Consider the following 67535-nt stretch of genomic DNA (forward strand, 5'->3'; position numbering starts at 1 on the left):
TAGGATTGAAAAGATTAATTTTTGTATTAATGGTGCAAACGTCGATATAATTTTTAAAAAGATATTGATTCCTTTCTTTATAATATTATTTTCATTTCATAATACCAACAAACAGTGAAATATATATATCAGACAAATTACATTACAAACATAAGACAGTGTGACAAAATTACCTTACAATTGAAACATGTTTTCCGAAAAACTAGTATTTTATGCAAAATTTTTAAAAAGTCTAAAGTCTACTAGAGTTTTTGAATGTTTGATAATGGAGGCATAGAAAAAAATTGAAGATTTATCATGATTCGAAATGTTAAAGCTGGTTTCATCCAAGGAATGTAGTCGATGCAAACGTCAAAATACGATTCATTGATTGAACAGCCACTGATCAAAAAATCTGTACAGGTGAAATGCCTAGTATATTTCATGCAATGATTAACACAATGGATGTTCTTACGAAATAAAGGAGGAAATATTCAGTGGATGTAAAGATTTAGACATGAAACGTGTAATACTTCTATATACCCACGCTGCTTTTAAAAATGTTCCAAAGACATGAAAAAGGTAAGGTTATATCTACCCTTCTGATGCTATTCTATGATTTACCCTCGAGTGCCTAGCAGTCGTGCTCTTATGAAAGTATGAAAGTATCAGCGCTAAGTACATTTTAAATGAAAATTATGGTTATTTCATCTGATATTTTAACTTATGGTGCAATTGTATAATTTTCTTGTTATCAAAAATATTTCTAAACGCTTTATCAAATAAGATATCGGGGTAGAAAACAAGTGAAGTTTACGACGGTCATATTTGTTTGGGACAAGTAGTCTTGTGCTTGAATGAAGCAGCAAATATTGGGCCAAGAAAAATAAAAACAAAATAAAAACAAATTTCACGTGACTAAGATGATACTGTAAATGTATTATATTTAGCGTGTACGATATTTGGCGGAAATCGACTTTTGAATAAGTTAGCGTAGATTTGATTTGGCGCATTTCTTCATATTCTTATTTATGTGAATATGTGCAAGACATTTAGCTATGTACTTGATTTAGCGGTTACTGCTATCCGCCAAAGCCGCTAAAAAGAGCACAAAGCCAAACGAATACGTTTACAGTATTCTTCAAGACCGATATGGAGATAACGAACAATATTCAATCTCGAAGTCCATAAAACAATACAAAATAAGAGCAGAGCAAACACGGACCTCCGAAACAATAGAGGTGGGATCAGGTGCCATGGAGCAGTGAGCATCTCCTGCCGACAGGTCACACCCGCCGTGTGCTTCTTGTCATGATCAGGAAATAACGGAAAAATCCGTCGTCAATTCGGTGAATTCAAAATGGACTAACAATTGGTATGAAAAAACGTCAGTCAATATTTGACTCAATAATAAATTGTATTTGCTGATAAGGTCATTGTATTGACCATAGAACTTACGAAATGATTACTTTAAACGAAACTTTTGATATTCTTGTTTCATCAACCTGCTTGTCAATAATTTTCCAAATTTAAAAAATAGTTCATACATAGAGGACTCTTTCGTATCGAATCAACTGAGATATTTATACTCCGTATGCAGGTGATGATGGTATATTGCTGCATAAGAAGTGAAGTTGACAAAAGAAAAGTTAAAGTCATCACGTTTATCATATAGCTTGGTTGTAAGATTACCATTAGAGTCTTTTTCAAGTAAAATGTCCAAGTATGAAACAGAAATTTCAGACTCTGTAGTATCTTTTATCTCAGGCTCATCAGGATATATCGTATCGACGTAGGATTAGAAATTACCACTGTTATTTGACAATATGTCGTCGATATATCTGAATGTCGAGTTGAAGGCCACAGCAAGTGTTTTTTTTCTTTCACGCATAAGATTTTGCATAAATTCTGCTTCATATGAATATAAAAATAAGTCTGCTCATACTGGAGCGAAATTGGTACCCATGGGAATTCAATTAGATTGTTGGAATACCTGGTTTCCAAAAACCACATAGATATTTTAAATCAGAAACTCAAGCATCTTCTTGTTGTCAACTTCAGACTACTTATGTGTGCAATCAGAATCTGTTTTAACAAAATAATTTGTAAATTATCAATGACGAGGTAGATAAATTTTCGGGCTCCATTTTTATTGACGAAGCAGCTGTCAATGATATAAGAAGAACCTGGATTTTAATTTGTTGTTGGGAATTGTTGTGTATAAAGTTTAAACGTCGTAAGTTTTTAAGCTGTTGATTTTTCTAAATCTTGTGATTTCAGATTATCCAAAAGTTCTTTAGAATTCTGAAGTATCCAAATCTTATTCACACCACTTTTTGAATATATAGATGCACAGAACATTTACTGAAACCCGCAATGTATCTTTGTTTGTGAGAATTCTTATGAAGTTAAGTATTCAATATAAATAAGGTAGTTCAAATTCATTTTGGCTCTGTGGAATATTACAAATATTAAAAACTGATACATGATTTTGAAGAATTTCTTCCTAAGAAAGGGACGAATTAGTATAAATAGGATTACCACCTGTATAATTAAATCCAAGTTCTTCTAGAATGCAATTTACTACTACATAATAAGCCTTACAAATGAAGACAATGTTGTTACCTACATTGTCGGTAGGATCAATTCAATCATTTAGAATATATTTGATTAAATTAGGTTTACGGTTGTTTTTCTAAAATAAGTTTTCATCACTCTTTATTTACAAGTATTCCTGCGTAATCAATTTAAGGACTAAATCATTTTTATAAAGTCATATTTCAAAATTCTTCACAAATGGAAAAATACCGGTACCCAGTGGCCATCACGTATGATTATGCTAAATAGCCATGTGGTCGCCGTGTCCCTAGGTGGCGCTTCTGTGCAGGGAGAATATTTATTTTGAAGCTTTAAAAATTGTCTTGGCAAAATGGAGGCTATGTTTATTTGAATAATTAATAAATGTTTCCTCCGCATATTTAACTTTTTGATTAAGAGTAAGATTTTTCTTCTCTCTTCTTTGAAAATCATTTTTTATGACGCGATACCATAGCAGGTGACCAACTTTTGACAACAAACAAAATGGTGTACGACTACTGGGCATGCTCGGCTATAGGGCCCTTTCTTTGAGCTAAATTGAAGGTAAGAAATATCAGCGATATATATAAATACGAGAAAGGATGTGTGCATTTTAATGTTTAGGGGATTGTCTGAATTATAATAATATATTTTCTGTTCTTAAGAATCTTCAATCAATGCAATAAATTCTGAATCACATCGTTGGAAACCCACAGTTGTTCCCGTTTCAGGTAAGCGAAGGGAATCTTACATGGGTTTCCGTCCATGACTGAATCATTTTTCTGATATAAATTAGGAAGGAAATAACTTCTGCATTCCTTCCTTATGATTGACCTGAACAAATAATTCTCTTTCAATATGAAGTAAATGATTATATTTTTATATCTTAGTTTGAGGAAGATATACATAAAATGACAAAGCCTAAGTCAGTGTCACAAATACTGTTGTCCACTTGGCTTTTGATACACAATGGTTTGTATTTCATTTTATTTTTCTATTCTTGCTGAAATCGTTAATTTTACTTATGCTGATGTAAGTATGATATGAAAGGGAAAACGTTCTCTATCGTCAGCAATTTGGTTTATTCTTAGACATTTTTAAATACATGAAACCTCTGATTTTGAATGTTAGATGACGTGAAGTTCAATGAAATCCTCAGAATTTTTGCTTGCCTGTAGATATCATTTACTTATTTAATTTTGCTTTTATTGTAGTCTCTCTTTGGTTGATTTCCAAACAGGAACTCATATTATTTCTCAATAACCTGAATTGGTATAAGGATACACCCTCTTGACAACCAGCTGAATCATCTGTATCCATGCAATCCCCTCATTTCAAGTCCTTAGGATTCATGAAAATTTCAAGATTTAATAAATGTTCCTTTAACTTCAACAGTAACTCGATCTTACCTCATGTAAACAAACATCATGGCTGCTAGATCTGTGTATCAGTTATTACCTCCCCTTGTTTCACATCACTTCCGTTACTAAGGATTCATTATTTGAACTCATAAAAACCAGCACAATTTTACACACACATTTGATTAATTCTTTTATTATTAAATTATAAGGGATGACTCAATCCTTAAATACACATTTCCGATATTTGAAATAAAATGTCTATAAACTGAACCTGAAATGTCCCAAAAAGATTTTTTTTTCATAAGAAAATGTTTATCATTAGTGTAGAAATTTGTATCACAAGTGTTATCAGGTTTTAGTTACCCAAAATAACTTTCTCGAAGTGAGTTTAGCTTTATTTCCAATCTTTCATCAGCTAATATTATCTATATATAAATCGTCAATGATAAATTTGAAAAAAAATGCATTAAAAAGTTCTTAAAATTTGACAAAAACAGTTCTGGTTTATAGACATAAGATTTTTTGCTGCAATCTATGTGGATTTTTAATTAGAAAACTTCATTTGTAGGCCTTTATATCTTTTATGACTTACTTTTTTTTAATTTATGGACGGATACACTGTACATGTGTATATGTACAAACTTCATTAGATACAGTTATATCTATAGTTTCCTGAAATCTCATACAAGTTTTAACATGTTTGACCAATATATATATATATATATATATATATATATATATATATATATATATATATATATATATATATATATATATATATATATATATATATATATATATATATATATATATATATATATATATATATATATATATATATATATATATTAAAAGACACAATCTCACCTATTCTTTTTAAGAACAATGAGATTTTATGAATGCATTTTTATTTGCAGGTGATTTCTCTAGTTCGACTCTCATTACGTCATTGAATTGGTTTGAAGCTCAGGTCCAATGTCACAAACATAATGATACATTACCCATCAATACCTCATTTACTTCACCAGTAATGGAATTCTGGTCTGGCTTCTACCATAGACAGATATTCTGGATCAAGATTCTAGGTGATGTTGTATTTGTGAATTCATAGAGAGAGAGAGTAAGAAAGAGAAATTTATGGTTGCAAGAAAGCGATTTTTCATTCATCCCTAGCAAAAAATACTACAGTTAACTATAGTTCTTTATAGTTAACTATAGCTAACCGTAGTTATAACTTTGACACTTTGAAAAACCTTTGCAAAAAATTTGACACTTTGAAAAACTTTGGCGAAAACTTTGGCGAAAACTTTGACACTTTGATAATCTTTATTGAAAACGTTCACACTTTGAAAAACTTTGGCGAAAAATTTGACTCTTTGATTTACTATAGTAAACTCTAGTTAACTATAGTAAACTATAGTTTTTTTTTTGTTACGGATTACATTTGACTTTTAGGCTGTTACGATTCACGGAATATGCAGGGCAATCCAGAATTCCAGATGATTTTTTCGTCCGTCGGATTTTGTCATGAAATATGTACATCTGTAAATTCTACAATTTTCGGAATTAAGGTATTTTGAATTGTATATCACTATGAATTAATGTAAATTCCGCGATTGAAATAAAATAAAGCATTAATGATGCTAGATATTTTTTTTATTTGACAATTTCTACGTCGATATGATACTACAGAGTCTGACAGATTTGTTTCATACTTGGATATTTTACTTAAAAAAAGACGTAAATGGTAATCTAACAATCAACCTTTATGATAAACATGATGACTTTAACTTTTCTATCGTCAACTTCCTTTACCATTGCAGCAATACCTTCATCACCTGCATACGGAATGCATATATGTTAGAATCCAAAGTCCGATGGTCACGCCAAAGTCCAATGGCTCGTTTCGAATGAGACGTGCGATTCTAAAGTGCGATAGTATGAAAAAGTCCGATGGTGCGGAGGAACAATAAACGCTGATATTATTCCTGCACCCACCTATAGTTAGGTTAGAGTTGATACTAATTTTTCGACCGATAAGTCTTAGTTTCGGATCTACATCCAAAAATTGAGTGTTAGTCTTTGTATTTATGATTTTCTTGTATTTATCTATTGGCATGGCGTGACATCGCAGTTTGGCACAGCAGTACTCTGACTCATAAACATTAAATGTTTTCTGCGCCATCGGACTTTGGTGTGTCAAACCATCGGGGTTTGGCGCAGACCATCGGACTTTGGCGTGACCACCGGACTTCGGAGTCCAATCGCACTTTGGAATCCTTCATATATCTCAGTTGATTCGGTACGCAAGAGCATGCTCTAGGCCTTGGTATGAACAATTTCATTTATGTAGAAATTAAAATAACTGGGGTGGGGTATAAATAATCAAAATATCAAATAAAATATGACTCAGGTAAATTTCTGCCTTTACCCTTCCTGTATTTTTAAATTCTAAAAAAGTTCTACGTAAATAACGTGCTGAATTTAAATCTTAATTTGCTGTATGGAACTGCACTACTTGCGCTTGATAAACATTTTCGAAGGTATAACGTTTGAAACACACCTGATCAAATATTGATTTAAAAAAATATATAGTAAAATTATGAACAATACAATGAAACCACTGTTATATAATTATTCAATTCGTCTTTACGTTTAATTAACTTTCGTATCTGCATACATATGAAAGAAACATATTTAAAGTAAAACATCAAAATGAGGAAGAAATGAAAATAGAATTGATGTTTCTTAACGCAGTGTTAATGAATTTATTATACCTCTGCTTGAAAAGTGGGAGGGTATATAGTAATCGGGATTTCCGTCTGTCCGTCTGTCTGTCTGTCCGTCCGTCTGTTACGCTTTAGGGCACCAATCTCTTATCCGCATATATAGGCTTAACGCAGTGTTAATGAATTTATTATACCCCCCGCTTGAAAAGTGGGAAGGTATATAGTAATCGGGATATCCGTCTGTCCGTCTGTCTGTCCGTCCGTCTGTTACGCTTTAGGGCACCAATCTCTTATCCGCAACTTCTCTTATACCAAAGAGTGAAATTTAATGAAACTTTCACAGAATCTTTATTATATATTGCCATTGTGCACCTCCTATTTTACTTTTTGATCCGACACACATTTTATGTTTCCCGGCCACAGCAAAACATGGACTAAGTCATCAGTTATAATCATATGGGTTGCAGGGGACATCATTTAGTAAGCTCATTGCTCACAGTAACTCTAGTTTATTTTTAACATTTATACCTATTTACTAAATTTTAATTTTTTTTTTGGCCTTTTCTTGATCTTAGTGTTACTTACTTATGTGTAAATGATAAACTCATTGTAGAAAACTAAATGTACGTGTCTTGAGCCTGAAATTTTGGCTACCTCGATTTCATCCACTGATTGTAATGAAACATGCCACAAAGATACAGAAGGTGTCCGGTTTTTAGAATGTGGAGGGCCTAATGCCTATTCTGTTTACACTGCAGGTACTCAAACAAATTTGTAGTTTTATAATTTAAATAATAACACTAACTCAATGTTTATATAATGGACACCTTTATTCTTAAAAATATCTTCTTTATAATGACTCCCGCTTGGAAACCAGGGCACATTGTAGATAAAGTGATAGATGTGTCAGACCGTCCATCAATCCTACATCGTGTCTATACATCGGTGTGTCAGTTAGCTTTTGAAGTATCTACATGCATCTCTTATCCGCAACTGAATAAAATCCATTACTGAAACATGTTTTGATAGGTTACTTAGCGATTGTTCACCTCTTTTTTTTTTTTAGCTCACTTGTGCCGAAGGCTCAAGTGAGCTTTTCTGTTTAAAATTTGTCCGTTGTCTGTCCTCGTCTTAGTCGTCGTTGTTGTCATTGTTGTCGTCGTAAACTTTTCACATTTTCATCTTCTCAAGAACCAATAGACCAATTTCAACCAAACTTGCCACAAAGTATCCTTAGGTAAAGGGGATTCAAGTTTGTACAAATGAAGGACCACGCACTTTTCAAAGGTGAGATAATGAAATAGAGAAAAATTAATGGCATTACTTAAAAATCTTCTTCTCAAAATACGCTGGCCCAGGAAAGTTTGTTCAAATCATGGCCTCCGTAGGTAGGAGTGGGTCACACTGGCCGATCAAATTTTTACATAGGGGTTTATAGGGAAAATCTTTAAAAATCTTCTTCTCAAGAACCACTGGGACAGGAAAGATGAAACTCATAAGGAACCCGCCTCAAGTATTGTAGATTCAAGTTTGTTCAAATCATGACCCCTAGGGATAGGTTCGGGCTACAATGGCCGATCAAAGTTTTACACAGGAGTGAGTATGAAGGGAAAATCTTTAAAAAATCTTCTTTTCAAGAACCACTGGGCCAGGAAAGATAAAACTCATGTGGTTGCATCCTCAGGTAGTTTAGATTCAAATTTATTCAAATCATAATCCCCGGGAGTAGGTTGGGGCCACAATGGTCGATCAAAATTTTACAAAGGAGTATATAGGGAAAATCTTTAAAAATCTTCTCAAGAATCACTGGGCCAGGAAAGATGAAACTCATGAGAAACTTGCCTTAGGTAGTTTAAATTCAAGTTTGTTCAAATCATGAGCCCCGGGGGTAGGGTGGGGCCAGAATAGCCGATCAAATTTTTACATAGGAGTATATAGGAAAAATCTTTAAAAACCTTCTTCTCAAGTACTTCAAAGCCATGATTAAAAATATTTATATGGAATCATCTCAGGTATAGGGTTTTTTTTGTTAACATTTTAACTCCGAGGGATAGGGTGGGGTCATAGTAGTGGATCCAAGTTTTACATTAAAATAGATTACATATTTAAAAAATCCTCTCAAGAATAGCAAACCATGAATTGTGATACAAGTATTTATATGGAAGCATTTTTGGGATCGTTTAGAATTAAGTTTGTTCAAATTATGATTAAAACAAATTCAAATATTTATGAAGATATACATATGAAGGAAATGTTTTTAAAAATCCTATTATCAAGAACAGCAAATTACAGTAATATGCTGTATTAATATGAAGACAAATTATTAATATGAAGTAGTATTAACTTCAAGCCCCCCCCCCCTTCCTTGAGAAAACTTTCAGTTCAGATTTGTGCTTTTTCCTAGCCAATTTGTTCAGATGAGCGATGTTGTCCGTGGACCTCTTTTGTACTGTTTGATTGCTTTAGGTCCTCCATAGTAAAACATGGTCTTTGCCATTTTAATCATATGAGAGTTGGGGATATCCTTTTGTGAGCTCAGTGCTCTTAGTACATCTAGTATACTTTTTTCATTACTGTTCACCAACGTTTGAGGTCCCCGTGTGCTGTGATGCATTTATAAGTTCTTAATGTTTTACTCATTCTAAATATACTTTTGACTGTAATCACAGCATTTTTGCTGAGTTATTTCCTTAATTTCAGCATGATGTATTTAGAAAATTTTATCTATGGAGAATATAATTTAGTTAAGGAATACATAAAGAACATTTGACTTTGTGTAAAAAAAATATTCAAAAATATACTGTAAACGTATTATATTTAGCGTGTACGATATTTGGCGGAAATTGGTTTTTGAACCAATAATCGTATTTGATTTAGCGGATATCTTGATATTCTTATTTATTTGTGTATTTGTAAAACATTCAGCGTTGCATTTGATTGAATTAGCGGATGTTTCTTTCCGCCAAAAGTTTTAAAAAGAATACACCGTTAAATGTAATACGGTATAAGAGAAATTTGAGCGAAACTCAAATTTAGCGATTTCTCCTTAAAAACTGGAATTTTATTTTTGGCGCGAAATTATTTTAGCGATTTTCAAATGCTCACTAAACAAGCAAGTACAAATAACACCCAATTAATTTTTTGCGATATTAAATTTATTAAATTTTAGCGATCTCAACAGCCTCGCTAATAATGCCAAAAATAAATCCTCGCTAAAATTTCTACTTATACGGTACGTTTACAGTATCTTCTAGTAAAATTATTATTGTGAATATATACCTAGATGCAACAATTTTGCTGAATAAGACAGAAACTGAATCTGACAGGAAACCTGCTTGTCTTGCAATAGACTGTGGTACGATGAAGGCGTTTTCTATTTCTTTTGCCTGCTCCGAATTATATTACGGAGTATGTGAAGACAAAGGTATATTTTTGAACATATAATAAATAAAAAGTGTTAGAAATGATTCCAAGAATTTAAAGAATAGCTTAACAAAAAATGTATACGTAATGATACCTGTATTTGGTCATACTTAACTATTGGTTTACAATACTATTTGTTTGTAAGTTCACTATTTATCTTTCTAAAGAATACTATATTATGTATAAATCATTTTCCAAATTATGATTTGTAACAGGTGTGAAGGAAGTTTTATATAATTATTTTTCTTTATTTGGTTTCCTGTGTCTAACGTAGGATATTTAGGCTGCTTTGAAAACCAATGGAACAGAGTTCTAGGGGATCGAAGTATTTCCGAAGAATTGATGACAGTAGACCGCTGCAAATACTATTGTTCAAAGGGGAAAACAACATTCTACGGTGTTGTGGTAACTTTATTTTTGGATTGTTAAATTGAGTCATTTAACAGTAAATAAATCTATGATATATGTGCATTATATTTCATTTAACAATTATTTGATAGTACGGACGTGAATGTTATTGTGGAGATGTTCTTAGAACAAGGAACAGAAAGCCAGAAAGCGAATGCAACATGAAATGCAGTGGAGATGCAAATCAGATTTGTGGTGGATCATGGAGAATAAATATTTACAGAAATCCATACAATGAGATAGGTACATGTACTTGTATGCATTGTTTTTGGATGAAGCAGATGATTCAATTCTAATATTTTAGTACAGTGCCTGTAAAATTCTTTTTGCATAGCTCATTCAGGTTCATTTTCAAATACAGCGATTTATGTTAAAAAAAAAATTCTGTATTTTTGTGGTTGTCAATGTGTTTATCTCTTTGTTATTTTACAAAACCTTTAATTTGTAAACCTGGTTCTTTCAGTGACCAAGTTTTATCGCGACCACTGTTTTGTAATCATTCATTGAACTGCATTTCTGGTCAAGCTTTCCGTGATTCTGGGATGTCTCCCAGTCAAATTCTTTGGTTGTTGTTTTTTATAAATTGATTTTATTTTTCGTCATTTAAATAAATGACAAGATTAATGATTTTACATCTCTATGATGAACATTTTTTTCTGCATACGATTACTGTTGTTACATCTTTATTTAACGTTCTTACTTTAAAATGTACATGTAATCTGAAAATAATGATATTAATAATTTTCATTAATTTAGTAAAGAATACGATAACTAAACATGTTAAGACAAAAAACATCGATTCATGGAAACACCAGAGATAATACCATGCGTCCGAAGTTGTCTATTAGCTTAGTCAAATCCGGCCAAATGTACAGCTGTACTTTTAAACAGTCAACTGAATTTTGCTTTAAGTTTCCCTTTGGTTAAAACAGATTGGTTTTTAGTTCACCTGAAGTGAGCTTTTCTGATCAAAGTTTGTTCGTTGTCTGTCGTTGTCGTCGTCGTCGTTGTTGTCGCTGTCGTCGTTGTCGTCGTCGTTGTAAATTTTTCACATTTTAATTTTCTTTTCAAGAACCACTGGGCCAATTTCAACCAAACTTGCTACAAAGTATCCTTGGGTAAAGGGGATTCAAGTTTGTTCAAATGAAGGGCCACGCCCTTTTCCAAGGGGAGATAATTATGAATTAGAGAAAAAATAATGGCATTTTCAAAAAATCTCCTCAAGAACCACTTGGCCAGGAAAGATGAAACTCATGAGGCATCATCCTCAGGTAGTGTGGATTCAAGTTTGTTCAAATCATGACCCCAGGGGTAAGGTGGGTCCAAAATGGCCGATCAATGTTTTACATAGGAATATATAAGAAAACCTTCTTCTCAAGAACTATTGAAACAGGAAAGATGAATCTCCTGTGGAATCATCCTCAGGTAGTTTTAATTCAAGTTTGTTCAAATAATGACCCCCGGGGGTAGGGTGGGGCCAAATGGTCGATAAAATTTTACATAGGAATATAGGGAAATCTTTCAAAATCTTCGTTTCAAGTACTTCAAAGCCATGCTTAGTGATATTTATAGGGAATAATCCTCAGGTAGTGTAGATTCTAGTTTGTTCAAAATATGACCCCCTGAGGGTTAAAATTCAAGCCCCCTCCCCCCTCCTCAGTAAACTTTCAGTTCTGATGTGATATGTGCTTTTTCCTATCCAATTGCTAAGATGAGAGATGTTGTCCCTGATCCTCTTGTTAATTTTTACAATTGAGAGATGCTATGATGCCCAGATAAAATAAACGTTTTCTTTTCTGTTCCAAAAGGATAATAAAATCCTTTACAAAGGCCTCTCGCAAAATGTTTTTTTTTTTTTGCAAAAATAAATGTACAATAAACATTTTCCATATACATTTCCACATTCATGTCTTGCTTAAGCAACAATTTTCTTAACATGACAAATGAACTTAAAAGTGAACAATGCATTATATGAGTTTGATAAAATATGAAGCAAATGTCATATCAGGCATGCATATACAGGGAAGTAATTTGCTTCTCTTTTCATTACAAGGTCAAATTAGCTAAAATGAATTTGCAATGTTTGCATTAAAAAATACATATCTTCTCATACACGTAATGTATTTTTTCTCTTCAGTATTAACAAATAAAGTCCATGTTTATAGTTGTAATTTTCAACTGATATCAAGTGTGTTAAAATATATAAACTGCTGTCTTTAATGATCATTGCTTTTAAAAAAAAGGCAGAACACTTTTGAAGCGTTTACTTTTTTTGATCTACAGCATATATAGTTATATTCCAAATTACATTTAAAATAGGATAGAGTTACATCGACGGAATGTTGTTAATATTAAGTTTTAAAAATGAGAATTTCTTTTAAAATTATTAACATTTGATGGATACTTCATTTTCACTTAATATTTCAGTATTGAAATGTCTTCAAACATTTAACTCTCTAATTACGTTCCTTTGCATTATTTATATTTCTATCGTTTTACACAGACATGGATGCTAAGCAGAATTGGACAGAGTCAATGAAATGGTGCAAAAAATGGTCCATGCCTACATACTTGTATGGAAACATATCATCCACGAACGCTTCCTTGACATGTGACACATTGCACAGGAATAAGGCTGGCTTATCATGGCTTGGTATTGCTAAAGAAGTTTATATCGGATACGATCAAGGTTAATCCTTTTAAATGACTTATTCCTTTCATTCAGAATCTAAAAAGATTCGGGAATTCGGTACGTTTGTTTCTAATTTGGGTTCAATGCAGTGCATTAACATAATTCGTTTACCACATTTTGTCCTGTTATGAGACCCCGAGATTTAATGTTCATTGAAATGAATTAAATGTTTTATAGCCTCCTGTCTGTCTCTGTGTTCCCTCTGTCTGTCAGTCCATAATTCAACTCAGAAAATCAAATTAAACAATAGGATATTTCTTGGATGAATAAATCTTCGATGAATTGTTTATCATACCGAAATAATCAAAAGCATTTAAATAAACATAGACTTTCAAATTCTCTCAAAATCAAAATCCGCTCTCAAAATAACTTTCATTTTATTACGTATAAGTTACTGAAACCTTTTGATGCATCACTAATCAGCAATTTTGTGACGTAGATCAGGCTATTGTGACGTCTACTACATCGCTCACCTGAGCATTGTGGCTAGGAAAAAGTAGAACTTTGTTTAAATACAAAAGTAGTACCTTGACCAAGTATGGCTTTGCTATTTTTCAGATTTTTAAAGAATTTTCCATAAATGTCCATGTAAACTTTGATCATCCATTTGGCCCCGCCCTACTCCCAGGGTTAAAAATTTTAACAAACCTGAATATACACTACCTGAGGATGCTTCCATATGAATATGATCAATTATGGCTTTTCTATTCTTAAGAAGAAGATTTTTAAAGAATTTTCCCATATATTTCTATGTAAAACTTCGATCGGCCATTTTGCCCCCGCCCTATCCCTGGGGGACATGATTTGAACAAACTTGAATCTACACTACCTGAGGATGTTTCTCAATAAGCTCTCTCTCTCTCCTAGCACAGTGGTTTTTGAGAAGAAGATTTTCAAAACATAGCACCAGATTTTCATTTATTCCCAATTATCTCCACTTGAATAAAGGCGTGACGCTCCTTCACTTCCGTACCTTTGCAATAAGGTAAAGGGTTATCTTCGAGTACCCATACTCAGTCACTATGAGCCAAAATCAGATGGTACATATTGCCGTATCGTACATATTGTTGTACCTTCTTCTAATATACAAACTGTTTTCCATGTGGAGACATTTTTCCTGAAAAATGGAGATAACGAACAGTAATCACCAAATATCATGAAAATACAGATCTCCAAGACATATTGCCGTCAAATTGACCGATGGCTTTGCGTTAAAACACGACTTCGCGAAAATAAAATCTCCGTATCTCTTTTATGGTAGCATAAAGGTATATAAACTATATATCATCTTTTTGGAAAATTTCTCTACTTTTAAAATATCGAAAAAGATTATGTCTTGATTGCCGGTATTAAATCGATTTTACGTTGTTGTCAGAGAAAGACAAACGTGACCCCTTTTTGAAAATGGCGTAATTTTCCAAAGCAATTGCCGATTTTCCAGACGATTGACAATTTTTTTCCTGATTAACTTTATAAAGAAAGCATGGTATATTCTTAAAGCATATTTTCTGTACTTTTAAAATATGTAAAAATTATTGTTATTACTTTAAGGTATATTTTAAAAACAAGAATTTTCTTGCACTTATGTGTTTTTTCTCGATTTTATTCGTAATATTTAAACAAAGCTCAGTTTTACGTTTATTTCTGTGTTGAAATAGGGAAAACAAAATAAAGCTGGTAAAAGTAGAGAAAATTTCCTTTCCAACAAGCCCTTATAGGCCTTCTTACGCTCAGTATTTTCTTAATTACGATAATTTGAATTTGTGACCTTCGCATAGTTTTTATGGAAAAATCGGTCAATATTTACATGTAACGTCAAGGTCGATATTGTTGCCTCTTACTCGAAACAACAAATTCTTTTATAAGACTTTTTTGACCATTTAAATATATTTTTTACTGAAATAAATGCATAATACAAAAAAAAAAAAAAATAGATTTCAAAAAACAAATATATACTTTCGTTCTGCCTTTTGTGTGAAGTGAATGTTAATTTTTCATCTACATGTAATGATGTATATTTCATGAAGTGATATACAATATTGATAAAAATTGTAGATTTCCAAAACGTCGATCTTTACTAAAAAAAAAATCAATCAGATTTTTAATATTGTTGTATCTTGTTATACTGTATACTTATTAATTTGCAATTTAATTAGATCTATATATATTTAACAATACAAAAACTCGTATTTATAAATAAATACGACTCATCACTGTATGAGTTGATACGAATTGAAATAGCCACGTGTTTCCGCTATGGTAGGTGTAAACAAAAACATGATGGTGATCCGAAATCTGAACGTCAATTTTCATGATTATTTCACGACGAAGATCATCACATCAATGAATCAAATAATACGGACATGCCTTTGGTATTAGCAGGTGAGAATACGTGTATATTGACTGAAAAGTTTAAGTTTAAAATGCATTAGTTTACGTTCAAAAGAAAACTAAATGTACACATGTACTAGGCCTAGATCTTTATGTTTCAGTGTGCGTATTTTGTATCGTTCAGCCAATTTTGTATTGCTTTTGAACTTTGATGCTTTTGACAACCACTCGTTAGTTCAAAGTAAAATCAAAGTTGTCATAATAATGGATAGTTGTTTTCAGTATGTGTGTACCAGTGTGTACATGTTCCACTTTCACATTGAATTTTTAGGGTGCTTTCACCATATGCAACAATACTTTCATCTGTGAATACCCACTTTCTAAGCCCACCATGAACTACGAAGGTCAATTAATATGTAAGGACACAAATGAACAGGTAAATTTTTGTTTTGGTATTGAAAATTTCTGTATTTCTAAAGTGTCTAAAATAAAGTCAAATTTCATTTGTGTCATTCTCATGATATTGCATTCATACAAGTTTATAAGCATTTGATTTATATTTTGAAAAATAAGTGTTTGAAACACATAATACTTATGATGCTTGATTATTCATACAGACACATTATTTAAACATGTAATATCTATTTGAATGAATGCCGAGATATGGAACAAGCTGTTTTTATAGACTGCTGTTGTATTTCCAATCTGCATAAAGTATGTGGTTAGAATTTCCATTTTCTCAATTTTTCAGACACTTTCCAATTATCGTACATCATATACATGGGTGGTCAAACTCACTGGATGGTTTATCAACACTCCCATGCTCACGAACAGCCTTGCCCCAGGAATTTTGCCCTGAAGTAACATTGCAGTCTATTGTCTCCTTTCTTTTTACAACCCTGGCAGCCATGCAGGTATGAAATCTATGAAAGCCATGAAGGGACATAGAATTTTTAAAATTTATAAAAGTAAACCGAGTTCTTGATTTATACAATCCGTTCTCTCGGATTGACAATCTGTTATAACAAATTGCCAATTCATTCTCACAGATTATCAATTCGTTCCCTCAAATTACACAATCCGTTATCTCAGATTGTATAATTCATTCTCTTAGTTTAAATGATTCATTCCCTCGGAATGTAAACCCTTCCCATGATTTCATTTAAATTATTTATCTGTATATATATCGGATATGGTAATACATGTTTAAAAAATAGAATATTGTAGTACATGTATTTTACATCCTAACTTTTATTATACATATTAAGGTCCAAAATGAGAAAAATACATGAAAATTTCCAAATCCGTGTGCTAGTACTGATATTTGTACAACAAAAAATCTTAGAGATTTTTGTGTTACTTGTATATTAGAATAATTGAAAGTCCTAGATAGTAAAAGTGAATATTGGTCCTGTGTTATCATAATATTTCTAAAATAAATATATGTTGAATTAGTTATGAAAGAGGTTGGAAATGACCGGTTGCTGAAACAAAATAAATAAAACGTACAAACTGATTAAAATGGTTGGATGTATCTGTAATATATGTAATGAAATTCAAGAGCACGGATAACAAATCGAGATCTCAAATTATTAATCTGTGAAAACGAATTACCAGTATGTAATTGGAGATCTCAAATTATGAATCAAGGGTCGCAATTTTTTGTTCATTGGCGAATAAGTACGTTGAATCTGTAAGATCAGATTGTGTAAATTGGATGTTTCTGTACTTATATGTAATGAAATTCAAGAGCACAGATTTCCAAAAATCGACTGACGTTAGTAACAAATCAAGATGGAATTATCAATCTGTGAAAACAAATTACCGGTATGTAATTCGAGATCTCAAATTTTCAACTTTTTTGTAAAAATTGATTGTGTAATTCGAGATCTCATATTATAAATGGAACAATTTAGTAATCGTGGGATTGGATTGTCTAATTCGATTCAATATCATTTTTTACTTTTTTGAAAAATTTACGTGTCCCTTCCTGGCTTTCGTAGCAATCTAATGCCAGATTTTTTTTACATGTTGCGATAGCGTAAACAGAGGTCTGGCTTTAGTCAGATTGCCATATATGCTATTTGTTTTAGTTCAGTAATTTTACCATGATGGTTTACTACAAGGTTGTTGAATTATCAGTCCTGATACATTGACTTAACAATATCATTTAACTACTTGGATCACATAATAAATACAATTTTAATTTTAAAAGGAAAATCAAATAAATGTAGTAATTTTAGCATTCTTAATTTTATTTATAAATATAAATTTATATACACAATGACATGTATCTGTTTCAAAATACTTAAATCTTTTACAGGATAGAAGCTGATCACTTGTACTTGACAGCAAATAATAATGTCTTGGACAAGTCAAAGAATTTCCTCCAGTCTTACAGAGAAATGACAGTTGATAAAAGAATGGTGGACACAAAGTAAAAGTGCTCTTCAACATTTTGTTGAAGATTTCAGTCTGATTTGGAATTCATCTTGCAATATTTCTGGATTTGTATATTTGGATATAAGCGTCAAATTTTCAACTTATTGACTAAACAGTTTTGGGTTAAATATTGCCAATGCTATCTATTATTATTATTTCCCTCCAAGATAACATGTCAAGTCTTTATTGTACCCCTTAAGCTCTGTTATACCAGAAAAATCTTGTAATGAAATCATTTAGTTTTTTTTCTTGTTAGATTAAATCCATGAAAATAAAGATTATTTTTAATGGCATCAAGAGAATGGATTTCTTGTTTAACAAAAAGATAGTATACATGTTTTGCTAGGGCTTTGTAAGAAGCAGACCAGAATTCTTTGCTTGCAAATTTTGTCGTTCGCCATTTTTATTACGTCAACTATTAGATGATTTATCCATGTTTGAAGCATTTCAAAATTGATATTTACTTACAGTTTAAAGCAGAATTCTGTACTGATATGACCTTGACCCCCTGAAGAACAAGAGTGTCAAGGTCAATTTTTAATACAAAAATGTTCTTTCATCTTTATGGCCCATATATATCTTACAAACAATATCATGAAATATACAAAAAGTGTCTAGAATGTGTCCAGAATGTGAAATAACAAACATGTATATAGCCAAAAACTTTAAAATGATGTTGCTTAGCAACCACTTAAAGGTCATTAAACAGATATTTGAACTAAAATGATGCATGGATATTGCAGTTCTGATCCCTTCTTGAGAGTATATTCAGAATTTTCCATTTCAGCATCCATTGTGTAAAATTATGGCAAGAATATTGAAAAGTGTTGAAAAAAATTGATGAAACTTTTGCACTTATTTGACCTTTGACCTCCTAAAAATAGTTCTAATGAGGTCAAACTTTAAGACAATTTATCTGTTGTATGTCCCTTGTAATTTTATGACCTCACATCTAACTTTTATATGTGCTGGGATGCATAAATGTGTCTAGGATGAGTAAAAAATGAAAATTTCTGCCCGAAAATTAAAGAATTCTGCGTTGCTTAGCAACCCCTTTTAAGTAGTTATATGCAGAATTGAAAAAAAAGTTTATGTGTTTCATGTAGTACAGTATAATGCTCTTTTGTGGGTATATCCCAAATTTCCTATTTCAACATACATCATACTTAATATTTAGCTTAAAGATGAAAAAGTATCAAAAAATTCCATAATATTTTGCACTTAATTGACCTTTGACCTCAATTTTTACTAATAAGGTCAGTGGTTGAGTATCTAAACAGTCATAAAATATCATCTGTATGACATTTCCTACAAAATGGTATGCATTATGCCTAGCTTTCCCCTTGGATAAAAAAGTTAGAAATAATTTAATAATGCCATGTCAAAAGGCGCATGGTGCTTTTCTCTCACCAGAGTGCGTAATGAGCTGAACAATAATTGTTATTGCTCACTCTTTGACAAAGTTTCCGGTGTTAAAAATATTGTTTAGACCCTTGGGTCCATGACAAAAAAGCGATTGGTGTATACGCTAACCACTTCAAGGCGCTTTTTGATTTCACATAAATCACGCCAGACACAAACATACCTAACCTTTAAAACACAGCGAGTTTGAACAATAAGCGATATCAGACAAATTTGTAATAATGATAGATTATTGTTCTTGAATTAAGGATAACTTCGTCATATTCGTCAAGGTCATTTTGACGTCGATATGTTGATTGTTTTTATGCACCGTCGGACCATGACGTTTTACCTTCTCGATCTCATTACACTCAGTGCGACCACTAGAAAACGGGCTTTCACGAGAACATCAGACTTCGGGGTTTTTATAAACCAAAATCGGACCTTATAAATAGCAAATGAACAGGATTTTGACTAGAAATTTTGAAGTCGTACATATATTTTATATTTAGGGTATAAAATATAAGGAGCAGTATTCAAACTCAAAAGTCCATTTGACAATATTTAATTTTGAGCAGGGCAAACACAGACCTCCAAAATATCAGTGTTGGAATCAGGCAAAATGAAAAAGAGCATCCTCTGCAGACCGGTCATACCCACCACATGCGACTTCTCATTATCCATGATGGTGAAATAACGCAATATCCGTCGGAAATTGAGTGCGCGGGTATGTTAAGGAAGCATATAAGTCATTTCTCGGAAAATTTAGACTTTTTAAAGAAAATTTAGTTTGATAAATTACCAAAACCGCTGATAAATGTAAACTGTTATTAACTATTGCGTACAGATAAAAGAGGGTCTAACGGAAAGACGTGCACCACCGCCACGGGATCACGTGACTTCTATTAATAGCGAAATTTTCATTAATAAAAAAGCTAACAGAACAACAATACCCCGGAGTTTAATAATTTTTTTAGCAAATAATATAGTCGAAAAACATATATTTTTCCTAAAAAGTGCTGCTAGAATCCCACAGTCCTGTCAGTAAAATAATTATTCCACACATTCGTATGAAACCTTACCCAATGTTTTGAATTTTTTACATATGAACCGAGATTTTTCGTAAAACCATGCTTAACTCGGGATTCTAGCAGCACTTTCCAAGTTTGTCATAAGACAAACTTTCCATCTATACAAATTTTATGTTTCGAAATATCCAGCTTATTGTTTTTCTGTTGCATTATTTTTGTCACGAACGACAGAGGAAAGGCCGACTGGTATACGTATATAGCTGACTTTCTTCGAAAGAGAATATAATCGATGAAAATAACTTAGCATACCTGTTTATTTAACTGAACTCCATATGAATTTCACATAATGTTCACGATATTTCCTTTTAAACTCCATTTTACGTATCTTTGTACATGTCGTCTTAGCCAAATTCTCTTTACACGACATGATCTATTCCCAAGTTTATTGATGTACACATATGACGTCATCGGTGGTAGATTTTAATTGAAATGACAGATACATCATAACAAAATAAAAACATTTTATTTTTGTAAATGTTTACACGTTTCTATTTATTTTCTAGAGTTAAATAACATCTCTTAATACCAATATATATGAAAAGTTTCGTTATACAGTTGACGTCATTTTGCCTTCTATGACGTCATAATGTAGCACTGATTTAGTCAAGGTAGAATATTTTGTATGCTTCCCTGCGTGTTTTAATAATGACCTAATAATTAGTATGAAAAACGTCAGTCAGCAATAAACTTTATGACAAAATTTATATATTCTTCTTTTGGTTATTTACTAAACAGATAGTTGTGTTTTATGATTTATAACATTACAAGTTTTTTATCTTAATATTTTCCGTTTTCTTACAAATTTGCAAGGTATTCCACAAATTTGAACAGAAGAGCCCAGAAAAATACGAAGAAGGTAAATTCAACAATTATATCATGTACACGATTTCATCTTAAACACAATAAAAAAAATTATTTTCATTTTCTTAAAAAAGATATTTCTACATATTAGTAGAATATGTCAATAAATTTTTTTTATTAAAAAAATACATTTATATATAGACATAATTTCAGGCGACGCGGAAGCACTTCAAGTTGTATCGATCATCATTGCTGTTATTTTGGGGATTATCTTTGCTCTGATTTTTACGTATCTATGGTTAGTATCTATACATTTTTATGTTGTACATGTACCATAACAAGTTTTGTATGAAATTTTATTTTTAATATTCCCGAATGGTTTTTTAACTTCAAAAAATCGTTTAAAGGTTCTGTTTATCTTGATTTAAGTCAACGGAAAACCACAGGGAAGTGTCAAGTTAAAGTTACAGGTTCCAATGTTGATTGCGACAATTACGTTACAATGGAAATCCAGGAACAAGAAAAAAACATCTACGATCGACTTGAAGAACACAGATAAACAAATGATGTATTACATTTTGTTCTCATCGCAAAAAATGCATGAATTTTACTTTAATCACATAATGAACAAAACATTTTACTATTGAAAATATGTAGAACATTGTTACCGTGTAAGTTAAAAGCTGCACTCAAACATAACAATTGCATAATGACAGAGAAGAGGACAAGAATATGTAATCCTCTTTATAAAAAGAAACAGAAGTAATTTTCATATGGTAGAATGAGTTTTAGCGCAACTATGTTTATCTTTTAAAGCAATTTTAAAATTCTTGAAATTTGGATCATTTTTAAAGTATTTCTTTTCAGACTTTAGTGTGAAAAAGTAAAAGTAATTTAAAATTTTATTAGATTTTATGTTACATTTTAAAAGAAAAATATAATTATTGCTTTTGCTTTCTAATCAATTGTTGCGGTCATTTCATATTTGGAAAGATGATACAGGTATAGACATTATAACGCAGCACTTTTAAATACGAAAAAATGGGGACGGGCCTGATTTATACGGGAAAAGATAACTGTGACACCACACAAAATAGTTTTCCTCATAATACCGGGAAATGAAATAATTTTCAACTCAGGGATGTAGCAACAGGGGGGGGGGGGGGGGGGGGGGGGTTGGACCCCCACTTTTTTCCCCAACATTACCTTTACTATAGGATATGATCATTGAAGGGATAGTTGGCCCCCCACTTTTTGACTAAACTATGGTGATATTAAAGAATTGTTGGGAAAATAGGAATTGAAAGTAAATTGGCTTTGAAAAAGTTGATCCCCCCCCCCCCCCCCCACGAAATAGGATTTTGGAGTTTGGGCAACTTTTGATGTTGGTTTTTTTTTTTCTGTTTTTTTTTTTTTTTTGCATGTCAACTTTTTCAGATAAGTAAAAAAAAATTCTCTGGTTGGCCCCTCACTTTCAAAAACGATGCTAAGTGCCTGCAACTTTAAGCTGAACAAGCATAATAAAACTTTTCAATGCCGTAGAAATAGTAGCTGTTTAAATCCCACATAGCAGGTTTAAAACAAAGCATTGATCGCAATGACCTTGTCGACATGGCGTCATTTGGGTAAAAATGACACATATCATGTCCTGTGAGAGGCATATGGAGTAATATTTACTCATTGTAAAATGCGTTCCATTAAGAAGCATTCTGAGAGTATTGCATAAGCAATACATGTCCCCTACCGGGTTCCCCTTTTTCTTCAGGATGTCATAATGTAATATGCAAAAGCTATATCCAAGGTAAAACTGCATGACTTTTTTAGGTCGTGAATGCCTAAAACCTAATAAAATAATCCACATCAAGATGAAAATTCAACTCATTTTTCCCAACGTCTTTTACTCGCTTCATATTTATGTCGACCATCGGAAGTTAGCGCAGCACGAACCCGATCTTAAAAATTCAAAATGCCATAATTCTATCAAAAATCAATGAAGCGATGCGAAATTCTAACTTGATCTGTAATTCATCACGATACACTCACATACAAAAATTCAGCTCAATATCTGCAAGCATTTAGAGAAAAAGTGCGGAAAACCAAGTGGGACAGACTGACAGACAGACGGGACAGAGAGATAGACAGACACACAGACAGACAGCTAGACAGACAGACGGACAGACGCAGAGGAAACCTATAGTCCCCTCAAGTTTCACCGGTAGGGGACTAATAAACAGGATATTACTTACAGATTTTAGATAGACTACTTATACCAATATAAAATGTTTTTTAGTGCAATTACTCAATAATAATCGAGAGAGTGTATCTAATTAATTAAAGTGTGTTTATGCGTACAGATTAGTCATGTTTATCATCGAAGTACCTTATTAGATTGCCTTTTCGCAAGGGCATACAGTCAGTAGATCTTAACTTACTTTTGGTTATAAAGGATATTTCCCTTAACTTGCAGAGTGCTGCTGCTTTATCTAAATCGAGAGCATAACTTTATAAGTACACAAAATACTTGGTAAAGGTCAAATATATTTCGACATTAGCCTATTTGCTTGAAATTTTTACTAATAAATCAGGTATTCTATTTAAAGCAGCAACACTTTCCAGAAAGGACAAAGTATGTTTTGTTAATGACTTACATTCGGTACACATACTTGACATTGATCACGTAACTGTCCATCGCTGGGAAAAAAATTTATTCACTACAGAGTGGGTAATACTAAGTTATTTCAAGAAGTATTTAAGTTATTTGATAATAAATAGCTTTATTAAAAAATAAATTCTGATTGAAACAGTTCACGTTTTTTGAACGTCTATTTTCCGTTGATGTATAAAATCAAAAGTATAAGTGAAAATGATTACGATCACGTTAACTCCTCAAAAGAGCAGCAATACGAGGAATGTTCCATAAAAGTGAACAATCAACTTATAGAGGCTGACTATACAAAAGCCATGAAAGGACATAGGATTTTAAAAAAAATGTATAAAAGTAATCCGAGTTCTCGAATTATACAATCTGTCTCTCGGATTGACAATCTGTCATAACGAATTGCCGATTCGTTCTCACAGATTATCAATTCGTTCCCTCAAATTACACAATCCGTTACGTCGGATTGTAATTCATTCTTTCAGTTTAAACAATTCGTTCCCTCGGAATGTAAACCATTCGCAAGATTTCATTAATATTACTATTATTTTGTATATATCTGTATATATCAGAAATGAATAGAATATTGTAGTAGTTTACATTCTACCTTTTATTACATATTACGGTCCAAAATGAGAAGATTACATGAACATTTTTCAAATATATTCTAGTACAGATATTTGTACACAAAAGTCTGATATTTGTATATTAGAATCTTTGAAGGCCCTAGTTAAAGTTAATATGTTTTTTTTCTACAAAACATATATACAGACTTAGTTATAAAAGAGGTTCAGAACGACCGTTTGCTGAAACAGATACATAGAAAGCATTCATTGATTCAAATAGTTGGATGTGTTCGTATACATGTATATATTTAATGGAATTCGAGAGCATGAATTGCCAAAATCATTATACTGATGTTACAAATCGAAATCTCGAATCATTAATCTGTAAAAACGAATTATGTAATTCGAGATCTCGATTTATAAATCGAGGAAACAGCCCAACAACAGTATTAGGGAAAGTATCTGTCAAACTTTTGTTCGCAATTTTTTTTTTTCTGTTACCTGAGATACGTGGCGATATATTTACTTATGTGTTGAATATTCGCGTTATCTCTTTTATTGTTTGCTCTGCTAATGATTTGTATTAGTTAATGGACTTTTGAGCATGAGTACTGTTCGTTATCTCCATATATTTCATTCCGTGATAGCTATTCGGTAACCTAAAAAAGATTTAAAATGTGAAATATTTACCTAACTTAATAAAAAAATGTTGAAAATAAGCCCAAACAAAAATTATCACAGTAAACTATAGTAAACGAAAGTATAAGTACATTGCATACAATTCAACTATAGTTTAAGTTTTAGCATTGGTAAATCAAAATACTTGTATGTATGTAAAATGTATTTTTTTTTTAAATTGAATTAATTTTCTTTTATTGAAAGAAACTTTTCTAGTAAATGTACATACTATTCAGAAACTTAAATCCTGAATATGATAAATTTATGGTAATATTAAAATTCTTAATCTTTAAACTGTTCTAAAGTAAAGTTCCATTGTAAATCAAAGTATCTCCTATCGTAAAGTATAGATTACTAAAGTTATTTTTGTTAAAGGGATTAAAATGTAGAAGGGATACAGTCTGGGAAACATTTACAAGTAAAGTTCTGTATTGTACTTAATTTAATGAATTTTTTTTCCGTTTGACAATGATTTTGTTTCAAATAATAATATATTTAATATCAATAATATATATTTGAATGTCAAGAGGCATGCATTCATATATTCATATACTACAGCCGGTCAGAATGTGCCATATCTCCTTATATACAATATTCAGGAAATTCTAAATGAACATATCACTATTTGTTAAGATATTTGTTTTGTTGATGAGTAAAATTTATTCCTATGTCATTTGATAGATGTCATGATCTTCAAGTTAAAAATTATGACGTAACGACAGGGCAAACTCAGCAAACATTATAACTTTTTAAACATGTCGTGATGAGTTTCACAAATATATTTCCTATATCTTTATTTTACATACGAAGGTTGTCCAAAATGTTCGTTGATAATGACGTTTTTGTTAAAATGAATAGTTCTGTAGAAATTTATTGTATATCAAAACATTTTTTTTTATAAAAAAAACAAGTCAGAATAATTCAATTTCTATTCATTGAACTTATCATTTATGTAAAAATCGGGGTCATTAAAATCGCAGATAGTGAGCACGGATCAAAGTTAAAATTCCATTAATTCTCACATAAAGTTTTCCGATTAAAATGATTATTAACTATATAAAACAAGTCAAAACTTAACAAAAACATTATATGTAACACAAATAACAAACTATTATCATTTTCTGATATTGTCAGTATCGCTAACTATATAAACAGTGAAAATACTAAACAAAAACCCTAACAACATGAACAAGTATGTGTCAAAAATCAACAGAAAAAGCGACGTCGGCCATCTTAACGGGACAGCGTCCAATCAAACAAAAATGTTTACTACGGTTGAAATGACGTAAGAGAAAAGAAAACATTTGTTAAATCAACTCAAAATTAATGAAATATATTTAGTTTATTGATTTGAGATTGGTACATTAATTTTATACAATTTTTCAACGGTGTGTACAAATTCAAAAACACAACAAGAATGTAAAAACGCATGCATTACTGTTTATATGGATGACGTTCGAAAATCATTGTGCATTTTTTTTATTATGAAAATTAGATAAATTATAGTCTATAATTAAAGAGTATTGCTAGACTTGTAAGTGTGGCGCACTTAAAAGAAATGTAGCTTGTGTCCATGAAGATGTGTTAAAACTGAAAATCCAAAGGTTTGATTTTATAATAAAATACTGGTGTTGAGAATAAGCCCCAACAAAAACTATCACAGTATCACTGGTATCTTTGAATAAAAAATCCCTAATTTAGGAGTTATTTTACATACATGTATAAGCTTTTCTACGTTACGTTACGGGTTTCTAAAATTTTGATATCACTTTGAAAACTAATATGTTCATCGATAACTTAGAGTTAATTATTGAGATTTTTTTAGCAGAAAAGCAGGATCTATTAAGATTTAAAACTAGGTTTCTGACATCGTCTCGAGCCACGGTCCGGAGTCCGCATATATAGCTCTTTTATCCGTGGCTGCTTGATCACAAAAAGTGTCGTAATCTTGGATATTTACGCCTCTGTATTGTGATGTCATATCAGTCAGTGGCAAGTTATGTTTCCATCGCAATCGAAATCAACAACTGACGTCAACGGTATACAAGAAATATTTCCTATACTGCGATTGGATATTGAAAGGTCGCGATAAAGTTCATCATCCGACAATGCTTTACTCGCATTGGTCAATATTTTAATGAGCTACGAAGAATTCTCTCCTTCTTCAACCACGGCCAGATTGAAGAGGAGCTTACATTTTGGCCGTGGTTTGCGACGATGGGTTTCTGATTGTCTGCTTGATTTATCCTAAATTTGAGGTTTAGGTTTAAGCATTTGAATATAACACCACGGAAGTTTAAGGAGGCAACAAATCAACCACAAATTAATTACTAGATTTAACTTATTTTTTAAATAAGTATCTTAAGGTGTCAACTATTATTTGGCAAAGAAAAATTCATACATTTTAGTTTTATAATTTGATCATTTTTGTGTTTCTTTATATGGATCTCCTCTTCTAAAGGAGGTCGAAATAGTCTTAAAATGGCTACAACCCCCAGCCTCTTGAATTTTTAACTTCAAACAATGATATAATATTAAATTTTACAGTACAATTCACATCATACAAAAAGGAAAAAAGAATACATCAGGATATTACGTCGTATTACTTTCCTTAAAGTAGATAAAAATGATAATATACCTAGCTGAGAGACAAATGAGGAGGAAAAAAACAAATAAGAATATTTTGAATTCTTGTTTTTGGCTGCAAAATTGGTAAACTGACACCCCGGATCTTGATGAATGATAAGAAGTATTTTTAAGGGTAATTAGCATTAAATGCTTCGTAGGAGGAAGTTATTAAAAAGAAACGCTGAGTAATTTTTATCAGGAAGATGTAAGCCACATTCACGTCTAAACTAAAACTTATATAGGAGTGAATGGTCAAATCCTTCAGAATACCACCACTGTTTTTTGAAATGTTCCATAGACACGAAACAGGTAAGGTTACATATGTATGTACCCTTGTGCTGCTATTCTATGATATTTAATTTTTTACTTTACTGTTTTTCTACGGAACAATTATTTGAGATGTATGGAAATTAATAAATAACAGCGATATATATTATATGTGTGGACTTAACCTTTCTACGTAGAAACACTAGCAAGGATGTTAAAGGAGTTTTTTTCTGAATTATTATCAGATATTTTCTGTTCTTATGAATCTTTTATCAACGCAATGAATACTGAACCATTGTTCAAATATAAATTAGGAAGGAAATAACTTCTGCATTCTTTCCTTATGATTGACCTGAACAAATGATTCTCTTTCAATATCAAGTGAACGATTATATTTTTATATCTTAGATTGAGGAAGACATACGTAAAATGTCTGTGCTAAAGACTGTCTCACAAATACTGCTGTCCACTTGGCTTTTGATACACAATGGTTTGTATTTCATTGTATTTTTCTGTTCTTGCTGAAATTAAGTTTACTAATGATGATTTAAGAATGATATGACATGGAAAAATTCTCTATTGTAAACACCATGTTTTCTTTTTAAACATTTTTGAAAAGCATGTAACCTTCGATTTTGATTGTTACGTGAGGTGAGGATTGTTATAAAATCCTGAAAAATTTTCCTTGCCAGTATATATATTTTAATGCATATTTCGCTATTAAATATATAAAAAAAATCTGAAGTGTTGAAGGAAGAAAAATATTTTTTTGGAGAAAATATTTATTATTAGTGTACAAATTTGTATCACAGAGTGTTAACAGGTCTTAAGTACCCTAAACAACTTTCTCGAAGTGGGTTTTGTTTTACTTATAACTTTTTGCATAAGATATTCATATGTATGGTTCATCAATGATGAAGTTAAAAGAATGAATTTAAAATATTCTTAAAAACTTTAATAAGAAACAGTTCTGGTTAAGGATATACATGTAAAACCTTTTTTGCTGCACATCCCATTCTGTGTGGATTCTAATCAACATAACTGCATTACTTTTTAGGCCTTTATATCTTAAAGATACAAAAAAAAGATTCATGTCTTTTTTTATGAATTTTGCATATGGAGATGACTGAAAAGATTTAAGCAACTTTTTAAAAAACTTATACCTATTTAAGCCGGATAACTTTATTTTCTAAAATTACATAAACATTTTGACATATATGACAAATAAAATATTAAAAAAAAAAAAGACATAAATGGTCTTACCTCTCCTCTAAAAAAAAAACATGAAATTTGACAATCCTTTTTCATTTTCAGGTGATATCTCAAGTACGTCTCTTATTATGTCATTGAATTGGTTTGAAGCTCAGCTCGAATGTCACAAAAATAATGATACATTACCCAGCAATACCTCTTCTGCTTCACCAGTAATGGAATTCTGGTCTGGCCTCTACCACAGACAGTCATTATGGATTAAGATTCTAGGTAATGCTGAATTTGTGGATTCAGAGAGAGAGAGAGAGAGAGAGAGAGAGAGAGAGAGAGACAGAAAGAATTATGATCGCAAAAAAGAAATATTCATTGGATTACTTCTGCATTTTAGGCTGTTATGATTCAAGGGATATACATGGATATCCAGAAATCCAGATGATTTATTCTTCCGCTGGATTTTGTCATGAAATGTGTATATCTCTAAATTCTACAATTTTCGGAATTAAGGTATTTTTAATTGTATATTACTGTATCCATAAATATAAATTCCATGAATGTTAGAAAGTTATTCATTAATGATACTACACGTAGATACAGATAAAATGTACAAAATCGTAAATGCATGCTATTAGGATATATTAAACATTACGTTTCATCTGTCAGGTAAATTCAGATGAAATTAAGTTTAAGATTATTCAAAGGGGAACAGTTTCTGTCGATGTGATAATAAGCATATGATTTATTTTCCTATTATTCTATTTGATATAATTTGAAAGTCATATTTATGCAATTTTTTTTCTTGAAATTATACCTTTTTGAACCTAAAATGTACAATTTAATGTGACCTAAATTTCCATCTTATGTACATTTGTATAGAAATTAGGACTACTGACGTAAAAAAAACAAAATCAAAATATCAAATAAAAAACGAGATAAATTTTTGCATTTACTCTTTCTACTATTTTAAATGCAAAAAGGTTCTACGTAAATAAGGTTATGAATTTAAATCTTATTTTACTATAAGCAAATGCATCTCTTTGCGCAAGAAACACATTTCTGAAAGTAATGTCTGAAACACACCTGTACTTGTAAAAATATTGATTTAAAAACTATTCAATAAAAATATGAGAGATACAATAAGAACACATAAGTTAAACCCTTCAATACTTTGAATCAGGTTTCGTAGCTGCATATATGTGAATGAAATTTTTAAAACATACTTTCATACAAATAGTATAAAAAACACACAAACCCCAATAAAGAGAAAAGTAAACATAATTCATATAGTTTTTTCAATCAATAATAAAGATATGTATGCCGTGTTAAACAGTATTTTTGCACAGCTGAAACGAAACAAAAATTTCTGAAGTATTATAAGCTATCAAAAATGAAGCATTCATGCAAATTCGACGAAATATTCGGTATTAACAAAGTACTGGTCGGGATAAGAACACGATATCCTAATGCATATTTATGAAGAATTGACGTTTATGCTGGATCAGCGCATGTGCGCGAGAAAAGCATTCAAGTATCATCAGGTCGAGGAAACTATTTTCTATGACGTCGAAATAGATTCACATGTACTTGATTGACAAATCGACCAATCAGCTCAATGAGTTGCATTTAATGCATTTATGGGTTACTACATAAAATACTACATGTGTTTTTCGAAAAGGCTGGGTTTTTTTAATCGCTCTCGGAAAGATGTGATGCATTTTCCAAGCATTTTACACGATTAATGCATTATGTACATTGTTATCTATTAATCCCATGCTCATATTTACATACAGATGATTGATTGATTGATTGTATGTTGTTTAACGTCCCTCTCGAGAATTTTTCACTCATATAGAGACGTCACCGTATGCCGGTGAAGGGCTTCAAATTTTGACCTTTACTCGGCACTCAGGGCCATTGAGCAGTGAGGGATCTTTATCGTGCCAACGCCTGCCGCCGACACGGGGCCTCGGTTTTTAAGGTCTCATCCGAAGGACCCACAACTTTCACTTCAAAGTGCCAACCGCATGGCGAAGGAACAGTTGCTACCAATTTTAACGACTAGGTCAGTCGCGGCCGAGATACGAACACACCACTTCCCGATCGCGGAGCGAGTGCTCTACCGACTGAGCTACCGTGATCAGTCATACAGATGATTTACAATGATAAAAATTAGAGTTTCCCCACTCCGTTGTACAAGTCCATTTGTTTACAGTTTCCCCCTGCTTTGAGTTGTCAATGAAAAGGCAATTTCATGTGTCTATTCCTCGGTACAAAAAGCAACCAACTCTGAGGTGTGCTCATATCACCCATTCTCAATATAAGGGCTCAAATAATGTCGCCTCATTATAATTTAGAAGAAATACCACTGATGTAATTTTCAAATCAACACTATGAATAGTCATATAACAATGAATAAGAATTCATATAATTATCGATCTGAAAGAGTATTAAAGGATTTCCAAATTCAAACATAGTAGCGCATTTGAAATGTACGTTACTGTCGCCAAGGCAAATATTATGATGAATCCCCTCTGTGTTATATGCAGTTTTGATTCTCAAGTAAAAATTTTCTGATAAGTTAAACCTTTTATCATATCTATTTCTTTTCATAACAATAAATACATTTTCTTTGTGATAATAAATCATTTTTATTGAGCAATGTCCCTGTCGCTTAATTCTATTTCAACCACATTACAAGCAAACACAAAAACTATACTCCTTTATTTATTGATGGGCTAAATTTGAAATTTCAAAGGATTATTAACTCATACTTAGATAATGTAACATGAAATTGAACAATTTGAGCAACTTTTATAAATATGTTTACGGAATAAAAGACATTTTCAATCGTAGAGATAAGAAAGAAATGTACGTTACACTATATTCTTCCATTAAGAATATTCATTAAGTAGAAAATATAAGACGACTCTGAGTAAGCAACCCCTTGTACCCTGTAAACTGGCAAAGACGTTTTGTTTAACACTATTAGAAATTATTTTTTACATGAAAAGTGATCATTCGAAATGTAGGTGACTGAAATGTACGTTACCATGAAATTCGAATTAAGTGAATCTTGCACGAATTTTCATGTATTCTCATACTTTCACACACTCGAATGTGTACACAACGGAAAGTTTCAAAAGTTGGAGGTCGGCTAAATCCATAAAATTAATGAAAAGAAACGTTTCTGCTGAGGAAAAAAAAATTATATTAAGGTCATTTATATGTAATATAATTTTGATATCTGATATATATTTCTGAATACGAAACCTGTATGATGCATTTCTTATGATATGCAAGTTCAAATAGTATTAATGAAGGATATGGAAATAACGAACAGTATTCAATCTCAACGTCCATTAAACAAATATACAAAATAAGAGCAGAGCAAACACGGACCTCCGAAACATCAGAGGTGGGATCAGGTGCCATGGAGGAGTGAGCATCCCCTGCCGACCGGTCACACCCGCCGTGTGCTCGTTGTCATAATCAGGAAATAACGGAAAAATCTGTGGTCAATTCAGTGTGTAAATAATGGACTAACAATTGGTATGAAAAATGTCAGTCAGCATTTCATTCAATGATAAATTGTATTTGCTGACAAGGTCATTGTATCGACCATAGAATTTACGAAATGATGACTTTAAACGAGACTGTTGATATTCTTGTTTCATCAACTTGCTTGTCAATAATTTACCTCGTTTAAGAAATTGTTCATACGTAGAGCATGCTCTTGCATTTCGAATCAACTGAGATATAAATACTCCGTATGCAGGTGATGAAGGTATATTGCTGCATAGGTAAGGGAAGTTGACGATAGAAAAGTTAAAGTCATCCGGTTTATCATATAGCTTGGTTGTTAGATTACTATTAGTGTCTTTTTCAAGTAAAATATCCAAGTATGAGCAAATAAATTGCGTGTCTAACGTACGCTTGTGGAAGAGAATTGATTTTTATATTTGTATTTTATATTTGAAATGTACGTTACATATGGTAACGTATATTTTGCGTATTTCTAACTGAATTTTTTTTTAATTTAGTTAATGGATTGCGTTTACACGAGCGATACATTTGACAACTGACCACATAAAGCCATCTAAATGCACCTCCAATCCTTGTAAATGTGGCAGACAGTTACCACATGCTAGAAAATTTATTTTTAAGAGTCTTCAATTCATGTTTGGCAACCTTTATACAGTTTGTTTACTTTTAAAATCCTACTTTTCATCAAAATTCATTTAATTGTTGTTGATAATTTAAAATAAGGAATGCATAGGCTTATAATTGGTAAAAAAAAAAGAAAAGAAAAAGAAACAAAACAAATACCCGGTAAACCCAAAACATTTCAAATATTGAAGGCACACAACACTCAGTTTTGTTTGAATCATTGCATTTTGGGTTATATTTTTCCAGATCTGCTGAAAGGCACATATGTTTGTGTTTTGACAAAGGATGTTGCAGCATACTAAATGAAATTATTAACAAGACTGTGGATGGATATATTCAGAATAGATTTTGATCATTTATGTTACGTTTCAGTGGCCAAACACGAGCATTTGTTGGATCATAGCAAAGTTTGTCTTACTCTTATTTGTTTTTGTCTTTACCCTTGCACACAGGTAGAAGTAACTAGGCTACGGTGTCAATTTCAGCGAAAAAAGCACAAAAGAATGGTTGAACTGAGGTGGAGGGGACTCCCCAATAATATGTGAAATGAACGTTACCGAAGTGACGTGACATTCATGTAGTTTTGACAAATAACCTCGTTTGTTGCATTACGATTTCTTATATTACTGCGTTAAAACGCTTCATTGAAATGATTTTTATGTCAATAATTGCTTTTTTCAATATTTACTTACATATTATTACAAGTTTGAAATGTATGTTACCTACTCATATTCCGAGGCAATCTTGTCTTTATAGTGATGATTGTGACATATAACACAATGAAATTACATAGAGAATCTATTTTGGAATAAACTTATACAAAACGATGAATTTTTAGATGAATTTAAAGGTTTTTATCAAACAGAAATAAATCATGAAATGTACGTTATATTTACGTAGATTTCTAAATCGGCATGGATATATGTTAAAAAAGACAGTAACTACAAAATAGAATTTTACTGCATGTACATGTTAAGTTCCAGTATCTATAGAAAATGACAAGATTCCAACCTGATTGCTCTAATCATAACAGAGAAGAATTTAAAGCATATATTATAAAAAAATTATACATCTGGATCAAAAAGTAACCTTTGTTTTTTAAAAGGAAAAATCAAACGCACGTTCGAATGCCGAGAGAATATGTTGCTGATAGAGTTGGTAGGATGTGCTGGTGTTAAGATAAGATATTCCAATTGTGATTTTAAATGACTAAATTTTTTTCTGTAGACCTTTTTGGACATTGCTGAAAGAGTGACGTACGTTTCCAGCTACATTTCTGAATACAATTACCCTCTAATTCAACGTCTTGTCATTATTCCACGTATTAAAATTTGATAAAAAAAAACTTGTAACAAAATCTTTAGATACTTTCTTTCAAATGTAATTGATAGAAAAATTGTTATCTTGAACTTCATTTTTTTTTTAAAATTCAGAGAGTCATTTGTGCCCTTATATTGAGAATGGGTGACATGACAATTTTCACAACGTGTACAACTTCGAAATATACAATATGCTACCCAATACACGTTCTATGATCAATGCTCATGAGAATTGGTATAGAGGTAATTTTAGAAAAACTAAAAATATATAAATGCATGAACTTTAAATTTCTAGTAACTGAGCAATAACTAATTTAAACAGTTACATGTACATATCGAATTTACGAATATCGAATTTAAAAACTGGAATCTTATTTACATGTACTTGTTGAGACTTTGTGATCGGTATTTAAATATACTTTAATTTTAACAAGGAAAACTGAATTTGTGAATGTGAGCATGGGAATTCTCAATTAGTACCTAATCTTTTTATTTTTCTCAAACACGTTTCAAAAAATTGTACATTGGCTTTCCGGCAGTTATTTTAAATCGCATCCTAAATTAACCCACATGTTTGTAGTAAAACAATAATTAAATGGATTGTTTCTGCTTGTCATAGAAATACAATAATCACTATACGAAGTAAACACCCGATCCCATCCCTGCCCTCCTCTCTAAACACACACACATAAAATTTTAATTTTCTAACCAATGTAAAAAATACTGAATATGCATATCAAGAGTTTTTGATGGACCTATGATAATAATATGCAATTTATGGGATAATTAGTTTTATAAGACTGATTAATAAGAAAAGATGTGTCAATCAAAGTTAAATTAATGTTTCATAATAATAGTATTTCTAATTCAAATGTCAGAAACAGAGTCAGAGGTAGACAAACATTCTGAATCAGTCATGTTTGTAAAAGCCAAACCGTTGACCTAATTGTCATAATTTTAATTAGTTTGTAAAATAAGTTTTCTCATGGTTACGTATTGAAATCAACTTTATGATGTTTTATGTTTAACACAATCCAGAAAATTAGCTTTAATATTTTTATTACATAATAGTTACTGTAAAACGAAAATATTTGGCGCACTACTTATTTTAGCGCCTTTGGCGCAAGAGCATCTGAACGCTAAGATTTATTGTGCGCTAACGGAATTCTAAATATTATTTTTTTGAATATGTTCAAATTAAGCTTTCACATAAGTACATGTAAACCGGATCGCGCAATAACGTGATGTCGAAGGGTCGTTGGATTTAATATATACACTAGCGTTCTGTACATGGTAGGATCAATCCAGAAAATTCGGCCAAATCCTAATTTATTTAATTGAACTATTGTTAGTTGTTACCCGATACTTATCGTAAGCACCTTCAAAGTCTGGCAACTCGGCGTGTCAATCTTCTATCGCCCCGAGATAAACAATGCAATCAAGCATGGCCATTGAGCTTGCAGACAATACCTGAATATGATTATTTTTAATCTAAGTAACTTTCCCTCAATGTATGCATTGATTTAATATGAATAAAATGTGTAAATACTTAATTTCTTTTATTAAAAATAAAATTAAAATAAAATCGAACATGGTGCCACGTCTATGTGATTGCAACACCATGGTAAAGTTGAAGATTGTTTACTTATGTACGGGAATGCTATATTGTGTTTCCATGCTTGACTAACCAAAAAGTAAAGTCTGGTTTAAAAAAATAATATTACATTTATATATTTCAATGACAAGTACAAGCGCTAAAATTGATTTGCGCTAATGTATTCCCAATTACGTTTGCGCTAAAACACGTATGCGCCAAATTTTCCCATTTTATAGTATTACATTTTGCCTTGTCTTCAATGCAAAAATTATTTACAACGCAAAATGTAACAATGAAAAAGTACATAATAACATTTTGTGTCGACGCAAATTGTAATAATCCAAAAATTATTTTATACCATTTGCGTTATAACGTTTTGCGTTGATTTCAACGCAAAATGTTATAACGCAAAATGCAATAATCCCAATTTAATACATTACGTGCTATTACATTTCGCGTTGTGTCAATGCATTTTAAATTTGTTGATACTTTTTCATCTATTTACTGTTTTTTTTCGCCAGTTCCTGTTTTTAATGTAATTTACGTGTTGTTTAAAAGATAAACTTGTTGTAGAATAATAAATGCATGTGTCTTGAGCGTCCAATTTTGGCTACTTCGATTTCATCTACTGAATGTAATGAAACATGCCAAAAGAACACAGAAGGCGTCCAGTTTTCAGAATGTGGGGGACCTAATGCCTATTCTGTATATACTGCAGGTAATCAATATGATGTCTAAACGAAATTCTACTTTCTTAATAAAACATCTATATTAACATTAAATCAGTGTTTATGCAGACACACGTGCACTTTTTTATCATACCTCCCGCTTGAAAACCAAGGTGGATATATTAATAGAGGTGTCAATCAGTCCCTTAATCAATCTGTCTGTCTGTTTCTTCTTCGGTCTATCTCTACTCTGTATGTCTTCACGTCCTTCTGTGTCTACGTCCGTATGTCTTTACATCCGTCTGTGTATACGTCTATCTGTTCTTATGTCAGTCTGTCTTTTCATCCATCTGTCTCTACAACCGTCTGTCTTAATGTCTGTCTGTCTTTACATCTGTCTGTCTCTACGTCCGTCTGTCTTGATATCCGTCTGTCTTTACGTCTATCTGTTTAGCTGTCCGTCTTTCTTTACAGCCATCTGTCATATTGTCAGTCTGTCTTTATGTCGGTCTGTCTCTATGTCCCTCTGTCTCCACGTCCGTTTGGCCCTATCTTCGTTTATCTCTATGTCCGTCTGTCTTTACATCTGTTTTTACGTCCGTCTGTTCTATGTTCGTTTGTCTTTACGTCAGTTTGTCCATTTGTCCGTTTGTCTCCACGTCCGTATGTCTTTACGTCTAGCTGTCTCTACGTCTGTCTTTACGTTTTTCTGTTTCGACATCTGTCTGTTTCTACATCCCTCTGTCTCTATGTCCATCTGTCTCTACACCCGTATGTCTCTACATCCGTCTGTCTCTACATCCTTCTGTCTATACGTCTGTCTTTCTATACGTCAATCTGTCTTCACATCCGTCTCTCTTTACGTCTAGCTGTGTTTACGACTGTTTGTCTATACATCTGTCTTTCTCTACGTCCGTCTCTTTCTATGACCCTCTGTCTTTACTTTCGTCTGTTTTTACGTCCGTCCGTCTTAACATGTACATCCACCTGTCTCTACATCCGTCTGTCTCTACATCCGTATGTTTTTACGTCCGTCTGCCTCTATGTCCGTATGTCTTTACGTCCGTATGAATCAATGTCTGTCTGATTCTGTTTCCGTCTGTTTCTTCGTCCGCCCGTATGTCTTTAATTCTGTCTGTCTCTACGACCGTCTGTCTTTCGTCCGTATGTTTCTACGTCCGTCTGTATTTACGTTCATCTGTCTCTATGTCTGTCTCATTCTGTTTTTTTATGTCTCTTCGTCCGTCTGTCTTTACGTCCGTATGTCTTAACGTACGACTGTTAAAGTTAAATTTTGTGTGAAATTGTTTGTATAATTAATGCTTGATTTATATTATCTTAATCTTGTTGATTTGTAGCAATTGCTCTAAGCTACAGACTGCAGTGATCTGTTTATGTGATAAGGTCTTGACCGCTCATTAAGATTTTGACGTAGACCAGGAGAAACTTACAGAGGATTAATGTCGAGAATAGATCTGTATTTGAGTTGTTTCATTGATGAGAAAGATCCCGTACAAAAGTTCCGCGAAGAGTATTTCTTAAAGGCGTTATCTCCGCAACAAGCCCAGTGGATTAGACGGAATAAGGGAAGTAGTGAGTTAGTTGAAGCTGCTGAGGATTACATTCTACTAACAAAGTCGGCCGAGGACAGAAAACTTCAAAATCCTAAAGTGTTAGGTGAGAAGAAGAGCCAGGAACTCCGGAAAACAGAAAAGTTTGGAAAAAGTGAAATGTTTTAGCTGTGGGAACTTTGGACATTATGCAAACAAATGCCCAAAGAAAGGTAATCTAGCGTCGTGTTTCGTGAAAGGAGCATTATGGGGTTTACATTATGTTCCGGGGAAAGTGGATGATGTGGAAGTGTCAATGGTCAAGGACACTGGAGCATCTATGACGCTATTGCGGGAGGATCTTGTTGATCCAAAATGTGTTCTGCATGGACAAACTACTTCCTTGGTTACAGCTATTGGACAGCCATTGGAAGCTAAGTTAGCAGTGGTTAACCTGGAAACACCAATGTTTAAGGGACATGTTCAGGTAGGTTTAGTACCTGATCTGGTTGCAGATGGTTTATTGGGAATAGATGTTCTGGAGAGGAACAAAGTAGCAGCTGTGGTTACGAGAGCCAAAGCAAAAGAACAAGAACAAAATGAAGTAAGTACCAAAAATAGCATGAATAAATGTGATGTCGTACCAAGGGACTTAAACGTCGTGGTAACTAAGGATGATGCTGGTGAAGTGAACCTTGATTTACCGGAAATTTCATTGGAAAAGTTGAGCATGGTGAATGGAAGTAAACTATCGAATCTTCAGAAACAAGACCCAACAATCAAAAATTGTAGGGATAAAGCATTCAAAAATGTATCACAAACTGAGACAGAACATAAAGCGTTTTACTGGGAGAATGACATATTGAAACGAAAATGGACTTCCAAGAAAAAGAATCTGTCGGGAACACAAGTGGTACTTCCAGCATCGCTAAGAAAAGCAGTGATGAAGCTGGCACATGATCAGCCAATAGCTGGTCATTTAGGAACTGAGAAGACCAAACAACGTATTCTTGCGTCATTTTATTGGCCTGGATTGTTCCAAGATGTGTCGGACTACTGCGCAGAATGTGACACCTGTCAAAAAGTGGCAAAAAGAAGTGCGGAAAGAGCTCCTATGGTCAACACACCTATCATAACTGATCCGTTTTCAAAGATCGCAATGGACATCGTTGGCCCACTCAATAGGACAACTCAAGGTAACAAATACATTCTGACTGTCATTGATGAAGCTACGAGATACCCAGAAGCTTTTGCTTTAGCAAGTTGTGAAGCTGAACGAATAGCCGACACTCTCATTACATTATTTAGTCGGGTTGGAATTCCAAAAACCATACTCACTGACCAAGGATCAAATTTCACGAGTGCGCTCCTGAAAGATTTATTTGAGAAAATCAAAATCAAGGGGATAACTACAACACCTTATCACCCGCGGGCAAATGGCAAAATTGAAAGATTTAATGGAACGTTAAAATCAATGTTGAAAAAGTTGTGTATGGAGAATGTCGAAGATTTGTATGTACTACTTCCGTATGTACTTTTCGCATACAGAGAAGTCCCACATGAGGAGACTGGCTTTTCACCATTTGACCTGTTGTACGGATGGCCAGTACGTGGTCCTCTTAGTGTTTTAAAGAGCTTCATGACTGGTGAGGAGGAAATAAAAACATCAGAGATAGATCATGTCGTCAACATCCGAAACAAACTGGCTGATGTGACACAACTCGTGCAAAACAACTTGGAAATGAGGCAGTCGAAAAATCAAAGATTGGTATGATCGCTCAGCATCCAAAAAGACTTTGCGTCCTGGTGATGATGTACTCGTTTTACTCCCGACCGAACCTGGCAAGATGTCCGCTCAGTGGAAAGGACCGTTTCGCGTGGTTAACAAGGTAAATGATGTTAACTATAAAATCAATGTTGGAGGACGACGTGGACTTGTTACTTACCATATCAATTTACTTCGTCCTTATAACCGGGCTACATTACTGGCAGCAACAGAAAATGAAATTGAAATTGAACAGCAATTTCCTAACGACACCACAGAAACCATTTCAGATCTTGTCTTTGGACATGGGCTGACACAAGTACAGAGACAGAGTTTAAGGGATGTTTGTCAGAAATTTTCAAGAATTTTCACATCAAAGCCGGGAAAGTGTGATGTTATCTCACATACAATCAGAACAACGTCTGAGAATCCAATTACTCAGAGACCTTACAGGATACCGGAAGCGAAGAAACAGGTAGTGAAAGAGTCTTTGAATGAAATGTTAGAACAAGGACTTATTACACCATCCAAAAGTCCGTGGGCCTCACCAATTGTCCTTGTCAACAAGCCTGATGGGACAATTAGAATATGTGTTGATTATAGAAAATTGAATGAAATAACTCTCACGGACCCTTATCCCATTACACGCATGAGTGAAATATTTGAGAAAATTGGAAGTGCAAAATATTTGAGTAGATTTGATCTAACAAAAGGCTACTGGCAATTCCTCTGGCAAAGGAAACACGCGAGAAATCCGCCTTCATCACCCCATTTGGCCTTTTCGAGTTTACAGTGATGCCGTTTGGTATGAAGACGTCTCCAGCATCATTCATACATGTAAGACTTATGGATCGTATTTTAGATGGAACTCAAAATACTGTTGCGTACTTTGATGACATAATTGTTTACAGTCAGACGTCGGAAGACCATATCAAACATGTAACAGAGCTGCTTCAGCGTATTCATGAGGCCAATCTTACCATCAGACCATCAAAATGTAAGTTGGGAGCAACAGAAATCATCTGTTTGGGACATATAGTTGGAGGGGGATCAATTCGACCAGACCCTCGGAAATTGAAGGCCATGGAGGATTTTCCGCTTCCCTTGACAAAGAAAGAATTATGATCATTCTTGGGGCTAACTGGATACTATCGCCAGTATATAAGAAATTATGCAGACATAACTGTACCACTGACTGATCTACTGAGAAAAAGTCAACCCGCAGAATTAAAATGGACGGAGAGGGAAGTGCAGTCATTCAAGAAACTGAAGGAGGCCCTGATGACAGCTCCTGTTTTGGTCAATCCGAACTTCAATTTACCGTTTGTACTACAAATAGATGCGAGTAATAACGCAATTGGGGCTGTCCTGAGCCAACAGTTGCCAGATGGTGATCACCCAGTTGCTTACCTTAGTAAGAAATTACTTCCAAGGGAAAAAAAACTATTCAACAATAGAGAAGGAATTATTAGCTATCGTTTGGGCCATCGGATCGTTTTCGTATTACCTAGAGGGGAGGAAGTTTTACGTAGAAACAGATCACAATCCACTAACTTGGTTGCATCGCTTGAAGAATAAAAATCAGAGACTGTTGCGTTGGGCCCTCGCACTACAATCGTACACCTTTGAAGTTAGATATAAGAGAGGAAGCAAAAACACAAATGCAGACGGATTATCAAGAATCTGAAAAGTGAAATGTGTTTGTGAATTATGGGCAATTTTTGTGAAAATTTTATATTCATAAAATTCAATTGCATTCAGTTTGGATTTACAGTGAAATTCATTTTGGATTTATATTATTCTTTTGATGATTAAATGCTATTAACTGTTTAATACTTATTTGGACTGGCTAAAGTGAATTTAGTGACTGGTTAAATTTAATGTTGCTATATACAGAATTATGAAATTGGAAAATATTCAACTATTGACAGTTAAATTTTTATCTTTGGAAGGGAGGAGTTAAAGTGAAATTTTGTGTGAAATTGTTTGTATAATTAATGCTTGATTTATATTATCTTAATCTTGTTGATTTGTAGTAATTGCTCTAAGCTACAGACTGCAGTGATCTGTTTATGTGATAAGGTCTTGACCGCTCATTAAGATTTGGCTGGGAAATTTAGCTCTTGTATCAGCATTGCTGACTTTTATCACCCGAGTCTCAGGGAGATTGAATGTCCGAAGTGCTGGCCATGAGAAAATGCAGAATTCATAGTGTTCACAATTAACGGGTTAATTTAGCAGTGATTGGCAGTATGTAGGTTGGGCAGTTCTTAATATTTAGCGTAGAATTTGTGTGTTCATTTAGTTACTCAGTCGGGTCCTGTGTGTAAAGTGTTACACGGGAATACAAAATAAACTTTGTTGGAAACTTTGGGCTTTCTTATTTAAAAACAGAAAGTTTCGGTGTAACACCGACTGTATCACGTCGGTCTTTCCCCACATCCATCTGCCTCTACGTTTGTCCGTTTGTCGCCATGTCCGTCTGTCTTTACGTCCTTCTGTTTTTATGTCTGTCTATATTTACGTATGTTTGCCACTACGTCTAGCTTTCTCTACGTCTGTCTCTATTTATGTCTCTACGTCTGTTTATACATATGTACATCTGTCAGCCTCTACTTCCCTCTGTCTTTACATCCGTTTGTATCTACAGTATTTTGTGTCTACACTGTGTGTCTCTACATCTGTTTATATTTACGCTCGTCTTTCTCTACGTCCGTCTCTCTCTACGTCCATCTGACTCTATATCTATCTGTCTTTACGTCCGTCTGTCAAGTACCTATCTCTTATCCGCTACCGCTTTAATTGACTTTGTCATTATAATCATATGGGAGTAAGGGTATCCTTTCTGAGCTCGACGCTCACAATTGATCTAATACATTTATTTTTTTTATAAATATTCATCAGAGTTTTAGATTCCCGTGTGCTGTGTGACATGTACAAGTTTTGCTTGTGTTTTAATCATTCTAAGTACATGTATGTTCCGTCTGTAATCACTCCATTTTTTGACTGGTTATATCCTAATTCTTAGCTTACTTTAGGTTGAAAATTTTAATCAGAAGAAAATTAATTCGTAAAGAAATATTGAAAGAACTTTTACTTTGTATACAGAAATATCAAAATATACATGCATCTTCATGCATACTTATAATTATGAATATTTATTTAGATGCGGCGTTTTCGCTAAATTTGACAGTAACTGAATCCGACAAGAAATCTGCTTGTCTTGCAATAAACTGCGGCATGACAAAGACGTTTTCTGTTTCTTTTGCCTGTTCCGAATTAAATCACGCTGTATGTGAAGAGAAAGGTATATTATTGAATATATATATATACATACAAAAAAGTGTTAGGAATTATTCTGAAATAAGGAATAGCATAACAAATAATGTAAGGATATTTGGACAAATTAATTTACAAAGATTTTACTGTATATATATTTTGTCAGTACACCTTTTATGCAAAATACAAATATGTATAAATTATTCCCCAAATTACGATGTGTAACGGGTAGGAACGTGTTTTGATTGTAAATTATTCTTATTTTGGTTTTCTCTGTCTTAAGTAGGATATTTAGGTTGTTTTGAAGACCAACGGGAAAGAGTTCTATCAAATTACATTATTTCTGAAGAATTGATGACTGTAGAACGATGCAGAAACTATTGCTCAAAGAAGAATACAAAATTTTACGGTGTTGCGGTAACTTTATTTTTTGCATGTTAAATTGACTCATTTAACAGTAAATAAATCTATGATATACGTGCATTATATTTCATTTTACAATTATTTGATAGTTCCGACGAGAATGTTTTTGTGGAGATGTTCTTAGAACAAGGAACAGAAAGCCAGAGAGCGAATGCAACATGAAATGCAGTGGAGATGCCAATCAGATTTGTGGTGGAGCATGGAGATTAAATATTTACAGAAACCCATACAACGAGATAGGTACATGTACTTGTATACATTGCTTTTGGATGAAGCAGATGATTCAATTCTATTTTTTAGTGCAGTGCCTTTAGAATTCTTTTTGCGTAGCTCAATCAATGATTTTTAATCTCTATGATGAACATTTTTTTTATTGCATGCGACAAATGCTGTTACATATATATTAAACGTTTTGCTAGAAATGTACATGTAATCTGAAAATAATAACAGTAATCATTTTCATTAATTTAGCAAAGAATACGATAACTAAATATGTCAAGACAATAAAAAAAAACATCGATTCATGGAAACACCAGAGATGGTACCATGCGTCCGTAGATGTTTATTAGCTTTGTTAAATCCGGTGTAACGTTGAATTTTGACCCGGGTTGAAAATTGACCCGGGGGTCATTTTTCAACGTTGAATACTGAGACCAAAGGTGTTGAATTTGGACCCTAGTTTTTTGAAAACTGACCCGAGTCGTGGAAATTTGATCATGAAACCGGTTCTAAATTCAAAAGGATAAAAACACAAATTTATGACTTGGTTTTCAAAACTGTGATTTACGTAAGCCATAGGCGTCGGGACCGGGGGGGGGGGGGGGGGCTTGAGATGATTAGCCCCCTCCCCCCCATTTTTGCAAAAATAGACATAATATAGGCATTGAAGAAAGTGACATTGGTTTAGCCCCCTCCCCCTTCAACAGGCACATGACAGTGTAGTCAAAGAAAAAAGAGAAAGTGGTGGTGCTTGAAAAAAGTAATTGGATGCTAACACCCCCACCCACCCCCACCCCCCGAAATAGGATTTTCGGGTTTGGACTTCTAGTTTGGACAATCGACAAATTTTCCTTACTTTTTTTTTCTTGTCAATTTTTTTTTTTCATATCTGATTTTTTTTTTTAATTAGCAATTTATTTAAAAAGAAGTGCATTTGTATATGTAAATCATGAATATCAGTATACATAGTTACACAATATATAATTTAGTGTAGAAATTTGTTTATTTATATATTTGCTTTTGGCTAACAACACATCATTTATTCTAATCTTAAAATTCTTAACATTAGTATTTGGGAAATGGTAAGAGTTTAACGCATGATGCACGTACGTTTTAATACTTATTCATTTATGCACAACATTAATAAATTATAATGTCCAACTTAAAAAACGGATTTTTTTTTTTCAAAATAAAAGGTTTAGTGATCTTTTTCGCATAGTTCATCAAACTGTTCAAGAACGAACACCACAATACATATTTATTTTGTTAAGTAGAGGATGGAAGAAGGGGGATGATCATCCATTTTGTGGATTTTTGTGGAACAACTGCTTTCTCAATAAAAATGGAACTCGGAATTTCTGTATCTTGTGATAGGTCATAAACGGAAATCACTTTGTTAAAAATCACCCTGATTCTACCCAAAAGTATCCTGAAGTTGATATCAAAACGAAGGTGGAGTTCCTTATCGACACAGTTTTTGCAGTTTTCGGAGACCAATGCTTCCTTCAAAACTTGGAATTCTAATGGGCACTAATTGTGCTACTTTATTTGCCGACCTGTTTTAATATTTCTATGAAGCAGAATCAGAATATGTTTTTGAAAAAAAAAACTTTACATGACAAGAAGAAAACACTTGCTATGGAGTTCAACTCAACATTTAGACTCGATATATCTCAGTAAACTTAAAATTAAAGACACCACTGAATATACCACAATTATTTCATGTTTGGAAGTTTTACTGACTATGGAAGATGAAGGTCAACTGAAACTATATTGTATAAAGAAAAGAAATGATTTCTTTTTCATCTTTTCCAAAGTGAACTTCCCTTATTTGTAAGGAAATATTCCTCCATCACCTGTTTATGGTATAGCGAGTAAAAACGTTGCAGTATTATACTTTTTGTTATTCTTATTCGAAAATTTTGCTTTTCTTTTTTCTAAATCATGTCATTCCTGTTCGATAATATATGATTCCTATTTGATTAGTTGTTATTCTTTGCGAAAAAAATGTTATTTCTGTTCGTGAATTCATCACCTTTAACCGATAATTTTGTCATTTCTATTCGATAATAAAATAATTTATATTCAATGATCATCTTAACATGTCATTCCTATTTAATTGACTTTACCACCAGTTCTAGTTTTGTCATATTTCCCAGAACACAATTATTGAAAAAGAATACGAAAAACATTGTATAGGAGAGATAAAGTTATGCAATAAGAAGTTTATCGAATAGGAATCGCATATTTTCGAATAGAAATGGATGCTAGTATGTCTTCGAACAACAACTTTACTGCACATAAACCAAATAATTATTGAATAAGAAAAATAAAATTATCGAATAGGAATGAAAAAAAATAGCGAATAGGAATGACATCGAATAGGAAACGCATGTTTTCGAAAAGAATGATTACATGTATTATGATATAAAGGAATCATATTGTCATATTTCCTCCAGTGGGAATAGCAATTTATTGAATACAAATTATCGAATAGGAATCATATTGTATCGAATAGGAATCACATTATATCGAATAAGAATGATATGTTTTAGAATAAGAATCTCATTTTCAAGGTTATGTTCCGAAAACGATCAATTTGTAAGCCAAGGCAGGCTACTGACAGATAAGTTTGTTACAGGGATTTCACCAACCTTGTGTAATGTCAGTATTACTACATGCTATAGTCGCTATATTAATCTTTTTTCACAAATGTAACCTATCATTGGATTCATTTTGGTCGTCGCCTGCGTGGCGCAGTGGTTAGAGCGTCTGCTCTAGAGTCGCGAAGTAAGGAATCAATCCTTACGTCGCGGGTTCGAATCCGACTGCGGGACTTGGAGACCGGTCCTTCGGATGAGACCGTTTAAACCGAGGCCCCGTGTTGCAGTAGGTGCTGGCACGAAAAAGATCCCTCACCGCTCAAAGGCTCTGAGTGCCGAGCATAGGACAAAATTTGTAGCCCTCCACCGGCAAGTGGTGGCGTCTCCATATGAGTGAAAAATTCTCGAGAGGGACGTTCAACAACATACAATCATTTTGGTCAATGTGTTTCATTCTAATTTTTCAGGCTATTAGTTTTGTTAATTTTTATACTGAATTTGACTAGATGGCATGTTCTGCCCACCTGCATGATCAATATATATAGGGCTCACTTACTAGACACCAGATTTCCAGGTGTTTTGTTTTATGTTCCTTTCATAGTTTTGTCATTATTTATGGATGCTATGGATTTTAGAAAGTATTGTCAACAAGCAAATTGAAAGAATTGTGGTCCCACGCTTTCGGTGTCTTTGTGTGTGAGATGTCAAATATGAACGCCATATTATATGTCATTTAGAAATTATCAACAAAGTTGATTTAAAAAAAGATAAGGTCAATCGTGAAGGCCAAGGCATATGAAAGCCCTATCTCTTCTTAATCAAAAGTTAAAAGGAACAAAATGCGTTTGTAAAACAATGATCACCCCGTATGGCAACAAAGCGAAGATTTAACTTTTCTTAAATGCAATTTAAAACAAATATATCAGTACCCAAATTTTAAAAAGTAGGTCAAACTCCAAGGCCAAGGTAAAAGGGTCAAAGTTCTTGGTATCCAATGAAAGATCTTCTCACAATATTACTTATGTAAAGTATAAAAGCCCTAGCCCTTACCATTCGAAAGTTATGGTTAAAGTTAAAGTTTTTAAAAAGTAGGTCAATCTCCAAGGTCAAGGTCAAAGTATGAAAGGACTTGTCAAGGGATTTCATATTTGAAGTATGAAAGCCCTAGCGATAACCCTTTAAAAGTTATGGTCTAGGTTAAAGATTTTCAAAATGGGCTAAAGTTCAAGGTCATCAGATCAAAGTTCTTGTTATCCCATGAAAGGACTTTTTACAAGGATTATATATCTGAAGTATGAAAACCCTAGTCCGTACCACTTTAAATTTACGGTCAAGGTTAAAGTTTTTTTTCATAAGTACGAAAATCTCCAAGGTCAACGTCAAAAGGTCAAAGTTGTTGATATCTCATGAATGGTCTTACCACAAAGAATACATATTTCAAATATAAAGCTCTAGTATCTACTGTTCAAAAGTTAAGGCCAAAGAAATATTCAAAAATCTATGTGTAAAAATGGGTGAAACTCTAAGGTCAAGGTCAAATTTGGTGGTACCCAAAGAAAGGTATTGTCACCAGGAATATTAAAGTCATAGTTCCACTAAATCAAAAATTATGGACAAGGTTAAAGTTTTTGTGACGGACAGGCAGCTAGACATACGGACGGACAGACTGACAGACGAATGAGATTTAATGTCCCTTCGCTTTCGCGGAAGCGGGGAAAAAATAAAGATGTCAAGCTTGAAGATAACTGAAATCGTGTACGGATCAAAATGTACAAATATACACTGGATGATAGGTTTATTTCTATTATTCTTGAAAAGCGAAAAAAATTAAATCGATATAATAAATATAGCGACCCTGATAAATCCCGTAAAACAACTTCCCAGTTAAAAAATTTATTAAACTCTGAGGTGGGGTCAATGTTCAACAGGGTCAATTTTCAACAAATTGTTGAGGTTTTCAGGGATATCAAAGCTGTGGAAAAATGACCCCGGGTACAAATTCAACGACTTTTGGTCTCAATTTGCAACGGAGAAAAAACACCCGGTGTTCAATATTCAACGTTAAAAAATGATCCCCGGGTCAATTTTCAAGTCAGTGCTGATTGCGAAGTACTGAAAATTTTGCCAAAAATGCTTATAATAACTAAAAATTTCCACTTTCCTTAAATTCTTATAAATTAAATTAATGTTATGCAGACCAGGATCAGCTCCCAGCACTTTTCAAAATATACACTATATAAACAATAAATATTCCAAATTTCAGCTCAAACAAAATAATCTATGCCCTTGCACTTTTGATGTAAATCACAAATACGCTCATCGTTTTAGCGATATTCCCTACATTCATTATCCCTGTGCAGCTTCAATGATATTAGATAATAATTAGATAATAATAAATTCATGTTCTGTACACATTCTATTTAACAAATTATTTTCTTTTAGTTTAAATGAATAGGTTTAAAAATTAGCAATGGTATCATATTTATTCAAGCATTCTTGTAATTATTAAAGCAGTGAATCTAGTCATCTGGATCACTTGTACTGCTTCATGTCAAGGCTGGTGACGTCATATTTGACGAAAGGCTTTCTTCTATTACTCGACTGTATCGCTATCAAGTATTGCAATTATACAATATTTTATAGATAATCGATAAAATAAATAAAATCAAGTTATGATTTACGCATGATAATGTCGTTAATTAATTTTTGTGGCTTGTTAAATTTCAATGACGTTACAATTAAACTTCCAATACGATGTACAAGGAATGTGAACTCTGACCTTCCTTAACATAGCTGAGTTGTTTAAACAACAATTTACTTTACATGACAAATGAACTTAATTGTGAACCCTGCATTATATAAGTTTGATAAAATATGGAGCAATTGTCATATCATGCATGTATATACAGGGAAGTAATTTGCGTCTCTTTTCATTGCATGGTCAATTTAGCTAAAATGAATTTGCAATCTTTTCATTAAAAACTACATATCTTCTCATACACGTAATGTATTTTTTTCTCTTCAGTGTTAACAAAGTTTTTTCTATCTTTGTAACTATCAACTGATATTAAGTGCGTTAAAATATATAAAATGCTGTATTTGATGATCATTACTTTGGAAAAAGGGAGAACATTTTTGAAGCGTTTACTTTTTCTGACCTGCGACATTGTTATATTCCAAATTACATTTAAAATAGGATAGAGTTATATCGTCAACATGTTGTAAATATTAAATTTTCAAAATGAGAATACATTTAAAATTAATACCATTTGATGGATACCTCATTTTCACTTAATATTACAGTATAAGAAATGTCTTCATACATTTTACTCTCTAATTACGTTCCTATGCATAATTTACGTTTTTATCTTTTTACACAGACATGGATGCTCAGCAGAATTGGACAGAATCAATGAAATGGTGCAAAACATGGACCCAGCCTACATACTTGTATGGAAACATTTCATCCACGAACGCTTCCTTGACATGTAAGGCATTGCAAAGGACAAGAGCTGGTCTATCATGGCTTGGTATTGCCAAAGAAGTTTATATCGGATACGATCAAGGTTAATAATTTTAAATGACTTATTCATCTCATTTAGAATCTAATAAAAGTCGGGGACTTGTTATTAATGTTTCTAATTGGGGTTCAATACATTGAAACATAATTCGTTTACCACATTTTGTCCTGTTATGAGACCCTGGAATTTAATGTTATTGAGATGCAATAAATTTTTTCTAGCCTTCTGTCTGTCTCTGTGTTCCCTCTGTCCACAATTCAACTAAGAAAATCAAATTAAACAATAGGATATATCCTTGGCTGAATAAATCTTCGTGTTTCCTGAACATTCATGCAATGAATTGTTTATTATACCGAAACAATCAAAACCTTTTAAATAAGCATTGACTTTCAAATTCTACACTGCTCTCAAAATAACTTTCATTTTATGATGTAAAGTTACTGAAACTCTTTGATACATCACTAATCAGCAATTTTGTGACGTAAATCAGGCTATTGTGACGTTTACTACGAGGGACGTTCAATAAATAATGTCATTAGCTCGATGGCATACAACATAGTAGTCATATGACATAAAGCTTGACTTTCTCTCATTATTGAATCTTTAGTAAATTGAAAACAGTTTGTGTGACCACTTTTCATCGCATTATTTCATCGTGGGAAGATGGAAAACAAGGGCTATACGAGACACAGCATTAAAAATGAATGGTCAAGAATCAGGAAACAAGAGTAAAATTAAACGCTTCATTAAAGGAGCTGTTAAACTTGTATATATTCCTAAAATATATTAACTGAAATATGTGAAATTTACAGTAACCAATGCCTGTTTTATAGACAGATGATCAAGTAGATTTCAATAAACAAAAATTATAACAATGGGCATCAAAAATGGGTACCGTCCTTGACAACAATGACTTTCAACAACCGATGTAAATTTGCGAAAATTTCAACAAACTATCACTGATTATGTTTTATTGACTTTAAGACACATAGCAAAATTGATAAAAATCATTTTGGGGACAGTTCAGACTGTTATTAATAAAAAGTTTACAGTTAAAAAAAGTTTAATACTCAAAGGTCACCCTTTATTTTGAAAAATGAGTGAAAACGACACCTTGTAGGAATATCCAAACAATTCTTTTAGAAAATCAAAAATGGTACTTATCCAGGTTTGTTTGAAATTCTAACAAATAATGAAACTTGAATCCATTTTGCTTTAATCCCTAAAAACAAATTTACAATAAGATGCACTTGACAAAACTGCAAAGGCCTAAGAAGGGCAAAGAATTGCAGGAGCATAAAACAGTTTTATATGCTATTTTCTTTATTATAAAATAATATTATAATTAGCGGGTTTGTTCTTCAATTCATATTTGGGGAGAAAGTTCAAATATCGGGAGGAGTCTAGAGAACAATTTTTGCAAAACAATTGAAAGGTTTATGAGAGTTATGAAACAGAATGAGAAATACACTACATTTAATGTCTTCATGACGGCGGCCAAACCCACAGGTCATGAAGAGTAAAGGAGTTTTGGGGATAACCAGAAAGTAAATGTTTTGTCACAACAACAAAATTTGCTAGATCTTTCAACCTATGACTAGTTTCATTTTCTAAACTTACAAAAACATCTATCAGAAAGAAAAAAAAAACAAGTACAGTACCGACCGCAAACAACCTTACACCAGAGCGAACCCGAAGCGGACCCCGAGTTTGCTTCGTGGGTTCGCTCGGGGTCCGTTTCGGGTTCGCTTTCAGAAATTTTGGGACCGCTCTGGGTTCGGTTTGGGTGCTCTCCGGGTTCATTCCGCGTTCTCTAAGGGACTGCGTGAATGCATGAAGCGGACCCCGCTTTAATCTTGCCGCCATTATGCCCCGGCCCTTGTATATTCCGAAACAATATTGGGATTGTGGATCGATCATTGTTTTTTATGCGGCGATCGATACATGTACACTGTACATGTAAACAGTGACATTATGGAGAACATTGATAAATTTTCCAAAATTCAACTGTACATTCGACGTAGATTAACATGTATATATAATTGATTACCTTGATTTCTCCGATCTCGGAATTTCGATCCCGAGGAATTGAAAGTTATTTAACAAGCGGGTATTGGGGATTTATTACCTTTAGTTATATCGTGAAAACAAACACAGAAGAGGAAGAAAAAGGTTTTGAATTAATTCAAATGTATCGAATGGTGTACAAGTGAAACTGAAGTTAGCATCTGAACAAAATTCCTTTCAAATTCATGCGTTACATGTGTATAAAATTAAAATCTAAATTTATATTTTTATATATAAAATTCAAAATTATATTTCTTATTCCTTAAGGTTAGCAAAATCATAGTTCAAATCTTTGCCAAAGACGTGAATTATGATATTGCATTTATAAATTTCATTAACCTTTTGTACACGTGATACCCGGTATATTTAAATTTCATTCATAGTAGTTACACATTAAAAGTTTTTAATAAATATTTACAGGACATTTTCAAACAAAAATTATATCAGATCTTTTTCACGCTCAGAATAATGGATCGAATGTGATTTTAATCAGAATGAAAGAAATAAATAAAAATGACAAATAATAATTGTTCCCCCCGCCCGCTTAGAATATAATATACTCCCCTACTTCACACACACTCGTATTAACAAAATGAAAAGTAATCTTTCAAAAAATATTTCAAAATATACTTGAACATAAATAGATACAGAAAATAGAGAGAGAGAGAGAGAGAGAGAGAGAGAGAGAGAGAGAGAGAGAGAGAGAGAGAGAGAGAGAGAGAGAGAGAGGGAGGGAGAGAAAGAGAGAGAAAAACGATCTTAACTGTATTAACTCTGATCATTAGACTAGATTTTAATTATAAAGCCTGATGACTTTTTCTTAAATTCTATAAGACGTCCGCCCAATCCCGAACTCGAGTTGTTTTCTATAAGCCTGCTGCAATATTTTTTTTTTCAAAAATATACAGGAAGATGTACATGTACATGTAATTATTTTTTAATGCACAATTAAAAAAACAATAATTTTGATGTGAATTTTAAATAATTTAAAGGAACCCGTAGGTGGAGAAAATTGAAATAAAATTATTGAATAATGGGCACGTAAATATTGTTGTACTGTTAGTATCTTGAGATGATTAAATTTTACAATATTTGTCAAAGACCAACTATTTTTCTTCTCTCCTCTTTTTGTCAGTAAAAATTGTAACACCAATTATTGATTTCCCTTTTTACTCATTGACTGATGTATTTACACAATTTATTTACCCATGGGCTTTAAATGCTGGTATAAAGAACAAAAGAAATTAAATACGTAAATATTCATGTATCATTTTACGTGGAAAATTAAAATATAAATTTTTTTAATTGCTTTAATAAGAAAAAAAAAACAAAATATAAAATACAACCCGGAGAATTAAAATAAATAAGTATTAAATAATTTTTTAATTATCATCATAAATTTACACTGTAACTATTAACGTTTTGCTTGTATGTACAATGTTTGGATATATATTGAATAAAATTAACACGTTCGATCTTTTATCCCAATCGACAGATTAATATGCTATTTTGATTGGTTAATCGCTATTACTGATTGATTAATCGCTATTACTGATTGACAGCTCGGTAAAGAATGGTATACCGTACGCGCGTTCGCTCTCTGGGACCGCTACTGTTTTGGGGGTTCGCTCTCTGGGACCGCTTCGGGTTCGCTCGGGGTGTGCGACGGTTTCGCTTTGGGTACTCTCCGGGTTCGCTCGGGGTCAGCCCTAGCGAACTCCGAGCGAACCCGCAGCGGACCCAGAGAGCGAGCCTGGGGTCCGCTCCGGGTTTGCTTTCTGTTATTAGGTTGTATGTGTCCGGTCGGTACTGTACAGCAAATCAAAGGATCTGCCATATTCCAGTATACGAAGGGTCATACTCAAATATGTGTTCGAAAAAAAATTAGAAATTGAATGAAAATGTTACGGATATGCGTTTTAATTGAAGGAGAATATTTTAGTTAAATCATTAAGACATAGTCATAGAAAACCGTTTTTTGTTTCTCTCCGAGCCCCAATGACATTATTTATTGAACGCCCCTCGTATTCTTGGGAGTTTTCTCTCAACAAACAATTTCTGTATTTCGGGAAAATACAATAAGTATCCAAAGAGGTAGAATATGATAACAAGAAGCCCATGGGCCACAATCACTCACCTGAGAACTGTGGATAGGAAAAAGTAAAAATTGGTTAAATCCAAAAGTAGTCCAATGACCAAGAATGACCAAGCATGGCTTTGCTATTCTTCTTCAGATTTAAAAAAAAAATCCATATCTCTCCATGTAAAACTTTGATCGGGCGCCATTTGGCCCCGTCCTATCCCCGGGGGTCATGATTTGAACAAACTTGAATCTACACTACCTGAGGTTGTTTCCCCATAAGTATTTTTCTTTCCTGGTACAGTGGTTCTTGAGAAGAAGATTTTTAAAACAAGCCACCAAATTTTCACTAATACCCAATTATATCCCCTTGAATGAGGGCGTGGCTCTTCATTTGAACAAACTTGAGTCCTCTTCACAAAAGAATGAATTGTGGCAAGTTTGGTTCAGGTGAGCTAAAAAGTATGCCGACGATCGTTAAACATGAAGTTTGATGGCCCGATCCCCTGATAAACTAGAATTAATAAGATTACGCCTTGTGTAGACTAATTATATTGAGGAATAATAACAAAAGATAGATAATTGAGGTAAACATATAACTCAATTAATCGGCATGATATTCAGGATATAGTCTATATTTGCTGGTGGACTCTAAGGATACAAAAAATTATATATAATATTATTTCATTGCATGTATGCTTTACATGACATCCGGAATTATACAATTATATGATATTAACAGTTTCTTTTCTTATACATGTATATTACTTTTTTGCATTTATTGTGTAGGTGTTCCTGTTGATGATGATCAGAGAGGATCTTTCATTCAGTGTCAGAAATGCAACCAGACTAGCTGTGTCTTTGTTGATTGTTTCATCAAGCTGAATAACGTCCTTTGCAATAAGGTATAGAGTTATCCTCGAGTACCCATACTCAGTCACAATAAGCCAAAATCACCTTTTTGATGGTACATATTGCCGTATCGTACACGTTGGTGTGGGCGACAATATCCATCTCCCTCAATACATAAACCCTTTTCCATCGCGACATATTGTCCCCGGCTTAAAAATTGCATAAGATAATTTTTTAAACATTTTCCGTGAAACATATGGATATATCAAAAAACCATTAAACAATTCAAAATAGGAGAAGAAGCCAAAAGGACCTCAGAGATGGGAGTAGGTTCTGTGTTTTACAGCGAAAAGATTTTTTGCTTAAGTTGTTTCCTGAATGTTTTGTAAATGTCATTGTGTGTTATTTTTCTCAGCATTATATTGACAGTATGTATGGCACATGATATCTATAGACATTCTGGTCGAAGAGATAGGTTCACGTTATGCAAAAGAAGGCCTTGTCCTTATGCAGTGAAAAACTTATCCGACACCTGTCTAATCCGTCACACTGTAAATTCTGACGTTAAATGTTGTTCCCATTTTACTGTTTTCCATGTTTCTGTAACTGTTTAATCCGACATCTTGTCTATTCGGAAATAAATTTCATCTCCAAGTGCATGTCGGATCAGACAGGTTTCACTGTATAATTTTTTGATATCACCACTGACCTTTTCAAATATCAAAAAGTAACGAACTAATGCCCTTGTTTCCTACAATAAAATTTCATTTGGAGAACCAAGGTATTAAAAACAGGCTTTATGAAAATCCTTTGCCCTTTTATTTTTTTCAGAATACTGATATTTTTGATAACCAACAGCAAATAATTAAAATATGGGCAAAGTGCAAGAGAAAAAAAGACATATTTTTTCTGATCTTCAGATACACGTTTCATGGTATAAATCCATATTTTGAATTAAAGTTGTTCTCGATATGAAATTTTGAAAAAAAATACTAGGGTCCATGCTAAAAGGAAATGGGTTAAATGACCCATTTAATAACGTCACAATGCATAAATAAATGTTATGTAGCTTATTTATGTACATGTATATAACTTTTCATAATGAAAGGTATGCCTTAATTGTTTTGGAAAATTTACTCGCTAAGTTGAAGACAATAAATTTGGGAGATTCAGTGAATTTTTCCTGTCTGTAATATCCCTCATCCCATTGTCAGCATCCAGCGTCCATATACGTAGCAAAATTAGATTACATATAGTTCGAAACAAGTGCTATATAAATGTAAATCGTTCAAAATCCAAAAATGAAATTCATTCTAAATCGCGATCGCGGGATTGACCCAAGAGTTAAAAACAGGGACCTCTCCAATACTCTAATATTAAGTGAAAATGTTTTTGATGTACATTCCTGAGTCTGTGAACTTAGTGTACTATTAGAAGTTTTGTCAATGCTTTTGTAAATACGCTCATAAATGTAAACACTAGATAGTGCCATTCTCTCAGTGCGTTTTGAATCGAAAAATAATTGTAATAGGTCCCACTTTGTCGAAGTTTCCGTTGTCGATATTTACAAGTGTAGCACTTTGACGAAGTTTCCGGTTTTGAAAAATGTTGTTAAGACCTTTCGTTCATAACAAAAAGCAATTATCGTATACGCTAACCACTCCGAAATATAAATTTACAATGTATAATGTACATACCTGTATATATAGTAATGTTGCTAATAATTTCTTAAGTGTGTAGTGACTTTAAATGTTGACAAAATGAATACATTTAGTACCACATTCATGAATATATTTCATATCAAACCTTTGAAATAGACCATCATAAAAATGAATGACCTACAGTACCGACCGAACACAACCTAACAGAAAGCAAACTCTGAGAGCACCCTTGGTTCGCTCTCTGGATCTACTTCGGGTTCGCTCGGGGTCCCCTAGGGCTGACCCCGAGAGAACCCGAAGCGGACCCAGAGAGCAAACCCCAAATTCAGTAGCGGTCCCAAAGTGCAAACGCGCGTTCAGTATTTCTTTACAGAGCTGTTAATCAGGATTAGCGATTAACCAATGAGCGGGTCAACCAATCAAAATAGCATATTGATTTGACGATTGGTTTTAATTCTCCGGGTTGTATTTTATATTCATATTTTTATATTCTTTTTTGTTAAAGCAATTAATAAATTATATATTTTGATTTTCCACGTTGAAAGATACCTGAATAATGACGTATTCATTTTCTTCAGTTTTTTATACCAGTGTTTAAAGTCCATTGGTAAATAAATTGGGTAAATACATCAGTCGATGCTTGAAAAGGGATTTCAATAATTGGTATTACAATTTTTGCTGACAAAAAGAAGAGAAAAGAGAATTAACCACCAGATTTAACTTATTTTTCAGATACAGTATCTTTAGCTGTCAACTATCATTTGACATTCAAAGATTTAAGTTTTAAAATTTGATCATTTTTGTATATCTTTATATGGAGCTCTCCTTTTAAAGGAGATTTGAAATAGTCTAAAAATGGCTGCCACCCCCCAGCCTCGTTAAAAGGGCATGAAAAAATTACATGTACATCTTCCAGTGTATTGTTTGAAAAAAATATCCGCAACAGACTTATAGAAAACAATTCGAGTACAGGATTGGGAGGACAACTCAGACTTTATTATTAAAATCTAGTCTAATAATGAGGGTTTGCAGTAATGATCTCTCTCTCTCTCTCTCTCTCTCTCTCTCTCTCTCTCCCTTTGTCTTGAAGTTTCCTGTATTTATTTATATTTAAATATTAAGAAATATTTTTGTTAAGATAATTTTTTTAAATGTGTGTGTGTGTGTGAAGTAGGGAGATTTATTTATATATTCTTATTGGGCCTGGGGAACAATTGTAGCCGAGCAGTTAATGGCAAATGATGACCAAGTTGATGGTATCCATTTTGGTCTTATACTACTGTTCAAAAATTTTGACAGAAGAATGAATTATGGAAAGAGTGAGTTTACTATGGGTAGGAAGTTTTCTTTAAGATGGTGAAATTTGTGGACGTGTTCGTTGATCTCTCATATTTAAATGAAACCAATGGAAGCGTTTAAATGTACGACGTTGCGTATCCGTCATTTGACGTTACTTAGGTGGGGCGACTACCAAAATCGCAATTTGTATATAACCCGATATTTTGAAAAGTATTAATCATTCTGAATTGAAATTTTCAGGTCAGATTTAAAATAAATGTAGCTTTCATCATTAATAATTTTGTTGTTTTACGTCGACGGGCAGCGATTTTATCGAAGCTGTGACATTACTTTTAGATCAACCCTCGTATTTATTAAGTATCTGGAAACAAGAAGACATTGACCTATAAGAAATAAAAAGAATACATTAGAAAAAATACAAGTTACTTATCGTTTCATTAACATTGACAATAAGTTACCGTATATTCAGTATACATATTTAAGAAAGAAAAAAATGTTCTGTAGCAAAATGAACTTTGAAAAGACAAAAATAAAAGAATTTACCAAGACAACTTTAACTGCAAAAATACGATAAAGTATAAACTTCGCAACGAAAATAATATGTTATACCCAAATCTTTAATAGTAAAGTAACAAATATCTAAATATGAAAATAACATACCACAAGATGAATTGGATTTTAGCCGGATATAATTTCTTCTTTAAAAATTTAATACTGCCCAATTTTGCTTACTTATACTCAACGTAAATTAAAACTATTGGATAATATCAAATGAACCAATGAAATTGAAGATAAAAATATTTAAGATTAATTTAGATGAAACGAAAAATAGAATGATCCCAAAGCGAATAAATACATGAGATAGATTATTATAAATTTGGTCTACCACACAATTATTAATTGGCATTTTATTTTATTTTTTTATTCTGATTTAAATCCTACTCGCTCAATAATTCAGAGCGGGAAAAAGACCTGTTGTAATTTTTTTTTTTTTGATAAAATGTCCGGTAAGTATTTATTTTTAATGTGTTACTACCATAAATGAAATTTAAATATATCACGTGTACAAAAGGTTGCATGTAATTTATAGGTGCGATTTCATAATTTACGTGTTTGGCAAACATTTAAACTAAGAAAAAGCAAAACTTGAGGAATAACAAATATTATTTTAAACGCATGAATTTGAAAGGTATTTAGTTAAGGCGCACTCGTCAGTTTCACTTGTACACCATTCCATACATTGAAAAAAACACCTCTTTCGTCCTCTTGTGTTTCTGTTTTCACGTTAAAACTAAAGAAAAGTAAATTCCTAATAGCCCGCTGTTTAATAACTTTGAATTTCTCTGGAATGAAATTCCGAAATCGAAGAAATAAAGGAAATGAATTAATTATACAGTCTTGTAAATCTATGTCGAATGTACAGTAACATTTTGGAAAATTGGTCAATGTTCTCCAAAATGTCACTGTTTACATGTAAAGTGTACATATATAAATCGTCGCGTAAACAACAATGATCGTTCCACAATCTCATTACTGTATTGGAATATACGAGGGGCAGGGCTTACTGGCGGCGGGATTAAAGCGGGGTCCGCTCGACGCATCAGTGCGTAAAACGGTCCCCAGAAAGCGAATACCAAGTTCGCTCTTGCTGACCAAGAGCTGACCCTGACTGAACATGGAGTGAATCTGGAGGGCACCCAAAGTTAGAACAATAACCTTAATTATCCGAATTAGTAATAATGATAAATTAAAGCTTTTGAATTAAGAATAATGACGTCAATGATTCACTTCTAATTATATCGACCTCGATGTTTTGATTGTTTCTCCGCACCGTCGGACCATTACGTTACAGCTCATCTCATTACAGCTCACTGCGTCCAATAGAAAACGAGCCTTGGCGACACCAATAAATTTCAAGTTCTTTATATTTTCCCTTGCTTTGTTTGTTCGATTATAAATTAATGAAGTGCTAAATGAATTAAACACAACACATATTAATAGGAAAGCTACTCGCTAGTGCTTTTATTCAATTATAGACTGCTACATGTAACACATAACCATCTTAAATAATACAACGGTATAGCCCAAATTCATTGCCTCCATTCCATCAGCCATACTATATGTAATCTTTTAATCCTAGCGAGCGAGCCTAGAGTGCCGTGCCACCGCATGGCCTTACTATTTATACCCTATGTAACCACGTGACTTAAAAGGTAAACTTTTTGAACACGCTAAATAATATCATACCACAAATAATTTTCGTAATCAACACAGATAATATTGTTTTGGCGCAGAAAATCTGACCTTGGTAAGTCTACAGGATTTTGACAAGACGATTTGAAGTCTTGCATATAATATTATACCTAGGGTATGAAATAAAAGGAACAGTATTCAAGCTCAGAAGACCGTCAGACAATACTTTACTTAGAGCAGAGAAAACATGGACCTCCAAAAATTCGAGGCGGGATCATGTGCAATGAAAAAAGAGAGCATCCCCTGCCGACTGTTCATGCCACCCATGTGCTACTTCTCATTATCCATTATAGGCAAATAACGGAAAATCTGTTGAAAATTCAGTGTATTAATAATAACCTAACAATTAGTATGAAAAACGTCAGCCAGCATTTAACTTTATGATAAATTGTATACATTCTTGTTTCGGTAATTTGCTAACATATAGTTGTCCAAAATAATTTATCACATGAAAAAGTTTTTTTTCACTGAATATTTTCCCTTTTCTTACAAAATTGCAACGTATTCAACAAATGTGAACAGAAGAGCCCTGAAAAAACCGAAGAAGGTAAATTTAACAATGATATCATATACACTAATTAGTTTATAACATTTATTTTCATTTTCGTAAGGTAAAATATGTTGGTTTATTTTTCTTACTGAAAAAATACGTTTATGTATATATATAATTTCAGGCGATGCGAAAGCATTCCAAGTTGTGCCGATTGTCATTGCTGTAGTTTTAGGAATTATCTTTGCTCTGATTTTTACGTTTATTTGGTTAGTATCTATACATTTTGATGTTGCAACATATCTTGTTTTGTATAAAAAAAAGTATTAAATACTCTCTTATGTTTTTTTTTTATTTCAAAACATTTATGAAAACTCTGTTTATCTTCATTTAAGTCAACGGAAAACCAAAGGGAAGTGTCAAGTTAAAGTTACAGATTCCAATGTTGATTGCGACAATTACGTTACGATGGAAATCCAGGAACAAGAAAAAAACATCTACGATCGACTTCAAGAAAACAGATATACGAATGATGTATAGCACTTTGTACTCACAGCGAAAAAGCGTAAATCAGGGGATTAAACTTTCATCACAGGATGAAAAAAAAAAATTACTATTGAAAATATGTACAATGTAGAGTAGAACATTGTTACATGTAGGTTTATTTCTTCAATCAAACATTATAATTGCACAATGACAAATAAGAGGGCACAATTGGAAATTCTCTTTATAAAAAGAAATAGAAAACAGAAACAGAAGTAATTTTCGAATTCTTGAAATATGGATCATTTGGAAGTATTTCCTTTCAAACTTTGCTGTGAAAACAGCAATATAAGAATTTGATTTGAATTTATACCGTATAAGTGGAACTTTTAGCGAGACGCAAATTTAGCGATTTCTACCTGAAATATATTTTTTTAAGCGAGACGCAAATTAAGCGATTTTAAAATGCTAACTAAAGAAACTATTGCAAATTATACGCAATAAATTTTAGCGATATTCAATTTTAGCGATGTCAGCACCCTCGCTAATAATGCCAAAATTAAATCCTCGCTAAAAATTCTCTTATACGGTATTGCATTGTAAACGAATGAAAGATATGCATGTATTGCTTTTGATTTCTTATAATTTGTTGCGGTAGTTTTACATTGGCAATGATGATACAAGTTAGACATTATTATCTTATCTCTAATAAGATGTTTCAATTTAAACAAATAAAACCTCATTTGCATTTACAACTATTTTATTTCAACTACAAACTGTAATAATAAAACGCCATAAAATTAGCTTTGTATGACGGTTCACAGAAAGTTGACCTACTCGGGTATATATCCACAATTATCAGTATTTATGTTTTTTTTTTGTTTGAAAACGTTTAAATATCAGATACGTGATATTTTGTACATTTACCTTCATTACCCGGCAGGACAATTGATTTGTAAACATCTCGCGTAATGTAAAAGAGTTGTAAGTCTTCTAATCCCAGTAATCGGAATATCAATGGTTTAACCCCGACCGAGACTTGAATAATTTGAAAGCAGATCCTTTGTCAAGCGAACGGCACTAAATTGAAAGTTGAGGATTCCTCCAATGAGAACTTAAAATCGAGTTCCCGGTTTATGACAGACAATGGGGCGATAAAGATCCCTAAATACGTAATGTCCTTTAAAGCCTAGGGCAATAATTGCCAATATTTGTTAAGATGTTTACCCTTAGTCTGAATGAATTAAATGTATCAGATCCATGTTGCAATTGCCTACAAAGATTGAGGAGCAATATGAAAATCATCTTTCTTTCTGTATTCAATAATCCAGGTATGAAAAACAGAAAAAAGGATTAGTACCTACTGGTCCCTGTTGACAAAGCAGGTAAGAACATTGTCTTTAGTTGTCAGATTCATTATACAGATTGTATTTACCAGCTGTTGAAGAAGATACTGTATTTAATTTTACAAGTGGCAATCCAATATTCAATATTATAGTTCGCTTCCCAAGGAAGAGGAAAAAATTCTTAAAAATCATGTGTCAGGTTATAATATCATATGTCAGTTTCGAATATTTTTAATATCACAATAACCAAAATGAATTTGAACTACCACTATTGGATTCTGGAACTTCATTAGAATCCTTACTACAAATAAAGATACATTGCAGGTTCCAGTAAATGTTCAACCATGTCTCTTTATTTCTTACTGAGATATAAACAGTGGTGAAGGAGAAACTTCAAGAGTACTGTACGACATTACATTCAAGAAGTGATGTGAATCAGATGTAGACACTCAAAAATTCCGAAGTATTTTGAACAATTTTACCAAAATCAACGGCTAAAAAACTTTCAACTTTCTACACAACCATTCCCCACGATATAGTAAAGTCCAGACTTTTTGATATTGACAGCTACTTTTTAAATAAAAATAGAACTCGGAAAGAAAGAGCTTGCTATGGCCTTCAATTCCAAAATTAAATACATGTAAAACGCCGACGTACTTTCAATAAACAATGGTAATTTACATTCCTATGTCGATACAATATATCGATACAATATATCCTGGGTACCTTAAAATATACCATCGAGGAGTCTGACACACAGCATTGTTTAGGCTGAAAAAGAGGTTTGGCCTAATTTATACGGGAAAAGTTGAATGTGACGTCACACAAAAATATGGCTTTTATGTAATAATAAAATAATTTTCAACTTTAAACTGCATTTGCATACTAAACAACAATAAAACTTAGTAATGCATTTTTAAAAGTTGGCAGTCAAATCCGATACGGCTGGTAAAGACAAATCACTGATCTCCATGAACTTGCATTCATGACGTCATTTTGGTAAATATGACGTATTTTATGTGCTGCGAGAGGCAAATCGATGAATGTTTAACTATGAAAGATGCGTTTTATTATAAAACAGAATATTATTTAAAAGTTTAAAATAGGCTATTATCCTTTGTTTATTGCGATTATTCATTAACTATCGAGAGAATATATTTAAATTATTTTGTCGTGTTTTATGTTCAGATTAGGCACATTTTACATCGAGGTGCTTCATTAAGTCGTTCTCTCGCAAGGGTATACACTAAATACATCTTAACATTTTTTTCTTAACATAAAGGATATGTTCCTTAATTTGAAAACTACTTCTACTTTCTTTAAATCGAGAGCTTGACTTTATAAGTACACAAAATATTTGGTAAAAGTCAAATATATTTCGAAATTTGCCTATTTACTTGAAATTTTAAGTATTAAAACGCGAATTCTATTCAAAGCAGCAGCACTTTCCAGAAAGTAAAAAAAAAACGTTCTGCTTTACTTTTCCTTTACTTATGCAGAAATATACCTACATCACCTAGGCCTGCATACGAAGTTTATATATCTCAGTTGATTCGATACGCAAGAGCATGCTCTAATTATGAACAATTTCTAAAACGAGGTAATTATTTACAAACAAGTTGATGAAACAGGAATATCAGCAGTCTCGTTTAAGATCATCCTTTCGTAAGTTCTTTCGTCGATATACTGACCTTGACTGCAAATACTATTTATCGTTGAGTCAAATGCTGATTGACGTTTTTCATACTAATTGTTACTCCGTTAGTTATACACTGAATTGTCTACGAATTTTTCCGTTATTTTCCAATCATGACAAGGAGCACACGGCGAGTGTGACCGGTCGGCAGGGGATGCTCAATCCTCCACCACCTCTGATGTTTTGGAGGTCCGTGTTTGCTCTGCTCCTGTTTTGTATTGCTCTATGGACTTTTGTTCTTTAATACTGTTTCTCGTCTCCATATGTTTCATATATTCAAATAAACAATACATAAAAGTCAACATAGCAACTTTATTTTCAAAGAATAACTTATGTTGCAGAAAGATTAAAAATGTCCAGATTACGAGATTAAAACGTCCAAGTTTTCTTTCATGAAAGTCTTTCTTTTTCTTTTCCTTTAAAATGTTTGCATAAAACCTGGAGATATACTTTCCTAACATTTCCCGATTTAGAAACACTTAAAGGTTTTGTTTAGTTTTAATAGCGACAATAAAATAAAATCTAATGTGTACTTGGATTATGTTTTTCAACAACGTATTTATACGTTACTTACTACATTTAACCCGTTCTTGTTTGTTGATCAATTACATCGAAAATTTGTGCAAAAATAGTTTTAAACCTTGAAGATGATGATCGATGAGTTAGATAAGCCTTAATTTAGACATTGATGTATCAGCATTAAATGTATATGTATGTTTTATTCTACGTGCAATTTTTGTTGTTGCTGTTGATACCTCAATTTGATTTTGAATTTAAATTTCAAGAAAACGATTAGTATATGATACATGTATTATCTCAATAAACTAAAAATGTGAAGTAAATTATAGAAATTTAGAGGATGATTTTGTCACTCTTTACGGGTAAATGAACGTGAAAATTGAAGGACAAATTCTAATCTCTGTTTTTTTCTTTCATTTGCAAACTTGCTGTTGCATGATTCATATTTGAGGTTCATGTTGCACCATTCTGTCAAACAAACGCTCATGCACGAAAACATTTGATTAAAAAAAGATTAAATGTTAATCTCCTAGGTTATTCTGTAGACCACGAAACTATTGTAAGTGAGTGAATTATCATTTGTGTTTGATCAGACTTATAAAGCAGTTCAATCGTGCTGAACCTTTCAAAGAATTTTCGAAACCTTCCATAGTAATTTGATGAATTAAAAATAAAAAAAAAATCATTAGGGGCAGTGTGTACAACCCTAACAAACTTTAATATAGGTATCTAATGTATATAGTTTACTAATGTTACCTATAGGAACTACTTAAATACTTTGATTTACTATAAAAATTTACTCTAGAACTTTTTTCAATACCGGGTATTTAGAGGCTTAATACTTTTTGAATTACACGCATGTACAGTTGTACATGTACCAATGATGTAATTCTTTTTAATAAAATATCTAAATATACAAAATAATTATGCCTTACATATTCTCAAAATAATTTAGTTTTATTCATATTGTTTCCCACAGCTTCGTTAATTTTAAACAGAAAAAACTTATAATGAATGTTTTTGAAAATATGTCATTTATTAATGACTCAAAATTAAGACAAGAAAATTGGGATATCCTATTTTTCTCTATAATTTCTATATACATGTACACCTGGATTTGGATCTCCAAAAAATACAGGTACAGTATGAAAACAATCAAATATAAAATGTCACCAAACACCTATGGTGAAAATTAAGGTGGCAACTAAAAAAAATACCACCAAGATCCTAATTGTTTCAAACACGTATGTTGTAAAATAGGGTAGTAACAAACAATAGGCCAACAAACAAAATAATAATATCGTTTTGATCTGATCCTTTATCATGTGATGTATATATTTTTTTCTTATTTCGTCATTTAATAAATGACATATTTCATCTCAACAACAGAGTTGATTTTATTTGATTACATATCAGCAAAAACAGAGCTGCGGTGAGATACTTAGTAGTGCTGCATGAGGAAACATATATATCATCATGTAAATTTATAACCAATGTGACGGTTGAACGGGATGATAGTAGGTATGTTTTTCTTTACAAATTACATCGTGCACAGACACTTGCAGATTAGAATCTTAACACTGAAACTGATTATCAATGATCGTACTATAACTACCGCCATATAAGATAAACACCGCAAGATGTATAAAACATGAGTCAATTCATTAAAAAACATGCGAATAGTTTACGAAGCTTAGGTTATATTTGTAACACATTATACAATGTAAAAAGCTAAATTCTAACCACAAAATCGCAGAGATGCAAATGACTGCATAAAACATATTATATCCACTAAAATTACAAACCATCTTTTATTTAAGAACGGTATTTCTAGGAGGTTTAAAATAAAACTATATGTCTTTCTGATTTTCTCGAGTAAAATGTATTTAACGATAGTACTATTTGTGTAATGTTTATGAACATTTAAATAATATGTTTGTATATTTTCTTTAATTATTTGTATCTATTTCAGAGCTAGAGTTATCTTTCTTAATCAAAGAGTTATCTGTCTTATATTTCAAGAGTTATCTTTTTATTTGTAAATCTGTAGTTACTTTCCCTAAATTCTTCACTTCCTGTGTTTATTTCTTTTGTGACCCACACATGGAGACCCATGCTAGATTTTCCTCATTTTTGACTTAAGCTGCCACACACTGTAAGTAAACCTGTGCACCTTATATTATTTACACGTATATTTTTATTATAATTACAGTGTATTTGTATGAAATGTTTGTAATTTATTTATAAGGGATATCTATTGTTATCTCTTGAAAGTATGGAACACTGTTGTTGTCATAATCTTTAAACATGAAACTGGAGTACGTTCATAAAATTTTTCTATGGAAACCCATTTGTGTCAAAACTTTTTATTTTGGAATTAATAGTGAAACTTATTTCTATTTATCTTTTGGATATTTTTTATTTATAACTAATTACACA

At 32.6% G+C, this 67535-nt stretch overlaps 1 protein-coding gene and 1 long non-coding RNA gene across 6 annotated transcripts; both read left to right on the forward strand.

The window, feature by feature from the left end:
- Positions 1–522: 522 nt before the first annotated feature.
- LOC134233240 (uncharacterized) lies at positions 523–56048 on the forward strand. Of its 5 annotated transcripts, none has more exons than XM_062715222.1 (10): positions 523–561; positions 28439–28520; positions 29345–29512; positions 29631–29746; positions 36896–37040; positions 43472–43612; positions 43868–44001; positions 44097–44247; positions 50210–50395; positions 55287–56048. In XM_062715222.1, the coding sequence occupies exons 1-10, from the start codon at positions 553–555 to the stop codon at positions 55406–55408; spliced, it is 1254 nt and encodes a 417-aa protein (XP_062571206.1). In that variant the 5' UTR covers positions 523–552; the 3' UTR covers positions 55409–56048. The 5 variants fall into 5 exon arrangements, with proteins under 5 accessions (XP_062571206.1, XP_062571207.1, XP_062571208.1 ...); XM_062715223.1 differs by having other exon boundaries at positions 43871–44001; XM_062715224.1 differs by having other exon boundaries at positions 43499–43612.
- On the forward strand, positions 15421–18815 carry LOC134233247 (uncharacterized). Its single transcript, XR_009984941.1, has 4 exons — positions 15421–15551; positions 15832–15936; positions 16252–16414; positions 17824–18815. It is a non-coding gene; the product is annotated as an uncharacterized LOC134233247 (long non-coding RNA).
- Positions 56049–67535: the final 11487 nt, after the last annotated feature.

This window comes from Saccostrea cucullata, unplaced genomic scaffold (assembly GCF_032062105.1).
Source record: "Saccostrea cucullata isolate Sc308-1 unplaced genomic scaffold, CSIRO_AGI_Scuc_v1 ctg2375, whole genome shotgun sequence".
NCBI lineage: Eukaryota > Metazoa > Mollusca > Bivalvia > Ostreida > Ostreidae > Saccostrea > Saccostrea cuccullata.

Coding starts and splice junctions, on each gene's coding strand:
- LOC134233240 (XM_062715222.1), top strand. Junction 29,513..29,630: donor ATTATGGATTAAGATTCTAG/GTAATGCTGAAT, acceptor TCTGCATTTTAG/GCTGTTATGATTCAAGGGAT. Junction 37,041..43,471: donor CTATTCTGTATATACTGCAG/GTAATCAATATG, acceptor ATATTTATTTAG/ATGCGGCGTTTTCGCTAAAT.